Source organism: Brienomyrus brachyistius, chromosome 19, assembly GCF_023856365.1.
Source record: "Brienomyrus brachyistius isolate T26 chromosome 19, BBRACH_0.4, whole genome shotgun sequence".
Classification (NCBI taxonomy): domain Eukaryota; kingdom Metazoa; phylum Chordata; class Actinopteri; order Osteoglossiformes; family Mormyridae; genus Brienomyrus; species Brienomyrus brachyistius.
This window is the reverse complement of record NC_064551.1, coordinates 8,705,712-8,777,800: the sequence shown is the minus strand read 5'-3', so window position 1 is coordinate 8,777,800 and position 72,089 is coordinate 8,705,712. Positions and strand designations below refer to the sequence as shown.

The following is a 72,089-nucleotide window of genomic DNA, read 5'->3' as shown; positions in this document are numbered from 1 at the left end:
AATTTGAAAGGCAGTTCTGTCAGTCTTGTACTCCATTTTTAATTCTTTCCATGCTGGTTAGCTGACTCTGTTAACTGTCGCAATTCTGTTCCCGATACAATCTATTCGTCTGAATCTGGATCACGCTCAGTGGGAAAAAGCACAGGCAGTGGCTCACAACCAGATATCTGACAAATAAACCAAATGCTTCCCGGTAATTACCATGTGCCACTGCAGTCATGCAACAGTCAGTCCAAGAGAAGGGATTTGAATTGAAACATCTATGCCACACAAACACATTTGTCTGTTTTATAAACCTGGACTTGTATCAGGGCTTTGGGGCCAGATATTAGCCTTAATAACAAATCCAGCTGTAAAGAACTATACAATGAGGAGGAGAAGCAACTCAGAAAGAAAGCAGGGACAAAATAAACAGAATCTGTAAGGCTCCTAACCATGTGGAAGTGATTCTCTCGCTTGGTGAATGGCTGACAGGCCTGAACTAGGCTGTGGGAGTTTGTCACACTGTGTGCAGTTTGAGGAAAAGAGGCACTGGCGTCTGCCAACCCTGCGCTCAGCAATGCCTGTTTTCTTTTCTCCGCTGGAAGGATTTTCAATAGCATGGTCCAGGAAGCGTATGTTTGTTTGCAGAGGAAGGGGAGCCTGCAGATCGTCCGCGTGCATGCAATGTGGGCCAGGTCAACAACTTAAACATATCGACGTTTCAGCCCATTCCTGACATCCCACCTGTTGTCCATATATGGTCACAGTCGAGGGGAAAAAAAAGTCCAATACCACAAAGCGTAGTCAAAGCTCTTCTGCTCTGTGAAGATTTTCTAGGGCACAGGAAATCTCTCCCTCATAAAACAGTAGACACAGTGATGGTGAATTAGATTCGGTTCCCATACCGCATGGCCAAAATATAATGTCTCCGAAATGCAGTTTGGAAAGAGTGACACATTTTTATGAAGGGTCATAACTCCCAAGACAGTCTAACTCCAAGAGTTTTGTAAAGTTAAACGTGCCGTACATATAGCTGAGCATACAACAACTGACAGGAGAAGCACAAACTGCAGCCCAGCAGCATGAAAATAAGACAGTGGCCTGATGAGCATGTGCAGTGGTGTGACACACCTCCGCACGGCGTCTGTGTCTGTGCAGCTAGGAGGCAGGTCTAAGAAGGTCACAGCCGGTTTATCCTGAAGAGGGGGGGACCTGCCAGACAAACGCATCGCTACGCAGTACAAGACACTGGGCGGCTTTTTAGCAATAAGCCGAAACTGCACTGATGGAAAGCTGCTTGAAAATAAATGGGGCTTAAAAACACAAGACACTTATAACAGTAAAATATAAAAATATGACATAGGACACTGGATAACAGGTATAGCTTCTGGGTTTTTTGTTTAAGCAGTGAGATCTTCTGCGCTAATGGATTTCTAAAACTGCTTATTATATTATGTAAGTGCTTCTTCTTCAGAATTTAATCTGAAATGAGATTTAGATTAGTTTCTGTAATGGCGTTGCTCTTAATGTTGCACTGTCTGCTCAATTGAATAGTAGCCTTATTAGGTACTTACTTTGCTTGAATGATGTTGTATAGCTCATCAGTAGTACCACTGACACTTGTGCGCATTCATTGTAAGCTCTGGCCCAGCTGCACTTAAGCCTAGTTGACTCCTATTTGTAAAGTGCTACTGGCCTCACTTGTGTGTCACTGTGGACAAAAGCAGCAGCTAAATAAAGCAAATGTAAATGTAGTTCATATACTACTAGGTAAGTTCTAGGCAGTTCTGTAGTCCATTTCATATAAGAGTTAATACCTCAATTGGTGACCATAATTCTTCCTGTAATGGAGGCTTCAACTGAAATACCTGAAAGAGGAAAGTTTGCCGGCTTGTATCTGTTGAAAAGCTGCAATTATTGATAAATGTCACTGCTAAATACACTGACAACACCATAACAACTCTTTATATATATATATATATATATATATATATATATATATATATATATATATATATATATATATATATATATATATTTATCTTGAGTAATCTTGCTTCATTGAATATCTAAATCATGCTTTTGGAAATATCTGTAAATGATTTTGTCATTTCCATGTGTCACGCCCACGGGGGCCGGGCAGCACAGCGGTTGGCAGTTGCCATAATGCCACCAGTCTATTTAAACACAAAGTGAACTACCAAGAATCGCAAAGTATTATTGCCATGTTCATGACATCTACTGAGTGTTTCTTTGTCTCGTGTCTCCCCCACCTGCCATGCCTGTCTTGTCGTGCCCTGTTATCTTGCCTGCCCCGCCTCCCTGGTGGACCCCACCTCCCTGCCTGGTCCTGCCTACCCTGCTTGCCTTCTCTGCCCCGCCTCCCTGGTGGACCCTGCCTCCCTGGTGGACCCCGCCTCCCTGGTGGACCCCGCCTCCCTGCCTGGTCCTGCCTACCCTGCTTGCCTTCTCTGCCCCGCCTCCCTGGTGGACCCCGCCTCCCTGGTGGACCCCGCCTCCCTGGTGGACCCCGCCTCCCTGCCTGGTCCTGCCTACCCTGCTTGCCTTCTCTGCCCCGCCTCCCTGGTAGACCCCGCCTCCCTGGTGGACCCCGCCTCCCTGGTGGACCCCGCCTCCCTGCCTGGTCCTGCCTACCCTGCTTGCCTTCCCTGCCCTGCCTTCCCGATCTGCATTCGTCGCCTCTCCCATCCCATCGTCTCGACATCCCATCTCTGCGTGTAGGATCGACCTTCCCGGCTTTAGACCTCCTGCGACCGACCTGACTACCCGCTTGGATTTCCCACTTGGTTTTTGGTGCACTTGGACTTACTCCTAATAAATCCTTCTCCCGCAATATGGGTTCTGCCTTTTCTCTAGTGCCCAAACACCACACCATGCATAGTTTGGAGAGGTTTGGGGGGGGGGGGGGGGTTATACATGTAAAACGATGAACTGATCTCAAGTTTCATAAAACTGTGTCAGATTTTATTTCCTGTTTAAGAAATTAGCTGAATTTTTAAATAGAGGTCACAGGACTGACAGTTTTCAATTTTACTGCTTACTGTTAAGTGGAAAAGGTATTTAATTCAATTCTGGCTCAACATAATTAGAGGGACAGAAAGGACTTGCTGGTGATTTGCGCCCGTAAGGTCTGACATTGCAGGGATGCCTCCCTTTATTATTAAAGAGCCTGAAAAAAAGGTTGATTTGGCTTTAAAAGTATGGAAGCTGAAAGGGTTAAAGGGAAATATCTTGAAACCCACATACTGATGGCAAATGTGCTGTAATAGCACCAGCTGGTGTTTGAAAACATCACATGATAAATCTGTAAATATACTCTAGAAAATATTTTCAACCGCATTCCGGAGTGAGGAGAAGTAGATATAAATCTCTTGAAAAAACGTAACCGCTGACATTTTTCCATAATAGATTTACCAAAAATGTAATTTTGCGCCGATCCACGGCCCATGTGATCATTGTGAGTCAGTAATGTGATGCATGACTCGTTATTCCGGTGATGAAAACCAGAGGAAACAAAGAAGTCCTTCACAGGCAGGTGGTTAGCGGTGTCAGGTGCTGCATCTCGCAGGCTTCCCGGGTCGAGCCACTAGCCTCTCCCTCGCTGTAGTAGCTGACTTCCGAGCAGATGCTTCCGCTATCAATCGCCGGCATTTATTTTCATTTTCACTAAACTAATTGCGTTTATTGTCAAGCTAAACTGAACATTCAGACTGAATTTTCGTGTCCATCTAAAAGCTAGTTCAATCTTTTGCATGTGTGTTTTTTGGGCTGCGGACAGTTGTGCAAACGGAAGCTGGAGTTCATGCGACATTTGTCAATGGAAAGAGACGGTTGTGATTGATGCATGCATGCAGCAATGATATTCCACCAGACCAGGGCCTTGTTTCATGAAACAGGAATTCTTGCTGAGCCATATAATTTGTTGGATTTAAGGTAGTATAGGCTGAATGTAAGTGAACAAAGATAAAGCCCATTTAGCCCAGACTACCTTAAATCTGACAAGCTCACCGGCTAAGCATGAAATTATGCTTCGTGAAACAGACTCCAAGCAGGTGTATTTGGAGCAAAGACAAATATAAGCAGTGTAGTGAAATAGGTTAAACTTTTTATGAACAGTTTTAAAGTTATTAGGCTATGCTTGATCAGTATTGAGGTAATATAAGGGCAGGTCAGGTTGGGGAGCATGCACTGGTACATACTGGACCATACACACACCCAAGCTAACATGCAGTCCAGTCCCACCCTCCAGAAATGGCCTATCTATCTGCTACAGCCAGGTGTTACGTGGCTGTCCCCTTGGCCTAGTCCAGCCACTCAGGTCCTCGGCAATGAGGATCCTGCAAGCTGAATCACCCTCAGGATATTGTGCTGCATGGCCATAGTGCTATAAGTGATGCTCCATCACAGTGAAGGTAATGTGTCTCATTCGGGACTCCCTGAGCAACCCTCATTCGACACAAAGTCAAACCAGCGTTACCCAAGGATTCTCCGAAGAGAAACAGTACCAAGTGATTCTAGTCTTTGTCTCAGGTCACTGGATAGAGTCCATGTCTCACAGCAATCCAGCAAAACAGGAAGCACAAGGACAACATTTTTACCTTCGTCCTCTTACAAAAATATTAGAAACATCCAGCAACCCCCCCCCACCCCCCCCACCCCCATTTTCTCATAATCAATCTAATGATTTCAGAGACATGAATGTCACTGCCGAGGTAAGTAAACCTCTCGACGTGGTCGACATTCTCCCCGCAGACAGACTCACTACTGATGGCTGTGCCTAAGAGGTCATTAAAAACCTGGATCTTGGTTTTTACCCAGGACACTTGAAAGCCCAGACACTCAGACACCTCACTCAGTCTCCCGAGAGCCCCGATCAGAGCCTCCATTGACTCTGCGTCTATTACAGTATTGTCAGCAAAGTCAAGATCTGTGAATCATTCTTCAGCAACAGATGAGCCACAGCCGCTGGACCCCACAACCCTGCCCAGCACCCAGTCCATGTAAGCATTGAACAGGAACAATAGTAGGAGAGCACACTCCTGACAAAACCCAGAATCAACTGGGTCCTGCGTCCACTCTGCACAGCACTCACAGTACCAGTGTACAAGCCAGCCATGATGTCCTGCAACTTTGGAGAAATGCCCAGTCTCAGGAGGTCCCACAGGCCAACTCAATCAACTTCAATCAACGAGTTGAAAGTTTAACGAAAATCGACAAAGGCTGCAAAGTACCTCTGCCGATATTCGTGCTTGTGAACCCTAAGTGCAAGGATGCGGTCAATGTTAGACTTCTTAGGTGTAAAATTAGAATTCTCCGATCACTGGTAAGTGAGCAAGTGATCACAGATCCTGTTGAGGATGACCCTAGCAAGGACCTTACCTGGCACTTACAGCAGTGTTATCCCCTTGTAGTTGCCGCAGTCCAGGCAATCACCATTCCCTTTCCAGATAGGAACAAGAAGTCCTGTTTTCCAGTTAGTTGGGATGACACCCATCTCCCAAATAGAAGCAAAGATTGCTTGCAATGCCAGGAGGACAGCCTTACCATAGCTTGGAGAGGTTCACCCTTGATACCACAGATCCCTGCAGCATTCCCTACCCCCAGCTGGTTCACCACCTGTGAAATTTCTGTGAGATTGGATGGTTCACAGCTAATCACTGGATCAGCTTCAAGAACCGTGGACCCGGAGATGTCCAACATCCTAGCCGAAGGATCAGTTTTAAACAGCTCCATTGCATCACCCTCTCTAACTGAAACTCTCTGAGGAAGAGATTCAGATGAGAATAATGCTTCAATTCCTATGTAAGCAGGAGGTGGGTTAGGGTTAGGTGGTAACTAGACCATAGATAGTTTCATTTGCTCACAGAAAACCAATGGCTTCCTTATCTGCCCTCAGACCCTTTGCAACTACCCTCTCCTTTCGGAGTACAGACGAGAGTTGCCATCAAGTCATGCATTGTGACCCCTCTCAATAATATCCAGGGTACCCTGCAAGATGAAACATCCTTCTGGTAATACCCGCAACACCAACAAAATCCTCAGCAACCTTCAGGGTCTTGTCAAAGAAGGTCTCCCACATCAAATTACAATTAGCAATTGCATCCAAGTTTGCAAGTTCCTCACATAAACTGAATGCAGAGTCAACAGCCTGATCCTGAAGTCTAGTCAGGTCCAGCCTCATTTTCCTAGTAGGTGGTAGTCTACTAGACCTAAGCTGAATAGTAGCACGTCTGTGGTCAGAATTCACAAACTGAGCACTTCTGTAGACCCTGCAGCTCTGTGGGAGCCACGAGCATCTGCCCACAAGGGTGTGATCGATCTCCTTCACCACACCAACAGTATTAGGGTACCAAATCCAACGATGCAGCTCAGGGCAATTGAACCAGGATGCAGCGACAAGAAGACCTGTTTTCCAGTTAGTTGGGGTGACACCCATCTCCCTTCAATCTTGCAAAGTTAAGGAACATGGAGCCACTTTCACCACGGTCACCAGGCCCATGGGAACCAACACAATCCTAATAGCCAGCTCTGCGAGTGCTAGTGATAGCATTGAAGTTACCCATGACCACAGGAGTATCACTTCATGGGTACTCATCAAGCACCAAGCAAAATTTCCAATAAAATGTCTTCCTCAATGAGACATCACTCACCGCAGTAGAAGCACATACTGAGACAACAGGCGAGACACCCAGAGACTGCCGAAATCTGAATTTCGTAATATGCTTGTTGAAAGGAGTGACATCGAACACCATCAGCAACAGCTGCTGAGTATGGCAGCCATCAGAGCCACCAGATTAATCATACCTGTACCTCAGAGAGTGCTGCCACTGAAATGCAGAGTTCACAAAGCTTTTGTGACAGTAGAGGAATGTCATCATGCAGGAAGAGACAAGACGTTCCACACACTTAGCCGGATGGGCCACTTCAGATTAGGACCCAAGTGCTTTAACACCACACCAGTTCCAATCCCCAATTGGCTTCACCCCATTTGCTCCCCAGTGGTTTTGACTCTACCGTGGACGAGGCTCCCGAAGGCTTCCCCCATCCTCTTCATCATACATGCAGCCTTCCTCTGGGAGGCTGCAGCAGAGCTACTCCTGTGGAGTCCAGTCTGCTTCATTGGATCTCCACGAAGTTTTTTACACTGGCTGGAGTGTCAATCCAGCCACCAACCCCTATATTTTTTCCCTGCAAGTTGGAGGACCGCTTGCAGGGTCAGATGCAGTTTAACCTCATACCCAGGATACTGCAGCATTTTTGAATCCCAAATCCTTGCAACAAAATTAGCCGGGAATATGCCAGTATAGTGTTGCTTTTAAGAATTACATATTCTGGATGTTTCTCAATACCAAGAACCCTAATGACCGTATGTGTGGTCTAGCCTGCCAAGAACAAACTTGGGGCGCAGTGAATCATGGTAATAGTGTTATTTGGTGAGGATGCAACCAATACATCCTTGATAGAAATGAATGGACGGTCCCCATTTAGATAGGAAGACCAACTAGTGTGTGGGTGTATGTGGATCAGGTTTGTGTGTGTGGATTAGATTTACATGGGTGTGTCTGTTGGGATTAGGTTTATGTATTTGTGTGTGTGTCTGTGTGGATTAGGTTTGCGTGTGTGTGTGTGTGTGGATTAGATTTACATGGGTGTGTGTGTGTCTGTGTGAATTAGGTTTGCGTGTGTGTGTGTGTGTGTGTGTGGATTAGATTTACATGGGTGTGTGTGTGTCTGTGTGAATTAGGTTTGCGTGTGTGTGTGTGTGTGTGTGTGTGTGTGTGTGTGTGTGTGTGTGTGTGGATTAGATTTACATGGGTGTGTGTTGCAATTATGTTTGTGCGTGTGTGTGTGTGGATTAGATTTACATGGGTGTGTCTGTTGGGATTAGGTTTGTGTGTGTGGATTAGGTTTGTGTGTGTGTGTGTGAGCGTGTGTGTGTGTGTGTGTGTGTGTGTGCTTGTGTTGGCCAGTGGGTAGCACTGTTACGTCACACCTACAGGGTTGAGTGTTCCTGCACACCCTCCGCCCTGTAGTATGTGTGGAGTCTGCACGCTCTCGCCGGTTTCCACTGGTTACTCTGATTTCCTCCTGCAGTCCAAAGACATGCAGTTAGGTGTATTGGTATTTCCAAATTTCCCATGGAGTGTGACTGTGAGCGTGTGCTTGCACTGTGATAGCTTGGCACCCCATCCTGTGTGTACTCCCGCCTTGTGCCCTATGCTGCCAGGGATAGGCTTCAGCACCCCCCCCACTCCCCCACAACTCTGTACTGGAAAAGCATTTGGAAGATGGATGGGTTTAGATTTTCTGAGAGTCATAATGCTCAGCTCAATAGATAATCTCCAAGTAGAAGGCTGAAGTATTAAACTGAAGTATTTTTAAAAATGTAATAGTTAAGATATTTGTTAATGAATCATTTTCTGTTTTACACTGTCATTATTTAAAAATTCCCTTAATATTGTTTATTGGTGTTATCACTGCTGTTGTTATGTATTTCAAATATATGTATCTGGAGCGCTATCCTCGCTCCTCCATTCAGAATAGCTTATATTATCTCTGCCTTCTTGCCTTAAGCTGTACTGCATCTTTCCTCAACAACAGCTACTCCACCCTGTGACTTGTGTATGCTGTCTTGCTTCAAACTGAAGTCCTCGAGGATCACAAATCAGCCGTCTTCATTAGAAAACTAAGCACCACTTGATGAAAATGAATTAAAAACACCCCGTCATTGTGATTCATTGTCTTCCACCAATGTTCAGCGGAGAATGTGGGTTATACTGAAAGTGCAGGCTGTAACATGTGGTTTCACGCAGACTAAGTGCCAAACTAGCGATTGTGGAAGTGATGTCCAGCTGGGACGCTGCCATTGGAACTCAGGTGCATCAGTCGCAGTTTCTCCCACGTAAAACTCGTTACACAATGCATACGATGTAGAACTGGAACTGAAAGCTTAGTCGAAATGCTGCCATACGCAAAGCCAAAATTCTACTTCAGACCTTGAGTTAGAACCAGCATTCTGCAGAGATGAGTCTCATTCTCTAACTGCACATTCTTCTGTAAAAACGTACCGAAAATAAATCTGTGTACTGGTTAATATTGAAGACCTAAGCTGCGGAGTATGGTCTGTGTTCTGAGCACACTGCGATTCTGGATCAGGTATCCTGGAGGAGGTTTTTCATGACCATCAGAAAACCTAGTCAGATCAGGTCATGCGTTACCGTACAGGAAATGTCTGTGTGCTCGCGTTCCTGCAAGGGTGTGGGAGAGCGGTGGAGCTTCAGAGCTGACAACAGCTATTCATCCCTTCATGAGCTTGAGGGAAAACAGAGAGCGTTCTCAGAACTATTTTTTATTACGTTTCAGATATGAAAAAAATATAGATTTTTAAGTAGCCATAACTTTTTTATCAAAGACACATTTTGCTAAAAGCTTCAGTTTTGCAGCTTGACATTTCTGCTTGTTTCTTTCCTTGGATCTAATATGGAGCGTCTGCCTGCAAACCCAGCTGCCTGACCACCTGATCTCAACCTATGCATGCAGTCACTCTTTCTCAGGCCAATTTGGACCTGCAGCAAAACTACATCAGGGAAGCATTTTAAATTAAATCCGAACGCAGAGCCGGAAACGTGACAAACCCACGTCTCACAGAGCGAAAGATTTTTTTTTGTTTCTGCAGAGGAGGTAGACTGGAAGAGCCTCTGATCATTATGAGATACTGGGTCGCGATTGGTCCTCTTCTCGTTCTACCTATTGCCAGGAGTTGCCATAGTGAGCTGGCTACAGGCATCTTCCCTGAGTGAAAGGCACTGAACCACAGGACAGTCTCTGGCTCAAATAATCCGCCTGCATTTTTAATGAGAGCTGGTGTTTTCGCCTCTCCCCTGTTCAAACTGCGCTTACTTAATCACACAGCTTATCCCACATGGTCCTTTGACAGGTGGAGAGGAACTAGGAAGGATCTTTAGAGAGTGCTAGAAAGAGAGAGAGAGAGAGAGAGAGAGAGAGAGAGAGAGAGAGAGAGAGAGAGAGAACAGCATATTAGATTTTTCTTTATTTCACTCAGATTTAAAGGAGAAAAAAGCAATTAAACCCAAGCATAGGGATGCGAAATAATGGTCGCGTTTACCTTTTGATGCAGCTAGATTTATATTTTCTGTTGAGTGCCTTACTACGGTCAATCTGGCATATGTTTTGCCGTATACCTATAGCACCATGCAGCTGCTTTCTGGTTGAATATGTCCAGGTGAACTTTCCTCCAATAGCATGTTCAGTCTGATTTACCTCCCGTTCTCTCGGTATAAAAGTGCAATGCTGTTAAATGGCTACTTAATGATTCATAAAATAGCTTCTTTCGCTAAATGATAAAACAACATATGAATGGAAAGTGACAAGGACAGCGGACGATTTCCTCGCCCATAAAAGCACCGGTGTCTGTCAGACGAACATACCAAACTCTCTGATTTTGGAATATGATGACCACAGCTGTAGAATTAATTGCTAATCTAATGCTGAGTGCCGTGCAATACACAGGGTTTAGCTGAATCGTATTTTATACTCATAAAGCATGCCAGTGGTTTATGTGTTCATTTTATCTTACACCACAGTGCCCAGCTTTATTGTTACTTGTACATTTACTGCTAATAAACCGCATTTATCCCAGTCATGTTTCTGAGGTACATGTTTGGGATGAACTCTCCCTGTTCCACGACTAGTTAGTCAGTCTCAGGATGGTTTCAAATGCATTTTCTAAAATTGTGCAACATCAAAACTTGGCACCTTAAATGCTTGCTTGGACTTTGGATCACTGTTTATTTCTGAAATAAAGGAAGGGGATCAAACCTCACTGGCACTTAACAGAACCCAAACATCATGGCTGCCAGTTTACTGTCACGATGCCCGAGTAGCTCACTCTCTAAATGAGAATTCTGCGTATGATCTCTGTATGTTAGATGTCGCAGAAACATCACCGCCCTTTCAGTTCAAACAAATAAAATTAGTAACCCATCAGTAATCCATGCAGTGTGTGAGTCTATCTTCTGTCGAAACAGTGGCACATCTATTTTTCGTGGCGGCATAACAAGAATAACAATTTACTTTCTTATTTATTGTGTGGTGCAACAACGACTGAAGCTGTTAGCACATTGCCTTTTTACATGCAAGGTTGCTGCTGCAGAATGTAGAGAAATTAAAAACCGCATTTCTGAGCAGGATTTTAAACCCCATCGTAAAAAATTTAAGGCAGTCAACACGTTATGAATGAGATCTGTGCCCTAAATCTTTCAGTCGAACTTCCGAGTAAGTAATAATAACATAATAATAAAAATAATATACAGTAATAATTACTACATACTGAACTGTACCTTGACAAGACGAACCACTGAAGTCACGCATCACAAAATATTGCATGCATTCTTTGTTAGGAACCATTATGTTTAGCCCAAATTTTTAAAATAATAAACTTTATGGCAGTCTTGTTGCAAGCAGGAATTGTCCATAAGTTGGATGTTCTTAACCTCGGGACTGTCTATATTCGACTAGAAGGGTGAACTGCGGAGATATTGCATTCCTCGCTGTTGATGCCTGGCGCTGATCTCATAGCCCACAGCGTCGAGTGAGAGACAGCCGCGTGACCTCTGACCCCAGTGCTCATTCCCTCCACAGGAGGCAAGATCTAAACCGAGGCAGAGCGCCGCCTGGGGGTCTAAGAGCCCGCAGAAGTTCTAAGATTTCAAATTTCAGATAAATTACAGCCTCTGCTACAAAAATTATATTAATGTGTTCTGAGCTCCTGAGCAGGATAACCTTGTAAAGATTTCTGAAGGCTCTGTCACCCTTTGCTTTGAGGGAAGCTGAAAGGTCACAGATTAGCTCGGCTGGGGGGTGACGTGTTTCAAAGCCAGCGGTGCTGTGACACTGTCAGCCTCACAGCACCATCACTGACTCAATTTGAAACATACTGTAAAATTGCCACATCATGTAAGTATTCATAGTATAGTTCCTCGGTATATGTGGACATCATTAGTATAACCTTTGTCTAGCCGCATTAGTCTCTCTGTCTGGCACTCAGATTGCCTCCTGAATCTCACAAAGATGTGGTCGTGGTTGCGTCATGGAAACCCAGATAAAATGTTTTGCATTCCCTGGAAATTTCAAATAGTTGATCTCTCCCACCTTTGTCGGAGGCAATCACATCTGCGCTGGAGTTTCTTCTGGCAACAAATAGTAATGCTCAAACGCATCCTGAAGTAGTAAACAAATTAAAAACCAAGTGCCACAAACTGGTAAGGACGTATTTTTAGGCATCATTTGCATGCTCCTGTTTGTGTTTTTGTTTTCCTTTTCGCTGACTTTTAGGCGCTCTTTGCGCTCAGTAACAGGGCCTCTCCTGCAGGGCACTGTAGGTACCACTTTTGAGACGAGCCACAGAGCGAAATATGGAAACACATCTCATGAGCTAGGAAATCCTGTGCAGTGGCTGGTTCAATTATTAATAGGACAGACTATAATATAAATATTCATTGGGTTCAGTGTTCTTTTCCAATCGCAGCACTATTGCTGTAATATTAAGCGGCAGGAAATTGGCTTGTGCTTCTGTTTCCCTCAGACACAATCCCCGCGATGCACAACACCTTGAAATTGAAAGAAAATGGCAGGTAACAGAGCGGGTGCAGTAAGGCCACACGATGAACCAGACTGCCTACCAAACCCAAGGGGGCTACCTATTCATGCAGCCACCGCCATCTGGGGGCCCGTGTGCGATGGGGGCTGGGGGGCCTGCTTGTTAGCTGCAGCACGATTGGCAGCCAGCCAGCCTTACGGCGGACGGGGGGGGCACTCAGATGGTGGGCATCTTCCAGAGGTGCTGTTACAGGAACACCAAGCAGGAACTGCTTTGGGTCTCCCTCTGAGGTGGGGGGGGGGGGGACACATGATGGGAGAATTCAGTGGGACTAACTGGGACTCGCACTGGTACTCACTGGTGGACTGGCAGCTGCATCACAGCCGTGAGATCCAGTGACTTGTACAGCGTGGTTTTATGGAGTCTGTGTGCAGGGGGCGGGGGGGGGGGGGGTGGAGGGAGGGGACACATGATGGGAGAATTCAGTGGGACTAACTGGGACTCGCACTGGTACTCACTGGTGGACTGGCAGCTACATCACAGCCGTGAGATCCAGTGACTTGTACAGCGTGGTTTTATGGAGTCTGTGTGCAGGGGGCGGGGGGGGGGGGGGGGTGGAGGGAGGGGACACATGATGGGAGAATTCAGTGGGACTAACTGGGACTCGCACTGGTACTCACTGGTGGACTGGCAGCTACATCACAGCCGTGAGATTCAGTGAGTTGTACGGCGTGGATTTATGGAGTCTGTGGCTATTTACAATGCTCAGTAATGAACTCAGTTTTACGATAGTAAAGCAGTGAGCGCAGAAGCATATTGAACATATTTAACTGACAGAGGCGAACGTTGTGATCTATCTGCAGCAACACGCTAAAAGCTAACTGGAAAACAGCGGTACATAAAGGTCACAGGAGAAATAACCCGGGGAAATCGCTTAAGCGAAATATCTACTATTTGGATTATTTACCCCATGTTCGTTAATCGTGAGGCATTTTATGTGCCAGCCATTAAATGTAAACAAAACTGTTAGGAATGGGGACGTTGATTTCTGTAATATATGCGTCACTGTGTGCTCATGCAGGCATTTTAGCTTAAACAGAATCTCCTGATTTGTCCCTAGTAATATTGACCATTTGTCAGTGAAACATGCTGTTCTTGACGTTATGGAGCAGAACCATGTTAACTTTCGGTATTTGCCATTTTGGGCATTTGAATTGTGTTCACAGTTGGAAGCTACTGCAAAACACTGGGTGGTTTTTCTTTATTGTTATCCATGATAGGAGATTTTAAGCAGTGTTCGTACAGCTACTTCTCCCAGAACAATCTTGCACTTCTGCTCTAAGACTTGGCTCCTTGGCAGCTGTATGCTTGTATGAATTATCTGTCTCAGTCCTAAGTCGCTTTGGAGTTTGTCTGCCAAGAAAATAAATGCAACTATAGATTCAGATTTGCATGTTCGTAAAAACTCCATTTTCTTACAAAAGGGGTCTGTGCGCTCTGAAGATACCAGTAAAGTTAAATAGCCATCATGTTAATGGGCTTGTAAAAGGAATAAGGAATGGAGTAAATCATCCCGTGCATTAAATGCCCCAAAATTTTGCAAATGGTACAGGAACTCAGATTTTTCCGTGTAATTCAGAAAAAATATGGAACGTCGTCCTGCAAGGGAACTGTAGGGACAGTGGAGGTGCAGAAATCCATAGCGGTTACATAAAAATGGAAATGCTGAAGCGGACGGCAGAAAGTTGTAGGGTCTTCTCCTCAGGTAGCCTGTAAATTAATAAGAAGAGGAAATGCAGAAGGAAGAAGGACATTTGGCTTATATATTTGCCTTATATGTTTACACACAGTGTGATACACTCGCCTACATGTTGGAAATGATCAGGTCACCGCCAGCATATGATTAATCTTCCTGCAGCGGTCCTATAGCTCAGCCTGCACCTCCATATCTGTTATGGCCCCCGCAGTGCTCTTTGATCTAAGGCATGACGGGCAGTAAGTGATGGATTATTTTAATTATGATGGAGTAACTGGGGGAGTGATACAGTCAGGCCAGCAGGGCTGTTAGGAGGAGATCTCCCTGCATGGTCTCCATCGTATACTGTTCCATTTCTGCTGCCTTCCCAGAATGCTTTGCATGCTCTAGTCTTTATCTCATCCCAGGCCTCTGGCTTTGTGGGCGACAGCACTAAGCTGTGGCTTCCGTCTCAGTGAAATGTCCAATAATGGCAACTCCTAAGAAAATTCTGATCTAATATGCAGTTGTGCATGGTACACAAATTTATATCAACGTTTTCACAGATTGTTTCGATTTTATGTAGTTAATATGATTCATTAATAACACATTTCTGGGTACTATAAGGCAGCCATTTACCGAATTGGTCTGTTGGGCGGCAGCTGATTATATTGCTTCAATGGAAGTCGTTAGAAGTCACATGGACAGTGGGGAGGCATTCTCTATGGACTCATGCTTGGCTTCAGCGCCCGGCTAAGTTTACTTGTACCCAACGTGACTTCCTACTGTTTTATTCCAAATGCGATTATGATGTCACCATCGTCATGGCAACAGCATGACCAGAGAATGCCATGTGAAACTTGTGATTATACCCTGCAGGACCTTTCATGCTCCTTGTGGCCCTTGGCTGTTAGACCCAGAGCCCTACATATGATCGAGCAACTTGCAAACATAATCAAAGACCAGCTGATTGGGAAAACACATGCCGGACGTCTATGATTTGGAAATAGCTGGAGTCCGTTATTTATGAATAATGCAGAATAATGATAGACAGGGTTGACAGGGGGGGGTCCTTTTGCAGCAGAAAAAGCCTGGTGGCCCCTCCTTGTTGTTTTATGGCTCTGCACCATGTCCCGAGTTACCTGTATGAAAAATGCAGCACTTGCTGTAAGATATTCCAAAGCGTGCCATTGACTGGAAGGTCACAGGAAACACTCGGCGGTGGCGGCCTGCTGGACTCCGGGTACAGATGCATTATGTATGGACACCGGAGGCGCCTCAAAATGCCAGGCGCTGCCGGTGCGTCCCGCAGCATTCATCCGATAACCCCGGGGTCTGCGGTCGCTGTCCATGCATCGGGTCGCTTATTTTACATGGGGTCACAAATGAGTTTTGGAGGCAACGGAGGCCAGCTTTGAAAAGCGTGAGCTTCCGCTTGAAAGGGGACTTTGTGCTGCTTAGGCGGCGGGACCACAGACCCTTCTGTGGTCATGCGGAGTCAGACCCCCCCTCCCCCGCTCTCATTAAGGCATCGACCCTTCAGCATTGACAGTGTCCTCTCTGCCGCCTCAGTATTGCTGTTTTATGGCTAATAATCACTTATCACTTAGGCCTGAACTGTCCTCTGGTGTCCAGGTGCTGCTCCTTCATTCATACATATTACATAATAAACCAATGATTTGTAATTCATTTCACGTACCTTTTTAGACTAAATCCCGGGCCTCAGTGGGGACATGGAGACGTTGGTAGATTCAGGGGGGGGCAGTGCTTTATAGGGACCCCTGAATACATAAAATTATCTGCAAAATTGGGTGAGCGGGTCGGACCAGGTAACATTTTATCAGAGGGCCAAGAACTTTCATCTTCACCCCTGACTAAAGCAATACCACAAGGAAAAATACTTTCATTTATGAATCCTTTTATGAATTTAGCTTACAAATATCCTTTCCGGTGGCTGGTTTCTTCATCGATAGATAAATTACACTCTAATTGTCCTTGCAGACTCGAAACCATTTTTGAAATCTCATATCTCTGTATTGAAATATAATTAATGCATCCTCAGGCCTATATTTCCTTCCTTTAATGTTCTCCTGGTCTGGAAAATGCTCTGTGCCAGACGCCGTAGCTATGTCTGTTGTTGACTTAGCAGTGAGCTTATCAGGGGAGGACACAGAGTAGGGTCTGATATCAGAGGACACTCTGAATTGCCGAATTGAAGGCACACCTCTTCCGCAGGTCTCCTGGTGCCCCTCAGAGGTGCCGAACACGCTGTAACATGTCCGTGACACGTGTCCCTGTCTGTCTGCGAGCGGCTGGTCGCTCCTTGGCAGCATATCAGGCTTTGCCATGCTCTGTGAATAGGGATCTTTTTGTGTGTGTGTGTGTTTTTTTTCCTAAAATGCACTCATTGGTAAGGTCATCTCTGTCTGTAGGGGACCACGGCAAACATCAGTGCAGGACTGCCACCTAGTGGCACAGCAACTCAGCAGCCATGCGGAGGGAGGGGGATGGCGCAGTTCGTGTCATTTTTTTCAAGAAGAGCAGTTCCTCCGACATCCTCACCTGAGTTGATCTGTATGCCCTTGCTCTCCTCACCCAGCAGAGGGCGGTGTTGTACATACATGCCACTTTAGCTATTTAGCAGTGCGCCACCCTAGCGCTTAAGAAAATAAATTCTTTTTAAACACCCGTTTGCACTCCAGCTGGCTGGTAATTTGCCTGCAGTATTTATCCACTCTGTGGTTCACACTGAAGATTGCCAACCAGAACGCAAACAGCAACTAATATAATAGAACTCGATTTGAATCCCTCAAAGAAAGTTAAAGGGAGATGCCATATGTCAGAATTAACTTTCTTAATGGACCCATTGACATCCGATAGGACCAATTTTTCCAGATAGGAACAGCTCTGGCATCGCGGATAAACCTTCCACACCGGAAGAGCCGATTCTCCACGCTGAAGGGAAAGTAAATCAATTTTAGCCTGAGCAAGCTGGCTGCTAATCCATTTTCAAAGTCTTTGTTGGGCTCAGTATATTTACTGCTCCTGACAGGTCGAGAAAGGGCTTACATGGAGGACAGTAATGCTGAATCGACAGCGACGCTCCCTGCCACAGAGCATCACTCACCCTTATGCTCAGGGCATCCATTCCAGCAAAGCAGTGGCCGTTTGTATGTATTTCCATTGATTTATCTTCCATTCTGTTTATCCAGTTGAGGGTCGTGGATGCCAGCATGCCGTTGCATTTTATTGCGTCAGAATGCTGCTCAAGGACAGAACATCAGGGCCCCTCCCACAAACGAGGTCACACACCTGCCACCGTAACTGCAATCGTACCTGATGGACCAACAATAACAGCACACCAAAGCAAAAAGCCGGCAGAACGTCGGCTTCTACAACTCAAAGCCAATGATTAAATCAAATATTCTGCTTTTATTAAATTAGTCCAGCGATTATAGAGCTGAAATCCCCTACCTAAAAAATACTTATTCCGTACAAAACAACCCACTTTTATTGGCTAAGAAGGTAACACAAAACCAGCAACCTTCCAATCACAGGCACAGAGACTTAGCCTACTGAACCACTCTGATGTTTCTGGCCTAAGTGACTACAGCAGTAGGAAAACACTGAGACGACATTAACTTTGGCATTTAAACATGATTTTTCAACAGTATAGCACATTGCAAAAAAAATTTGGATCCTTAAATATATAGATACAATTTCCACTTATTTTCTGTTTTGAAACTTTATTTAAATACTTTAAATTATAAAGTAATATTAATAAAAACTATTAAAAATAAATGCTTACAATTAAGAAAACAATGTTGATTTACACAGGTGACACTTGACTACCCAAACCAGGCCCCTCCCTCGAAATCACAGAGGTGGCTGTCGCATTTCTTGAAATGAAAACCCCAATTTGTACAGGTGTGAGCTGCGAAGTGACAAATCTGACAGAAAATGTGTTAAAAAGACGAATGAAGAACATTACATGGAAGCGAGAGACAGACAGACAAAAAGGATGCACAGAACACAGGCAGTGATAGAGCCTCTGCACTAGGGCTCCAGCCCATATTTTGTTTCACCTCTCCAAAAATTATTTTAGCGAAATAAACATATTTAGCTAAATAAACATATTTAGCGATTTGTCCCATATTTTGATACACATTTCACTTTCACATATTTAATCAGATTTCATCATGGGGGGGGTCACCGGACATCCATGTGCAAAGGCTGAAGATGACACCTCCAGACGAGGTTGTATGAATCACGAATACTTGTAGTATATTTCAGTATTTGATTTTCTTTTCCTTTTATTTCTAATAAAAAATATGTAATTTTCAATTTTAAAAAGACAAATGTGTACAAGAATTAAATGGCTTTAATACTTTTATAAGGCAGTATATATATTTTATATATTTTCTTGTGTCAAATTAGTATATATTTAACAAAACCTATTTCAAGCTTCATCGAGGCATGAAAGTTCATTTGTCAATATTTGCTTAAAAATGTCCTTATATAAAGGGGCAGCAGGATGTCACAGTGATTATCACTTTTGCCTTGCACCTCTGAGGTCTGGGTTCAAGTGTCCATGTCCATGTGTGTGGAGTTCGTATGTTCTTCCCACGTCATCATGGGGTTTATACTCCACTTCCACCACGGTCCAAAAGCATGGAGAGGTTAAATTTGGAGTTACTGATTGGTGTGTGTGTGTGTGTATGTGTGTGTGTGTGTGTGTGTGCGTGTGTGTGTGCGTGTGTGTGTGTGAGTGCCCTGCGATGGGTTGGTGTCCCATCCTGGGTTGCTTGTAGTCTCCAGACCCTCTGTGACCCTGAATTTTCAGTACCAGTCAAACGTTTGGACATGCTAAGCTGCCTACAGAGGAGAGTGATATTGTCACATCACATCACATGACCTGACTGCTGACCTAAACATAGTAGAAATGATTTTGAAGGAGTTTGATCAGAGAGTGAAGGAAAAGCAGCTAATGAATGCATATGTTGGACCTCCTTCAGGACAGCTGGAAAAGCATCCCAGGAGGCCACCTCATGAAACTGGCATAGTAGGACAGTAGAGGCAGCCAGTCCCTGGAGCTATTGGGGTTAGGGGCCTTTCTCGAGGGCCCAATGGTGGGACCACTTTGTTGACCCAGTAATTTGAATCAGCAACCTTCTGAGTGCCAACCCACAGAGCCCCCCCCCCAACAATTTTTTTCTTCTTACTTTTTTGCTCAGTACATAGTTCCATAAATGTCATTTTATAGTGTTGGGGTCTGCATAATTATTCTGAAATGAAGAGAATTTAGAGTACAAAAAAACCTTTCATTGGTTAGATGTGTCCTAACTTTTGATGTCTATATTTATTTATTTATGCAAAAATGTCAAATCCATTTTTGATCCTTAATATATCTGCTAAATATGTGTGGCTCTCTGGGTTAGGGGTCTGTGCCTTGGGTCTGAATGTTGCGGCTTCAAGAGTGATTTCACCATTGGGCCCTCGACCAAGGACCTTAATTCCCAATGGCCCTGCATTCTTACTTGCATGTTGCTTTGGATAAAAGTTTATGCCAAAAAAATTTATGTAAATAACTGTGTAACTTACCAGCTGTACAATAGCAATCATGAACTGTAGGGGGCAGTATTGTTTATTGTCTAAATATCATGCTTCCCATCAGAAAATATTATCTGTTTCATATGTAACCATTTACATTTACACATAACAAAGATTTACATATCATTGTAACTTTTCTTGTCTATCATTAAATTGTATATTGTTATGATTTGTCATGCAAACAATGTGTTCTGAGGTATGGGAGGTCTAAACCAGGAAGTGCATTGAGTACCATCCTGGCCCATACAGTATAACCCCTTGTCAATTCTCACTATCCACCACTGGCTCAATAACTATACTGATCATTCATCAGCAGCATGTAAGTACTGTAAACTACACCGTGATCGGTAGCTTCCTTCTTAAAAGCCTTCGTACTGCGTCACTGGTTCTGAAAACTATGCAGCATCTTCACCTGAGGGGTTATTTACATGCCAACTGTGGATATGAAGCCAAATTATATTTTCATATTTATTGAAAGATCAGCAGAGTTGGTGAACCACGACCCATAATGCATTACAATATTTAGCAGATGCTTTGTCCAAAGGGACGTACAAGTGAGGATCAGAGAACAGGGTCTAACAGTGTCCCTGGAGCTACAGGGGTTAAGGGGCCTTGTTCAAGGGCTCAGTGATAACATCACTCTACCAGACACATCATAGACACAGGGTCACACATCACCAGAGTACAAAAACACAAAAAATGGTTAAGATTACTTAGGCTGTGTGCATTGAATGTTCCTTTATTGTGACAGAATCTCTCTTTAGACACAGTAAAAGTATTTGATGGGGTTGAGTGTAAATATTCCTTCTTTACCCTCCAGTTTGTGGGGTGCGCTGAAGTATTCATGGGATTAATTGACGCTGTAACAACCCTAATGGGGCTGTGATCACAAATTGCTCATATCCACTTAATTTATTGTCCACGGCGGTGCTAGGGAGTGATAGAGATGTGTATTACCTCACCTCCTGCTTTTGGACACAATTATTTCCCACAGAGACCAGAGTGGCCCAGTCACACAATGGTTTATGAAGATGATACAGTTTTATCTACTTCTGACCCAAAGTGAGACCTATCCCTGCCCATGATGACTGAAATTTGGGGTCTGCATTCTGATTCACTCCCAGCTAACACAAAGTCACAAGTCACAGCCACTGAGACTGCTGCATTCAATGGAACAAAAATGATGCAGGAAACTCAATTATGTTGCCTTTTTTAGAATGAATGGCATATAAGCGTCTTCTCCCGGCCCAAAAGTAATTATCATGTGACAGTGAATTTCCCCGACCGGTGACTCTGCCAGGGTGTGAGCCACACATGACCAAGACTGCATCATGATCCTGTGAGCCCCCTCGGTACCTTCCTTTCAGAGCCCCCCCACCCCCACGGGGGGGGGGGGGGGGGGGGGGCACATACAGGTAATGTGCACATACCACACATGAAAATTTACATAATTATTTAAAATTAATTATTTTGGTATAAGCACATACCACACAAAGAGTCTGGATTCTGATTAACAACCAAAGTCAGGTCTGAAACTAACTGCCTTTATGTGAAAGAGGCAATTTTACTAACGGTGTGTTTTGGATTAACAATGAAAGAGCAGCAACACAGCATGAATATGCTGAATCTTTTGATTAGCACTAATAACTGTCTATCTAGCATGACGACCACATCCACAAAGCCAGTTAGTTAGCTAACAGTACATCGAAATATATGCTAACATACTGTAACTTTTAATTAATAAAAAATGTGTGTAAAGAAGGGTCTACCGTTAAATTTCAATGCTACAAACTGGAAGATAGGGGTTTTAATCACCACTAGTTGTATTTTTGCTAGCTTCCTACGTTGTGATTTGTTAGGTCTTGAACTACCTCACGTTATCGGACAAGTTAGCTAGCTAGCACGATGAGCCTACGTCCAAATGACAGACGGATGTTATTTTTCCAACAATGAATGTCTTTGTCAAGTCCTTGATGTAGCACATTTAAAAACAGCCCCAGCTGATCAAAGTGCATTTCTGACAACATCAAAGACATCAAACAGAAAAAGATGCAGAAACATGATGTGGTACCACAAAGCAAACAAATCTGATACAGAAACGGATAACTAAGAATACATATAAAAAATAAATACAGAAACATAAATGATATAAAAAGAACTGCTACAATATATTACGACCCATGGATTGCTAAATCGTAGAGATGTGTTTTAACCCTTGATTTTCTATCTATAAATCAGGCCTCTTCCAATCTGGCCCTCGATTCCAATCCAGGCCTTGTTTTTAGTTTTCCCAGGTCGTCGATTCTGATTGGCCACAGAGGCTTCACACCTGACTGATGGGTAAAGGAAGGCCGGAAAACCAGCAAGGCTCAGCCTGTAAGGACTGTGGTTTGAATAGCTCTGGTATAAGGAAGCCGACCTAATAGACAGAGGATGACGGTTCCAAAGTTTGGGCCCTATCTCAGAAAAGGCCCGATCCTCCTTCATTTTCAAATGTGTTCGTGGAACAAATTAAACTGATTTATCAGCTGACCTGAAGAATCCAGTTTGAGAATAAGGGACTAACAGGTCGGACAGGTATGCAGGGGCCAGATCATTTGAAGCTTTGAAAACAATATCTTGAAATTAATTCTGTAACTAATAGGAAGTCAACGATTCTGATTTAATAGCGTCTCTACTTCTTTGTTAGACTGTCGTACGGCATCACGCTTCAGTAATCAGGTGTAGGGGAACTGAAATGATGAAACGCTGCATGGTAATTGTTCGCACAAGTTCGGCAGGGATCCACTGTGGCTGGAGCAATTTTCACTGCAGTTCGGGTGAATTATACCTCCTCCTGTGAAACAATGTAAATTCACATCACACACAGGGTGGCTGCAGCACGGAGATAAACTCCAACACCTCGGAATACTGATTCCGGAGCCTGAATGCAGAATGTTCTATATGCGAGAGATGTAAGTACCGCTAAGTATTAGCTATATTTACACACACACACACACAGTACTGTGGTTTCAAACTATAATATTATGTTAAAGTGTCATCTTAGCCATTTCCAAACATCTCCTAAAATCACCTCTGCATTTGTAGCAACCATCCAATACTCCAATGTATTTTTGCCCGAAACGCTACCTCACATTGCTTAGCTACTCAGTACCTTATTAGGTTGTAAACTAATTAAGTTAATTCATTATTTAAGCTGGTGGTAAAAATTAACGAAAGGGGTGTTCATGTAGCTGTCTGTCAAAATAAAATAAACTTCAAAACATAGAAGAAATTCATTATCTTTTATTATGTTACTCTTAAGTTGCATATGTTAATTGTTAATGTGTTTTTTATGTACAAATATACACTTATTACTCAGATAAATAGTCTTAAACATTTTCTTTGACTGCCTGAGACCTTTGGAGAGTATTATATATATGGTATAGGCAGTTAAAAAGGCCTGATTGTTCCCAAGCTCGGTGAATGCTACTGTTCTTGGAAAAGACTCTTACTGCACCAATCAGAACAAATTTCCTAAGAACTTCAGTAACAAAACTGTGAGGCTTAAACAATCTGTTGCTCCTCACTAAAGGTCTGCAGTTGAATGTTTGTACTTTGTATAGAGTGAGGGTAAAAGAGCAGGGTCTCGGGAAAGCTTGACTTATCTTATTCAGGGAAGGGAATGTGCTGCTTTGTCACACACTACATGCATTTAGTATAACAGTATGTCAGTAGTACATTGCAGAAAACTTTGTAGCCTCCTTTGACACGTACTGTACTAGGTTTGCGTCTTGATACTGACCCCACTACCCCAAATACTGTAAAATTACCACCTGCGACAACCCCAATGGTTGGAATGAAATGCAGTGGTGCAGGATTCTTGTTGTGACCCACATTACGGCAGTCATGGCAGGCTTTGTCCAGTAGAGGGCAGTACATCAGTCCTGTTTACTTTGCTGTGGGGACTTGGTCTGCTGGCCATGTTGTGTTGCTCACATTGGCAGAGGAAACTCTGCTGAACTTGCTCTATTATTAAAAGATGGATGTATAACAATAATCCTAACAACCTAAAAACATAAAATGACATGCCACATAATGAAATTCAGCCCATCCATTTACTGTAACTGCATATACTATTCAGAATGGCTGGTGGTCTGAGTCTGTAGGTAAGCTCACAGTTACAGGCAATTTGGTGTTTGGACTATGAAGGAAGCACCATGTTGAAGCATGGAGCCACGCCAGAGACAGAGCTAAGCACAAGTGAACTGTTTTTTATATTTTTAAATGAAGCTTCAATACTTCTATAATAGTTGCACAAGATGATACCAATGTATTGACTAATCGCACGTATGTTTTATTTTGATTTATCATTTTTTCTGTGGACTAATTAAGCAAGTACACGTACTGCTGACCTATCGGTCATCCGGTCCGATCCATCAGCCCAGCACCTAATTCAATAAAATCAGCGTTGCCAGTAACGCTCCTTGGCCAAAGAGGGGCGCTCCCGGTGATATTTTATTTTCCCCCTCCCAGAATAGCAAACTGGCCGATTCCTTCCAAGCCATTTCCAGCTCGTAAACTCGCACAAATGGCGTCTCTCTGTTCGCACAGCTGATCTGACTTACATACATATATATATATACACTGCGAAGGGCTTTTTCAGCGCAGCATTTGCTATTGCATGAAATGTAACGTGTGGTAATATAACTGCAATGCCTGCGTAGCGTTAGAAAGGGACGGCGCCCAGTTGCTAGAAGAGACCCCGGGGTCTATTGTTATTTCCCGCAGAAGATCGCCTTCAAAGCCGCATGCAAAGGTAAAGTTACATACAATGTCGATCGCTGATTCTTTGATTTCTTTTTTTCGCCCTCGAACACAATCTGCAATATATTCGCTACTGGCTGTCCCGATTGATCTAAATCTCTGTGCGGATTTATGATTTAGTTTTGGCAGAAAAAAGCGATAAAAATAGCCCGTATTTCCCCAGTGTTTAGTGTAATTTAGGACTGTTCGCCTGCAATTGCAGCGATCGCTGATCCAGTTTACGCAGTATTATGATTCCGAGGTAGGCTAAGCCTCAGGTAGTACCCTGCTCCCAGTTTCAGGGGTCGACGGGGGCTGTAGAAAATGATTTATTTAGCTGAAGTAGGGTTTCGTAAGACCAGTATCACCAGCACCGTATTCCGCGCTTAGTAACATCTTCCAGCTATTAAAGATATGCAGTTGATTGGTTGTCGTTATTATTAGTATGTTAAAAACCGCTGCCCGGTATTACTGCTTTAGCATTACTTAAAATTAGTTTCTCACAATTGTGAATTAAATAGTACTTCAGTATCAGATAATATATTTCTGTATGTTGCTTTAATTGGTTTGTTTTAGCGGCCTGAACTTTGTATCTATTTTATTTATTTGTTTATTCGCTAGTTTAATTGCTTTTAGGTCGTCGCAAACTTTAATTGTAAGAATGCCATCTAAATGAAATCAGACTTAAGGATTTGGATAGTGCAATTGTGTACTGAATACCATCGTAACCGCATTGATATTGATGACAGGGTCCAGGTGTGACTAGAGATGATTTTGTGTCATGGCAAACCAAATAATAATAAAGTTAAAAGCTGTTGTATAACCTGCATGGATGGATGCATATGTGTAATATGATTGTTATTGTTTTATTATTATTATTATTATTATTATTATTATTATTATTATTAATTAATTGAGTTAAAATAGTAGGAATTTTAACCTTTTACACAAGAAGTAGAATGTTAACCTGAATGGAGGGAACAGAGTGGGAAGTTATGCCTATTAAACTAAAATTCTAAGGTAATTACTTTTAGTTTGCTGAGCTTAGTCTCTCCATTGCATTAAAATTCTAATTAGCAACTTTAAAATGTCAGCCTATCCTTTTCTGTAAATTATACTATTGAGTTTTGACAAGCATGGGTTTCCTTAGTTTTGATAGTATTGATTGAAATTAAGTAGATCTAGAGCGTCTTCATAGATTACAGTAGTCAGTACAGTGCAATGGCATATTGGATTATATGGGCAAGGCATATTTTTCACATTCATTTTTATAAACCACATTTGCGTGGGCCTTATTAGAACCACCTGTTGAACAACAGAGATTGGGGAGTCTCATGGTCATGTGATTCTTAGTATACTGCTGATTGGTGAATGGGCTTTGGGGGTGGGTTTTTGTAATGTCCATCATGTTCCATACCGTTTAGGTCTGTCCAGTGCAGGGAAAGCCAGGGAAATGAGGCAGGGGAATACCCTGGAGGGGATGCGAGTCCGTCATAGGGCACACGCTCACACAAGCACACATACAATGTGATCTATTCCACCTAACTGGTAGGACATACAGACTCGACAGGCCCAGAGCTGGGAGTGGGATTCAGGTATGTAGTGGAGGTGTAAAGCTACAGTAATGCATATAATGCATGCAACATACATGCATGTAATGTGTACAGCTGTGGCTTTATGTGCGCTGGTGGATCGTGTGTAACTCTGCTTACGGAGTACGCGTATGTTGCAAGAAAAAATTTAGATGATCGAGCTTTTTCTAGACTTTTTAATGTCTGGGGAATACAGTCCTGCTTTGCATTTTTATTTTAGCTTTAACTAGTTGTGGTTGCAGGAAATCTGACAGACGGCTTTGCACAGCGCGGGGGCTGCCTAAAAATACCGCTGCTGCCTGGCTATTTTGTTTTGCCTGTCTCCGATAACGGCTTCATTTTAGCTGTAACAGTTTGGTCCTCCAACCATTAATTGCTTATCTTTAGTGGAGCTGTGGTGCGTTTCAGCCTCTCCAATCGTGCCCTGGGGCACAAACTGGGTTATACATTTAACAGGGAGTCTGTCACGGGACATGTACCCACACACATATATAGACACCAGCTAAATGCATTTAAACACATAATCTCTACAGATACACAGATGGGGCCGGATTCACAACCGCAGTGCTCAAGCTGTGAGCCAACCTCAGTGGGGCACCACTGTCTGGCACGTCACCTCCGACTGGAATGGCACGGGTGCACATGCATATCTCTAAATGGGTATAAGTGCACGGGTGCACATGCATATCTCTAAATGGGTATAAGTGCACGGGTGCACATGCATATCTCTAAATGGGTATAAGTGCACGGGTGCACATGCATATCTCTAAATGGGTACAAGTTCCTGCCTTATTACCCTGTGATACTTCTTAGTGTTTCTGTTCCCTCTGACGATGAAGCTGAGCTTTACTTTTGTTTAAGTGACGTTCTTTACTATGCGTTTGTATGTCTTTATCGTCATTGCTGCCTTGGAAAAGGTGCAACGTAGGTCTATGAGTGATTCCTGGTCTTAGAGGAATGTTTTTTGAGGAGAGGTTAACTGAGCTGAATCTGTTTAGCCTCGAGCAAAGGAGACTGAGGGACATGATCCAGGTATATAAGATTCTAACAGGTCTGGATGCTGTTCAATATTTCAATATTAGTTTAAATATTAGAACTCGTGGCCATAAGTGGAAATTAGCGGCAGAACATTTTAAAACGAATTTGAGGAAGCACTTCTCATACGGAATAGTCTTGCTACTAGTGTAGCGCAAGCTAAATCCCTGGGTTCCTTTAAATCAGAGCTAGATAACATTTTAACAACTCTGAGCTATTAGTTAAGTTCTCCCCAAAAGAGCTTGATGGGCCGAATGGCCTCCCCTCGTTTGTAAATTTCTTATGTGTTTGTGTCAGTGCTTTTTAGCATTTTGATGAATGTGAATATTTTTCGGGTTCTTGTTTCCTTTCAGTTGAATCTGCTCCGTATTGTCCTGTGAAATGAAATCACAGGTGCCTTTCTAGGCGCCCCTATGCTCTGTAAAAGTATCCCTCCTAAAATGGTAGCTATTAGCCCGCCTGCTTTAGGCCACTTCAGACACAGGAAGTGCCAATCGTGTCACCATCCAGTATCAAGGATGAATGTCTTTCTCCTTGTGAAGTCACATGTTCATTATATCACTATTTATTGGCTTCGAAGATCAAAAGCTTTCTCAGATTTGCTCGTGGGAGTTTTACTTGCACAAAAAATGTTCAGAGAGAGAACCAATTAGATTATAAAGGAGGTGGGTCCAAGCAACTAAAGATGGGATCAAGACATCTTATTGGATGTTCCCGCCTCCACTAGTTGGTTAGACCCACCAACTCAACAATCTGATTGGTTATCTCTCATCATTTTTCTTTCTGTTTTCAGAACATTTTTGTGTAAGTAAAACTCCCATGAGTCAATTTCGTGGATCCAGGCCTTGGAATGGAAGTGCTGTGAGTCTGCCAAGCCAAAGGGGGCACCGCACCCAACAGCCTCTCTCCTGCATCCTTCGTCATATCACCCCTCTCCCCCGCATAACTCCCTCACCCCATCCTGCGGTGTCACATGACTTACAATGTTTATCTTTTGATTCAATGCCTCCGGTCTAAAAATAACTATTGTATCACCTCCAACAGCATGTCATCCTCTGCTATGAGAGCCTACCTGCACGGCTGAACCTTGTGGTAGATATTCTGATAGAGAGCGGGTCCAAGTGGGTTTGGCGTCATTGCCACGGCTTCTTTTTGGCCTGCTCTTATCCCGCTGTTCGCCTTTGCGCTACCTCTGTCCTCCCAATAGCATTCCTGATTTGTCCATATTATTTGTACCACGGTATCTCAGGGTATGCCCTGGGTTCCAGCTACTCGGATATGAAACTGTCAATCTGAAATTTTTTCTGGCACACGGTTCCTGTTTGTGTTCTTTTCTTTTTTTGCAGACACTCTCTCTAACAAGAATGTCGGTGTCGCACCCCTTCTGAGTCTATGAAAGCCTTTCTGCTAGTACCGATTGCTTTATTTGAATACACAGAATTCCCTGGGGGCAGCCTGGCTTGTGAAAGGCAATGCTTTTTTGGCAGAGGGGGAACAAAAATGTTAATGGTTGAAAGGGTTATAATGAATTGAAATTACTTCAATCTGAGCCAGTAGTTACGGTCTTTGGAGCGTTTGGAAGCTGTTGGAGGATAATAATTTAAAAGGAATTGACGCAAAGTTCCATCATTCTTTTCTTTAATAGAATAGCAGTATTTAATTTATCCCTGTGGGGAAATTGGGTAGTTTTTGCATTTCCCATCTTGCTGTGCATGGTACACATGCATATTATGTAGGTGATTTCGAGCACAGGGTCACTGGGGATAAGGGAGCAGTTGGGCATTAGGGCTTCGTTCAAGGCCCCAACAGTGATGTCTGGCTGCTGTAGGATTCGAACCCTCATCCCACAGGGGCACAGAGCTATAACCCCCCAAATTCCACGCCACCTCAAGACGTTTAAGATTTTTAATCATCATAAGTACTTTTTCTAAAAACTCTTCTGCCAGCTGCTCATTGGCTCCCTGCCAGCTGTTAGTGTTGGTTACCACAGCTTTGGCTTCTCAGTGAGCGCTCTGGTTCTTGGAGCAACATGTGCCAGCGTTGAACTGTCTTGGCCATGTCTCACTATAACCATGATCACTATAAGCAGTTTCCACCGTGTGTGCGCGCGTGAGTATGAGTACTGATGCTTGCGTTGCGTTATCTCAAAGGAGAGTGGGGCAATGCAGTCAAATCAGCTGGGCCAAGAACCCCAGAATGAGGGACCATGACAGCAGGGCTTTGAAAGACGGGATGGTTCACAGATAAACCACTTCAGTAACTTTGTCGTGCCATGTTATGTTTTTTTGCTGGTTTTGCTGGTCCCTTGCCTCCGCCCCCCCCCCAGGTTTATCTCTCAGAGGTTTTCCTTGTTGCCTGGTATGTATCATCAGGGAGTGTCCTGTAAGTACATCAGCGCACAGGAAGCCAAGCCTCTTCCTTCAGTGGCCTACTTCCTCTCGCTGGTTTCATTGGTTTGCGATCCAGGTCCTGTTTCTTCATGGTCAGAAGGTGACAGAGGCAGATGGAATGAGCTGGACGAGTGCGGGAGCGCTGCCGATTCCTCTCTGAAGGCTTTTTACGAGGCTCTGTGTGTGTGTGGCTCATCTGGAGTGAAGCTGCTTCGAGGTTCTCCCACGAGGCTCCCTATCTGTCATTAAATGGGCGTGATAAACAAGATCAAAGCAGATCTCACAAACAGTCACGATATCCCCAGATAATGAACCTTTATCACCTAGGAACTGTTGTTGTAATGAGGGTGTGGGTCCGATACCGTACTCGCGTTCTCATACTCATCGTCATGGCAATGTGCCGATGCATCTATAACTGTTACCATGTAAGGACGTATGAGCAGTGCAAAATAAATGGGACAGAATGTCTACGGTATGGAAATACTTCAAAGTTAACAACAAAATCAAAGCATAGTGGACTACAGACTGATCTACTAAACTATGAAGAGGAGGTACGAAATTGTGTTTATAAAACATTACTTTGGATTGTCTCAATATTGTTTTTTTCAGGCTTTCACATTTCTTTTCCAGCAAAAAATTGCTAGTCCCTTGCTTTGCTTGGTCCCAGCTAACAATGTTTTGTTCTAGGAACATGTACTGAACTTTACGATTAATATATGGAAATGTTCAAAGTGTCCAGATTTCCCAGTATTCCTAGAACGTTATCCCACTACTACAGCGACAACTATAATTAAGACCAATAATTTAAAAACACATGAAGGGCAAGACAGCAGGCAACACCATCACTTTACACCTCAAAGGTCATGGGTTCGAGGCTGGATGGTATGCTTGCAGCATACACACAGGACTATAGCACTTTTTTATAAAATAAAATTTAATTATAAAACAGTATTTTTCAACATTAATTGCATTAAAAGGGTGCTCCTTTCAATAAACGTCCGTATGGTACGGGAAAAGCTGGCCCCCAGGAAAATTTCACCGTCATCTGAAGCCCTGGAGATTGTTGTGCATGTGCGATATATCAATGTGATTACCCAGCCCTAGGTATTGGTATCTGTGAGTACCAGAAAGTGAGCATCGGTACTCGTATTCAGTTTGAAAAAAATGGTATCAGTGCATCCCTAGTTTTAACTGCATGTTTTCTTTGTGATGTGCTGAAATTATATACACACAGTGGAAACCACTTATAGTGATCATGATTATAGTGATCAATCGCTTGTATGTATCAAAAAAAGCTTGGGACACAGTCATTCTTGTAATTGAAGAATTAATTTATATCATTCAAGTTGTCCATGTTGGGGTTTTATACGTCGCAACATACAGAATTTACTTTACTTTGATCGGCCTGTTTTGCCTTGTGGTAACCCGTCTGCTTCTGGCTAGCTACCTGAGGCTAATGTTGCATCCACAGAAAACATGATGGGGGAAAAAGAGAGTACATTTCTCTCAATCAAAAATATAAACTCAAGAAACCTTATGATTAACTGTCAAAAAGTGAGCCGACAGGATGCAGCAGCATAACCTGTATATATTTTATATATGTTACTGTATTATAGCATATTTGGTTATACAGTTCAGTGGTTTAATATATACAGTTCTGTGTTTAATTTGTACAATACTGTAAAGCATTTTAAATGGTGTACTTTATTTTGAAAGAGTCCGTAAAGTTCAGGAAATAGACACTGTCCATTCCGTTGCCTTATGTTCATGTAATAAATATACAAATGTCAATTAGATGGAGATTTGCATGAGACTAGTAGGAAAAACTGCTTATAATGATCGTGTGCTTAGTGATCAGTTCCCCCCAGACAGGTGTGATCACTATAAGTGGTTTTCACTTTTTTTTTTTTTTTTTCTCATCCCTCAGCTATTGTGTTTTCCCATTAGTTTATCTTGCGGTTTAGGTCAACCCAGCTTCTTATTTGATGTATAAATGTATGAGTATATCTCCTCCTGGTTAAATAATCTGGTTACTGAAATTAAAGTGAGCTGGTGCGACATTTCATAGCTAATGGATAGTCAAAGGACAAAGGCTGCCAACCATGATGAGCAGAGCTGACAGTGTAGGGGGTTTGGAAACTTGTGGCACCAACTTGCTCTTTTGGCAGCGGGTTCATAGAGGGTCTCTGTACAAAGTGCTGTATTTTTGGCGTCTTCTGGTACTCCCTGTGATTCATGGCTTTACCCCGAAGAGCTTGCTGAAGAATCAGACTCCCCTCCATCTAAGTTCCAAGTTACCATTTTGAGGGCCTTATTTTTGTGCAGGAGCTTCACATTGAAATGTATTGGTTCCTCTGGGGAATGCCTCGCTCCCTTGCTCTGCCTCTATCTCAAGCTGCCACTAATTAGTCTTTCTGTAGGTTCTTTACTCATAATTACTTGTTCTGTTTTCAGTTGCAAATTTTTTATTGGTCTGTAAAACATAGCTCTAGACACTGGGTGAAACATTTTACTATACAGATGCTCCTCAACGTGCGATGGCATTATATTCTGTGGAACATCCATCCAACCGACTATTGAATGTGCATCACTATAGGCACACAGTCGTACAGTTGAACGTTTGTAAAGCAAGAAGCATCACTAGTTAATAGAGTAGTGATGCCTTATTGATCTCCATGGAGATCCCATCTTTTCACCTGCCCTGTCTTATTCTCCATGAGACACACAGAAGTGGATGGGGGGGAAGTTTGGGGGATCACAGCACATGGTCAATCAGCATGGAGTGTCCCAGGAGCTGGAGGCTAAGGGCCATGCCCAAGGGCTCAATGGTGACATCACCCTGCTGGCCAACTTCCAATCCGGTGCACGGCATCCTAACCCACCGAGTTCCACATTTCCCTCACAATTGGCTTGGGCAGCTGCAGACTTGGACTTGGAAAATGTATTTCATCTTCAAAACTATTTGCCAAGTTGTCAGTATGTTTTCGAAATGCTTCTCCAGTACAGGCTTGTCCAGGAAGTACAGGGCACAGGGCTTGGGACGCCCAGGACGCTGTGAAGGTGGTACATGTAGAGCGTAATGTAAGAGTGGAGGAACGAGGGAGCCTCTTTGGCCTCTTCTCTCCGGCCAGCCACACTGAGCCCTGGGGACCAGAGCAGATGGCTTTGTGTTCCTGGCACCTCGCGGAGAGCAGGTGGAGAGCTCCACGCAGTTTACATTGCGGACGTCACACCATTAGTCTGGTGTGACCCTGCCCAAGGAGCAGGAGAGGACATCGGGAGCCTGAGATCCCACGAGTATCTGCTAAGAATCGTATTTTTATTATTATTTTATTTTTCCGTGGGATCTTTGTTATATATGGAACTAGTCAATTCAAGTAGGTTTGTCATTTCAACCATACACACAGTATGCAACGAAAGGAAACATTGTTCGTTCAGGACCAATATGCACAAACTAAAGAACAGAAACGACACGATAATACACAAGTGCAGTTACAGCACAGGACGGCATACAGTGCAGTCGACAGAAGTCACAGTGCTGCTTTGAATGGATATTTGGATAATGAATATTTTTGTAGATACAGTATTGACATATTCTGTATTCTAGCAGCAAGACGGCAATAAATTATAAATAAAGGGGCAACAGGACAGAGAGTATGCAGTATATAGTAATGGTATATGAAATTTAGTTTGATTCAGAAGTCTGACGGCCTGAGGGAAGAAACTGTTTCCCATTCTGGCAGTGAAGGCCCGTATGCTGCGGAACCTTTTGCCAGACGGAAGGAGGAGAAGATGGTGTGGGAGGGGTGTGTGGGGTCGTGCACAATGCTGGTGCCTTAGTGGATATAGCGTGACGTGTAAATGTCTGTGACAGAGGGGAGAGAGACCTCAATGATCTTTCTGCAGTCCTCACTATCTTCTGTAGGGTAATAGTTCGCAAAAAAGTATAATCTCAGTTTAAGGCTGTCAGTTGTTAAAGCCAATCCAAAATAATGTGATTTGTTGTATTATGTATATTCAGTTTTCTGTATGTCTGACAGGAGCTGACAATGGCCTTTGCTTTTTAGAATTATATATATATATATATATATTTTTTTTAAAGAATTTGGTGATCAGTGGTCATTGTTGACACACCACAGCACACTGCACAACAATGAAATGTGTCCTCTGCATTTAACCCATATGTGACGTCATAACATAGCAGGGGGCAGCTAATCCAGCACCCGGGGAGCAGTGCTTGGGGGCAATACCTTGCTCAGGGTACCTCAATGGTGCCTTACTGATCGGGGATTCGAACTTCGAAATTACAAGTGCGCTTCCTTAACCCTTAGGACACCACAGTAGTTGATTCTCATCCATTTGCATAATACTGGAGGCAGTGATACTGTCCTTTTACATATTAGTACATGGAAAAACTGATCTCGTGGCACAAGTACCTTTATGCAGGTCAGTGTGTTTCTTCATGTGTAACCATAAGATGTCATTATAGCATAGTACATTGGGGTAGCAGGATGAGGATGATGACGATGATGATTATGGCTTTTGGGGATGACAAGACTCTACCTGGCATAGCAGGTTTGAATTCTGTGTCTTCATAAGCCTTTTCTGATTTGCAGGAGAGGTTATTGAAAAAGAACCGCAGGTGACCTGTCAGCAGTGCTTGAGGCTAGCGAGGGAGGGTGTTTATGTGGTATTTTCCCCCGCCATAGAAAAACGGCACGTTTAAGTGTCGAGCAGAAATACTGGAGCTGAAAACCATGTTTCTCGATTACATTTCAACATGTTTATCTCTTGCAACGGAGAAATCTACAGGTGAAATAAAAACGGCTAAATATATGTTTTTGATTCGGAGATTCCAACTTGACTGTCATACCAGAATGACAAAATCTGAGCAGATCGATTAAAAACTTCACTGTATTTTTCAGTGACAGACTTTCCAAGTGGCTCTAGGCTTGTATCATTTCAAATGAATTTGTTTCCTTTTCACTGCTGTTCACTGCTATAAGAGCAGAGGTCAGTGGTATAAGCAGGGCATCCATCTGGAGATGGAAGAAGACTTTATGCCCGTTATCTTGTGCCCCATGTGATGATGTGCATCGGGGCCTCAGCTGTGAGCAGGCCCTTCCTCACCATACCGCGTCCTTTCGGGCCAGTATGTGGCAGGGCCACAGAGCCAGGTGAACTTTTACATTTGATGCAGTGTTTTGATGCCTTTCTAGGTCGGTGGTCACCAATTTGTCTTGGAACAGGACCCACATTGTCACAACCCACATTTTTGTCATTTTGGACCAAATTCATTTCTTAAGTACTGCAGTAATGGTAAGTAGTAGATTGGGGGCCCCTGTGCCTGTGATTGAAAGGTTACTGGTTCAAAATCCGATCTCAGCCGAGTAGCTGTTGGGCCCTTAAAAGGTGACCCTGACGCTGTACTTAAACCCCACTGTTACGTGTGTGTGTGAAAGGAGAGCAAAATGAGAAATGCATAAACAAAAGAATTCCAGTGTTCCTGAACTTGTGTGCAAATGGCAGATAAAGCTTCGGTTTGTTTGAGAATATGCTTATTTAACAAATGCACAGTCCATGATACCTGCTGACTGTGGGTGCTGGTGATGAAATGTTTCATTAAACACACAGTTCACAAAACCACGGAAAATGGTTCCACGACTTACTTCGTGACCCAGCAGTTGAAAATCACTGCTCTGAGGGGCTCCTTTTTCTACGACCATGCGTACTGGCGTCCTGCCGAGGCGAAGCTGTGAGAGGCAGCCACGATGTTGGAATAAATGGCACCGGAGGTCTCTCTCCAACGATGGGACACGTACTGGTGTCCTTCTGCTGAGCTGGAGCTGTGTGAGGCAGCAGCGGTGTTGGAGTAAATGGCCCAGGACATGCGGGGCATGTAGCTGTGTCTCTTTAATGCTGCTGTTGGTGTCTGCCATCTCTCACCCCAGTGCAGGATAAGCATTACTCAGAAATGCTTTCTATTTTTGTGACTCTTCACATTAACAGAAAAGGTCAAAATGCCCTAGGTCGGGACGTGCTGTTTAAGTGTGGGTACTGGGGGGGGGGGCAGCAGTGGGCTCGCATGTACAGGTATGGGAGGGCTCCCTGTAACAGCCGCATCGCGGGACTCTTACAGCATGACATGGGATTGGCGATGCCGGACAGGCAAGCTGTAGAGCTGGTAGAACACCTCAGCCCCAGGAGCATAACTGGGTAAATGAGAGTATGGATTTAGTATCTGTGTGTGATTGAGATTGTTTGCGTCTCTCTTCCTGTGAGTCTGTAGATGCCTTTACATGGCTGAACACTCACCTGTAGAAATGCGGCAGTTGCTGGAAGAAGAGATTTTTTTTTTCCCAGTCTATTTTAAGAATTTTTTAAAGGTATTACATTTATTTTATCAGGCACTTTTGTCGTAAGCGATGTACATGTGAAGCAAATGGCGCATCACAGAGTGAAGATTCTAATAAATTGTTACATTTACTTGTATAGCAGATGCCTTTATCCAAAGCAACACAATGGAAATGCAGGGTCAGACACTCCCTGGAGTGCTTGGGTTAGGGCCTCACTCAGGCGGGCAGTGATGACATCACTCTGACGACCTTCTCATTATGGGCATGGTGTCCAAACCTGCCCAACCACAAACTAGCCACCTCTTTATAAAGCCTTGTTATAAATGTATTCTAAAGTTCTGGGGTTTTTGTTAATCTGTACATACCTGATATAAGGTTGTGTCCTAAAAAGTATAATATTGACATTTTAATTGATTTGGGAGTATTGCATTTGGTGAAAACCCTTTAATGAGTCTGGGATTATGTTCAGTTTTGGATTAGAGGCAGTGATACTGTCCTTTCACACACTAGTACATTGTCTCTGCAAAAATGGCAAACTGATTTCATGCCACAAGTGCCTTTATGAAGATCATTGTGTGTGGTTATGGACCAGTATATTGGGGTAGCAGGATGATGATGATGAAGATGATGATGATGATGATGGCTTGGGGATGACAAAACTAGCCAATATGGCAGGCTCGAATTAGCAAATGCGGACTTGCTTGTTTGCAAAGCAAACTAATAACCATGTCTGTAATCTGGAAGCATTTTACACTTGAAACAACGACTAGTAGCACAGCGATTTTGCAATCTTTGTGTAAAAAAATAAATAAATAAATAAATAGAAATAAAATTTGTGAGATGGATGTAGCATTTGGTGGAAAATCCCACTAAACAAACTGCATGCAATACTGCATATGAAGAAAGAAATGGATGGTTTGCGAGTCACTAGCTTTGGCTGTGATACAGGGGGGCTGCAATCACTACGAAGTGTGACGCTGTTGCCAGTGGGAGAAATTGTGGGGCATTTTTAGCATTTGGCACTTGCATATCCTCATTTGGAAGATATTGAAAATGAACTGCAAATGCTTAAAACGAGACGTACAAGCAAAGTGGAACAGTACGTTATGTAAGTTTCTAGTAGCCAAATTAAGTGTTTTTAAACATGTATGTATTTTTTTAAATTTATTAGTTTAAAAGGAGATCTGGTACTGGATCAGTACTCATATCGACCAGTACCCTCTGTTAAGATATCAGGATCATATCGGCACTGAGAAAGTGGGATCGGTGCACCTCTGTTTTTAATGTGACTGAAACCACAGAGTGGGTTGGAAACGACGCCATTGCGCAAACGGCCAGTTCTTATGGCGGGCTGATCACTGACTCTCAAATTCAATTGTTATCGGATCCGTCGAGGAGCTTTGGAGATTTCTCTGGCCACCAAGAAGTTAGGAGTGTAATGACATCGTCTCTTCTCTGGTCACGTCACCCCTCTCTACCTAGGTAATTAGCAGTGCCGATACTCTAATTTGTGTCATCATCTCGCTTGCAGAGGCCCAACGTTTTCCCCTCATTTCCATGGCGATCTGCCCGTTTCCGAGGCAACGTGTGAGGACACCTCGTTAAACTGTAATTGTTTCTGGGCCGCATTCCACTCCTTGTCCTTGTATAATATTTAGTTTCCCTTTGTTGCCGTTGAGTGCAGTGATTTGAGGTCCCTTGTTGGTGCAGCGAATGCAGATATTCACTGCATTCCCTCCATCTCCTCATTAGTCTCATGGACTGGGATAATGAACCTCACGGGATAACCAGCCAATGAAGGCTTTCGGGAGGTTGAATCATGTTCTGCTTCTACTGGCCAGCTGGTCCTTTCCATGTGTCTTATCTAATTTTTATCAATCATCTTATAACTTCAGATGTTTAACGTCTCATCATTCATTTGTACAGTATTGTGCAAAAATCTTAGGCAGTCAAAGAAAATAATGTTGCTGTAAAATTATAATATGCTGTGAAACTGTCTGCTTAGCCTGGAATCATCCAATACGCTCATGTATTTGTTGAGTCGATCACTAGCATATAGCTAATCAGGGCCTCACTGACTTTTTAAAACTAATTAATCTATTGACCTTCTGGTTAAATTTAACATGAAATTGCTGGGTGCCCCTGAGGCGACGTTTTATAATCAATACAAATCTTTGACAATTACGGACTATGTATGTGAAATGACTTCGGCCTGCTTTTTAACACCTTGTATTCTTTCTGTTTCATTGTCGTTCAGGGAAATTTCCAGCGATTTGCACGAGTACATTGGAATGCTTGTTTTTGCTTATCCATCCTTCTCGCCTTTGACGCGTACACTTGGGGTCTGAGCGCTGGGTCAGCCATTTAACCTGCACCCCTAGAGGGGGGGGGGGTATGAGTTGCCCCCCCCCCCCCCTCCCCCAAGCTTTCGATAATCCGTTTCATGGAGCTTGGCGATCCTGAGGTTTACTTGTCCTGCTGGACAAACTGCCTGTGTTTTGGCAGGCTTTCATTGCGAAGTGAGTATTAACCTCTGTGATAACAGCCTGAACCTGGGTGTCCCTGATGAGATCCAGTACAGCGGCAGCCATGTTACCTGCTTCTGAAACCAGCCTGATCACATAAGAGGCTGAACCCGAAAATAAATATGCTAAAGTGGGCCATCAGTGCGCTCTGCTGGACTCCTGCCAAACCCGACCCCCTCCCCGAGCGTGGGAACTTCCATCAGTGTGTCCCACCCTCCATGCTGGCCGTCTTGGTTAGCTATAAATTTCTGCTAACCCAGATTCGGGGTAAACCGAGCTGACCTGCTCATGTGGTGTGACATTACAGAGGAGTCGCGCTGTCACGTTGGAGTAACGTCTCGGTTAATATAATTCTGTGGGGGTGTCTCCCTGGGACAGATGTGAGAAGTGACACCCTGCATGGAGGAATGGCACTTTGGATGATAGAGGGGGCAGGAAGCATTGTCTTATACAATCAGTAGGGAGAATTTGTCTCTTCACATCTTTATATATGCGCACACACATGAATAATATACTCTACATATAATCTGTATACACTAGGGATGTGCATCGCTAAGATGATGTGATATACATATTGGCACATTGCCAATGACCTAATACATCAGATACATATGAAGCAATTACTATTGCGATGTGATACGATACAGTTCGCCACTATCGCAGCACAGTCTTATTTGACATGACACGAAGCATCGCTGAACACGTCTCCCAACCACGTAAGACATGGCAGTAACCACAGTCTGACTTCAGGTGTTCTGACCCGGCGAGGAGTTCAGTATAATGAGAGAGGTGGGTGATGGTGAATAGAGTATAAAACTAAAGACTTGCTTGTAGGCCTAAATCTTAACAAAACATTTTTAATGTAAAAAAAAAAAAAATCTTTGCACTGTATTGTTTACAATAGTGACAAACTTGTAAATGTACATAAAATATGAGCAAAGACAAAAAATATATAGCAATATTTAACCAGTTAACAGCTTAGGTACTGTTTTTGCTAATTAACTTTCCCATAGTGAGCACTGCAACTTCTTGAGAGAGATTTTTGAAAACCGCCAAACATATTTCATTTAATCAAAATCTTTTAAGTGAACAAAATAAACTTCCACCCGGCTCATTACCAAACATGCTTTGACATATAAACATACGGATGGTTCAATTTTGTTCCCGTAAAAGTCGGATGAGCCAGGAGTCATATTTTGGCTTCCTAATCACAGACACAAAAGCTTGTTTTTGCACACAACAGCTTACAAACGCAAGCAAGGTCACAATAAAAGACCCCAGAAACATTAACACCAGTTGTGTAGTAATATTAATAAAACAAAATGATTTTTCTACCTTAATAAATCGGGATACATCTTCATCCTATTTGCATTGGTAAAATCCAAGTTGAATCCCAAATTGTATTCGGCGCAGTTGCATCGTGAACATTTACGCCATGCACCATTCCTGTGAAGGGTGCCGCTATATATTAAGTAAGTGAACAGCCAGTCTTTGGAGTTGATGTGTTGGAAGCAGGAAAAATAGACAAGCATTAGGATCTGAACGATAGTGACAAAAGTCAAACTGTGATGGCTAGATGACTAGGTCTAAGCATCTCAAACAGCAGGTCCTCAGGAGTGTTCCTGGTATGCAGTGGCCAGTACCTACCAAAAGTGGCCCAAGGAAGGCCAACTGGTGAACCAGCAACAGGGGTATCGGCGCCTGAGGCTCATTGATACACGAGGAGAGTGAAGGCCAGCCCATCTGGTCCGATCCCACAGGAGAGCTACTGTAGCACAGATCGCTGAAAAATTTCATGTGACAAGGCCACTCCAGTATAACCGATGGATACTTCACTTTCCCACAAGGCCACTCCATTGGTTATGCATTTTGAAATTCAGCAGAATGTACCCTCATCCAGGTACCGTTCACCTACTGTCACTTTCATACTGAGGACTGGGACGTACCGCTCACTGTATGTACTACATTTCCCCTACTACATAGCAAACAAGTATGCAATTTCGGATGCACCCATTGTATCTTGACGCTGATAATTTGAAATATTAAACTGTTCTTTGGTGGCTGTGTAAGGAAGTTTCTTATTTGTGGTGCTAAGGGTGTCTCGTTACGTTGTTTCAGGTTCATTTTATGAAGTTTCTGAGGAAATGTTGCCTCCTGAAGTAATGGGTTTTTGGAGATTAATTTTGTTGCTCTCCAATAAGAAACATGTATCTCTGAAGGGCAGCGTGGTAGATTCCAAAGATTGGTTGTCTTACTAAAACACACTCAATATACCTCACCCTGTAAACTGAGATGGCTTCATGAATCGAACAGAATGATGAATGGAGCGTGTTGTTGCTTTTAAAATACCCTCTGCTTTGCTTCAAGCTCCCCTTCTACTACTAGATGGTGCTCATTCAGGGGACGTTGCGTTTTCCCTCCAAATTTCACAGTGTAGTAAATCGTTTGTGAGGTTTAACACACTAGGAAACCATGGTTACTGTTGCAGTTCCGTTGACCCTCTACTCTACTGCAGGACCTTGTGAAGAAGCTTCGTTTTCATTTCTGATGTTCCAGTGTGTAGTAATAATTCTCACCAGTGGCACTTGTGCTGCTGCAGCTACATTTAAATAAATTGAATGTTTTGTTCACAACTTACCTGTTTCCCCCCCCCCACACACACACCTTACTCGCGTTGTTGAAGCCAAAGCAGCTTAGTTATTACTGTAAAACATGAATAATATACTATTTAACAAGCAGTCATCTTCAACTCTGGCATTAAAGATGCCCTGTGTTGTAAAAGTTTAGAGAAGCTCATACTCTTCCTCTTCCCCTTATTTCTGTAAAATGTTTTAATGAATCTGTTGGCTGTGGTCTCATTGGTGGATGCACGAAATGTGGTGGCCAATCACAGTCCAACTGCTTTTTGGTGCATATCTTACATGAGGCTGGGCGGTTCGTGACTCATTGAATCGTCACGCCCCTTCCAGGGTTGGGGGGCTGAAATGTCACCCCTGCCCATTGTGTTCATGTCCTTCCTCTGCCACCTAGACCTCCTCTTAGGTGAATCGGCGTCTCTGATTTGCCCATAACTATAACTGTGTGTGGGCCCTGTGATGGACTGGCGTCCCAGTGTGTACCTCAGCCTTGCGCTCTATGCTGCCTGAGACAGGCTCCTGGGCCTCCTTTGACCCCAACCAGGATAAGCAGGTGGAAGATTAATAGAAGCGTGGGAGGTTTTTTTAATAATATCAGAGTGGAATCTTTTGACAAATAGTATGTAGAAATATTCAAGATGCATTTTTGAGACTGAATGTAATGATGCTTCACCTTCTCACTCAGAGGTTAAGCTGCGGTAATTGCTATAAAAGCCAGTACTGCTTGCCACCCACCCCCCAATCTTTTTCTGTGAGAAGTAAACATTCATAAAGGGTTCCATCCTTTTGGAATGAATTACAGTTTGCCTGGCAGTTACTCGTGAGCTGTGGAGATTTATCAGACCAAAGACCTGCCGCCTTCGGCTCCTTCCTTCATACCCGCCCACTCATTTGCCCTTCGCTCGGTGACACCAGTACGGCCGGAGAAGACTAACAAGCATCCGACCGGCTGCCTTGCGACCGTATTTCATCAATTATGTGAAGAAACGTGTTTCAGGGCGTCTCATTGTCCTGGTTCCAGTAAAACATGTCCTTGAGTCAGGTGGTGCTCGGAATACTCTCTTCGTTAATGAACGACGTGGCAGACCTGTGCCTGACGTGGATGGTCTTCCAGGACCCGACGCCGCTCAGCGCCATGACCCCCACCAGGTACCGGCCCAACTGGGAGCTGTCCCTGGACCCGCTGGTGACCTGCAAGCTGTGCCTTGGAGAGTTCCCCATGGAGCAGATGACCGCCATCAGCCAGTGCCAGTGTGTGTTCTGCACCCCGGTGAGTGGTTCTATGGTAATGGGTGACCCAGCAAGAGCATCTCATAGAGGGCGTTTGTTCATGTGTGACTGTCATAAACAGAGAAATGTTGACTACCGATATTTATACGGCAAAAAACATGGATCAGCAACCTAACCCATTAGTGTTTTTTTTTTTTTTTTTTTTTTTTTTTTTTAATCTCTGTGGACAGTTCTCTCCAAATGCACAAAAACGTGTCATAACTAAAGCTATAAGATGCGTGGGTGGAGTTTAACCCACATCCAGCCCACATCCACAGAATTACCTATTTTGGTTGGTTGTTTGAATGCAGTTGTTTACCATCAAGTAAACAACTGCATTCTATAGGTAGACAAAATATGTGTGCATCAGATATGCGCATTAACACACAAGGGTTGATGCGTAAACATCACATTCCCCCTATGACAGTACCTCGGTATACTGTCCTGTTCCTCACACCAGCTGTCTTTGGCATAATCTTTTGGTCTCCTTGCCCATCTCTCTGCCACCTTCGTAATCACATACCCTCTTCCTCAGTCATAGGATTCATTGTCTTTGTGTTCTACATTTCCCCATTGGAAGTGTACATGAGTAAATTGCTCAGTGGAGACTGTGGTCTTGAATTTCAACTGATTGATCATCTTAGCGGGTAGTTCTGCAGCTGGTTCCCACAAGGGTTTGATGTCTAGGGGTCTCCACCCCAAATGCATGCAGGAAATGCTCATCCTTCCATATGAATGGCCGGTGCGCTATAGCTGATGTTCAGTTCAAACTTACATTTCTCATTTGAATAAGTAGATCGTTCTGTGTGGGAGTTCGCTTCACCTGGGACGCACAGTGTGACACTTAGTATTTTTTTTCCCATGTCCCTGTAGTGCCTAAAACAGTATGTGGAACTTTTGATCAAAGAGGGCCTTGAAACTGCGATAAGCTGTCCAGATTCTGCTTGTCCAAAGCGAGGACATCTTCTGGAAAATGAGGTATTTTTTATCTGCGTTGTATCCCAAAAGCCGTCACACCTAGTAGACTGGCTTGCTGATGATAGTTGTCAGACGATCCCCCAAAGGGAAGCAAGGACCCAGAATTGTGGGACAGAACGATCTTTATTAGATCGACCAAGCAGAGGAGTTTGAAGGGGCGAGACGTGAATCGTGGTCGTGGGGCGATAGCTGGGGTCAATAGCCGGGGTGGTCAGTCCTACAAACAGGCATAAGACATGGAGACACAAGGAAGGGGAGACGCGAAGTCCAGGGGCAGGCAGGGCAGGCAGGACGGGAGACTCAGGAGCGGGATTGGGTCTAGGGAAGGAAAGCAGAAAGGGTGAGGAGTACACAGACGGACCAGGTAAGGAATCAGGGGATGGCACGAGACAACGTTTGGTATTGCTATAGGACATAGGCAAATACTTCGCAATGAGAGATCGCGCACTCTCCGCTTGTATAGCGCTCCCATACGGAGCCTAACTGGCTGCTCTTCGATTAACCTCGCCCGGTGGCGTGACAATAGTGATAGTGCTATTTATTTATTTATTTATTTATTTATTTATTTATTTATTTATTTATTTGATAAGGCTGTTTCAGTGTTCCTGCCTGCTGCATTGCCTGTGTTTTCTGACATGCGCTCTCTGGTCTTGCCTTGCAGATCGAATGCATGGTTCCTGCTGAAACTATGCAGCGGTTCAGGAAACTGCAGTTTGAGAGGGGTAGGTCTGTTTCTGTGGCGACCCCGTTGTCTCCAGGTCCCGTCCGGGTCGTGACCTCATGCCCTCGCAGGCTCTTTACAGACAGCTGTCACCCCAGGTGGCCCTACGGCAGGAAGACCCACTCGACCCGTGTCGCTTTCCTGCTCGCCGCTGTGCCTTCATGCCTCCTGACCTCGTGTGTAATGGGAGCCTTCAGTCTAAACCTGCCCCCTAATCTTTCAAGGAATATGATTCAGAATTACCCAAAATGTCCTGTCGTCCCTCTTGCAACCTAAGCACGTCAACGCTTCATACATACATACAGAGCCCTCTTTGGCTAGCAGTTGAAAGGAGGGAGAGAAAGGGAGACCAAAAAAAACGACATTGTCCTGGCTTGACCTTTTTTCCAGGAGAAATTCTAACTGATTTCAGCCATATTCTTCATTTCAGGTTTCAGAATGCCTCTGTGTCTTGCAAATAATACGCAGATTATATGATTATCAGACAGGTGTTTACTCAGGAAGTAAAACGCCACCTGTTATCATACTGTATGTCAGCAATACAATGGTTTGTCTACTGTGAAAACACAAAGTAATGGCTTTAATAGTGCTTTTAAAGGGGATTGGCTGTATTCTTCATTATCGTCAGTGTAATTTTAGAGCAATGCCAGGCGTAAAACTCGCTGACGGGAGATGCTTGGTGCAGGTCGGGTACCTTTGGCACTCTGTAGAAGGGATCATGCAACTATTACCAGTTGCAGAGTAAATAGTTTCCCCTTATTGGATGAGCATAGTGTACAAATTCATATTCTGGCACAAGATGTTCACTGAACTGGTGCCTTTCCAGTTTAGTGCCAGTGAGTAACGTCCATTTTTTTGGTGTTGCAGAAGTTCTGCTAGACCCGTGCCGGACCTGGTGCCCATCATCATCCTGCCAGGCTGTGTGCCACCTCACAGAGGCCCCTGGGGCACAATCCGTCCGCTGCTCTGCCTGCAGCCTGGAGTTCTGCTCCGCGTGCCGCGCAGCCTGCCATCCGGGCCAGGTGTGCAAGGAGAACCTGCCAGTCAGTGCCTCAGTGCCTGGGGAGACCAGGTGGGGGTGCCCTCGTTGCTGCTTTGAAATGACAGACCGGTCTCTGACTAGGCAACATGCTTAGTGTCAGACTGATTTTCTTGATTGTTACCTGACAGTGTTGTTAAAGGGAAATTGATACAATGTCAGTCTTGCACCTTATGCAGATGTCACCTTCTGACATCTGCAAAGGTCAAAGTGCAAAGCTTCCAGTTGAAGATTCCAGCTCTGGGCCTTAATCCACATTATCGGCAATCTAAATTATAAGGAGCCCCTTTCCATTTACACCGCAGTACAGAGGTCTGTTAGCGTTCCCTGAAACATCTTTTCCTCGCTCTCCAGCTGGGCTGTCCTCTCGCTGGCCTGCACACATGTAAGGAGGGTGACCAGCCTCTAGGTGGCAGTAAGCTACACTCAGACATGTGATGGTGCCCCGGTCTTCACTCATCAGGGAGACGGCTCTCCTGGGGAATGTTGTGTTCCTGTTGGGGGCACATTCCCTCAGAAAGTAGGCTTCTGTTTGGGTGGCCGGGGACCCGTGACATGACCCTCCCCCCCAGGAATGATCATGGGGTAAAGGTGGTTTGTCTGCTGCTCTCCTTCCACCCTGAAATACTGCCTTATACTGTATAGCTATCATCTTGAAAACTGCGGACAGTCATCGTTAGTATTCCAGTGAATTTGCCTGTGTTCGTGTGCCTGTGTCACCCTCCTGCCTTCCTGAGTGACTCATGTTCTGTAATGATTGATGCCAACTGACAGCACCTTGCTGAATGATAATTTAGGGAAATCAGTTTGCTGTAGGAAATGAAAATGACAGCCCCCCCCCCCCCCCCCGCAGCAATCCCTTTTATAAGACTGAGGAGGACACGCCAATCAAGCGCTGCCCCAGGTGCAAGGTGTATATCGAGCGCGACGAGGGCTGCGCCCAAATGATGTGCAAGAACTGCAAGCACGCCTTCTGCTGGTACTGTCTGGAATCGCTGGATGTGAGTGGCCACGTCTCTTCTGATTGGCTGGCGAGGGTCAGGTGATGTTCTCTCTCAGACCCCACGGAGAGAAGACCTTTCCGTCTATAACCTACTTACTGCATCACCTGACCAGCAATGTTGGTGTGGGAGATTAAGCCAACAGTCTGAAGCACTATGGCTCAGTGGGTTGGGATGCCGTACTTGTGATCAGAAGGTCGCTAGTTTAAATCCCATGGTCAGCAGTATGATCTCACCATTTGGCCTTTAAACAAGGCCCTTCACCCCACCTGCTCCGGGGACATTCTGACCCTGATTTCTCCAAAATGTGCGTCACTTTGGCTAAAACCATCTGCCGAATACATGTAGCCTGTGCCTTGTGGGTGTTGGGTCTGTTCACATCCTCCCCCCGCACGACCGCCCAGAGACTGACATGGTGCTTTTCTCACCACAGGATGACTTCCTTCTTATACACTACGACAAGGGCCCGTGTCGTAACAAGCTGGGCCATTCCCGCGCCTCGGTCATCTGGCACCGAACGCAGGTGGGTTGGGGGACGCCCCCGGAGCAGCACCCGCTGTCTGTTTGCCAAAGGGCTGCTTGCCTGGCTCTTCCTCTCGCTCCTCCTCGCCCTGGAGCGGTGACGGGGCCAGCCTCCCGCTGGGTCGGCCTGCTGCCCCGTTTCTCCCGACTCAGTCCTACACTGTTCCTGTCTGAGACGTCCACAGCGTGTTTTCTCATGAGCCATGACAGGGCCCCCGCGCCTTAAGAGGGTGGCATTCCTGTCACTCTGGGCTCCCACCTCCAGCAGTTTTGCTTCCTGTGGAAACCCACATCTAATCAAACGTACAGATGGCCTCACCTCTGGAGATTAAAACGAGCAGTAGATAAGCAAAAATCATTTCAGTATTTCACGTAACATTTGGATCTGTAGCAGTCATGTGACTCAGGGAAGTGCCTGTGATTGGTGGCCCTCTGGCCTTATTGATGACTGACTGGATGTATCCAAACAGAAGCACAGAACATTTTTGTAAAGTTTGAGTCGCTGCTGCCCCCTACTGGAAGTCTCTGTGCTCTGACAGTGTTACCTATGCAGTATGCTTGAGCCAGTTTTGCTGACACACATGTATGCACTTGCATTTTTGCGTTTGTGTTTTCATTACGGTGACACTCTCTAGCCCTCAAAGGAGAACACCGCATGCTGTTCCTGTCACCAGCCACGCAGTCTGTTGCTGGAGTTTTTCTGCAGCAAGCCTCTCGGGGTTTGTGCAGGTATAGAGTAGTGCAGAGGCACGCTGCAGGTGTGCAGCCCTGTGTGGCATTCGAGGAGGGGCTCTGCTCAGGTCACCTGGAGACGGAGCTCAGCTGATACACTGGCAGCCCCTCAGTCCTGTGCTGATGACTAATGACTTGTTTTCTCTCTCTCTCTCTCTCTCTCTCTCTCTCTCTCTCTCTCTCTCTCTCTCTCTCTCTCTCTCTCTCTCTCACACACACACACTCTGCTCCCCTCTACTCTGCTTTCTCTCCCCCCTTTCAACCCTCTCTGCTTTCCTTCTCTCTTCCTCCTGTCCTTCTCTCTCTGCTTTCCCCCTCTTATTTTGCTTTCTCTCGCTCTCTCTGTCTCCCACTCCCTCCCAGGTAATAGGCATTTTTGCCGGCTTCGGCCTGCTTCTCCTCGTCGCATCACCCTTCCTCCTCCTCGCCACCCCCTTCGTCCTCTGCTGCAAATGCAAGTGCAGCAAGGGCGACGACGACCCACTGCCCACCTAGGGCCGTGCCCGAGGGGGGGGTCACGTCATGCGGCTTCTCCTGCCGCCTTTTTCATTTCCTCCTACCAGCCCTTGGTTTGGCGGGAGGACCGGCATGATCCAAGCCAGGTTTTTTTTTTTAAATCCGCCCCTCCCCTGTTATGCTGTTGGTGGGCGTGGCTAAGGAGGACTGTGTTTGAAAGGGGCGGAGCTGCTCTGTGTCCATGGCAAAGATCAGTAACAGCAGTGAGGTACAGGAAAGTATGAACTTGCTCCCTGGTGCTTGGTTCTGGTGTATTACCATTGTTCTGCTGAGTTACCAGGGGCTGCCTGAGCTGTAAAGGTGTGGTTCTCACTGTGCTGTTGAGGTAAATAGAAGCCTGCAATGACACTGGGACTCCCAAACAGGAATCCATCTACACTGGAGCCCAAGGATGAGTTGAGGTTTACTCTCCATCTGCACTATGTAAAGAGGAACTGATTTTACTGTTTTTTTTTTTTTTTTTTTTTTTTTTCCTCTTATTTTTCTTTCTCTGACTTCAAAGTAGTTTTTGCCATCTTTAGTTGATGTCCACTTTACGGAGGATAAGTGCATTTTTTGCATTAAGGTGATTTCTCCAAGTTAGGCATACATGCTTTTATTCCGGTGTCAAACTCGTAAGTTCTTAAAACTTTAAATAAATTCAGATGAGTATTTTCACCTTTTGAAAGCAGTTTTTCTAGTAGTCTTGGTACAGTTGTTTCCTAAAGTGGTAAAGTCTGGTCGCCCTTAAAGACACCCGTTTGATTATACCATATACAGACTAATTCTGGTCAATATTCAATCTCCTCCTGTTGCTGTAGGGTGTACTACAAAGCAAGTTTTACATGCCCGGAGTTAACTTAACAGAGCCAGGTTAACTAATCCTGACTGTTATAGTCTGCTTTAAATGGTACTATGATGGTGCTTATTGGTCAGTTGACTGAGTTTCTTGATTGGAGTGTGTCCGCATTCACACAACACGGGTGATGTCGGCATTGCAAACTAACCATGCTAACTAAGAGCCACCGTTTTGATAGGTAGCAAATTACCCCCCTTCCCCTGCTTGGCAAATTGTTTTCGTTAGCACCCCCACCTGGTATAACTTGGTATCTGACTGAAGATGTTCAGAAGTATCGGCCATCCCTACTATTTCAAAAGGACAGCTCATATTAGGCTATGTTTTATATTTTTGGAGAAAAAGCAGTTTGCGTATATGTTTTTGTCGAAAGGGCGAAACTTGCACCTCTTAAGCTGGAAGTCGCGCTTAAATCTGCTAAACTGGCTTTGTAGTACAGCCCTCAGGTGTACTTGCTATGATTATGTGGTTTTATAAATAGACACGCTGAAGTATACTTATTTGGTAGTGTAACATCATAGACCCTTGTACTGGTTTCACAGTTTGACAAGAAATGTCATGTTGGCTTCTTTCGTACCGTGAAATACAAGGTCAACAAATTCAGGGAGAGGTGAGTGGTTCTCCTCAGCTCGCTCAGGGTAAACTGGCCATGCAGCTGCCCGTCACAAGCTGTGATGCACATACATAACTGCATCCATCAGCTCCATCAATCCTGGAGGTGGGAGGGGCACCACCACACAGCACCTGATACACGGCAGCCGGATTTTACTTTCATCCAATCAGCTGAGCTGTAGCAGTTAGAACATTTTTTTCCAACCAGTCAACATGGGTGTAGCAAATAAGTATGTGGCAATTAACAAAAATTTACGGAAGATTTATGTAGTGTTTTTATTAAGGTCAAATTAGGACTGAATAAGTGCCCAATGATTCTCCTGACCTTAAGTATGTTTTGGAATATTTGTTTTTTTGTTTAATGCACTATTTTTGAGCATGTTCTGCAGCTATATGCACATGTTGATGTCTCTCCACACCTGTAGCCTGGAGAGAAATGTGTAGTTGTAACTGTTTGACCACACCTTTTTGTTTTTTAGTAAATCTGCAAAGCATTCTGCAGGGTACATGTGAGCTTAATTATGGTTGACCCAAGGTTGCATATCTTACCTCATTTTCCCTCTTTCAACCCTGAAGTTCCATCTATCCCAGGCAGTATGGAACACAATGCTGCAGTTCACCCTGGTCAGGATGCCAGTCCATTGGGCACACAGACACAGTCATATGCTTTGAACAATTTATTGATGCCTAACTGTACATATGTGTGCAGGGATATGCACGCACGCACACTCACAGATCTGTACTCGTCCCCATTCATTTCTATGAGCAAAACCCTAATCCCAGCATGACAACCTTAACCCCTACCCAGCCCTAACCTTAACCAAACAAAATTCAAGACTTTTGGCTTTTTTGATTGCAGTCACAGATTTTTATATGATTGTCCCTACAAGAGGTAACAATATCAAAATTATTTTTAAGTTTAACACACTGTGGGGTCATGTCACCACAATGTAATATATGCATACCCACACGCACACACAGGGCAGAGCAGAATTCAACCCCCAGCCCTAGAGAAGCGTACTACCCAAACATCCTTCCATCCCCCAAAAAAACACATTCTCCTGTATCTGTGTCATGGTGAGACTTGCCACGTTCTACTCATGCTTTGGATGGGCGATCCTTCAAGGTTCCTATGGTAACACTAGGATGATGCTCCTGTGGTCGTCCTGAGCTTTGGCTGGGTGCTTTGGACCTGGGGGGGAGCAGCCATTGTTATGCTGTGATACTTAAACCATCCGATTCGCCATCATGGACTCTGTGTCATTGTCATTATGTACAGATCCTGTAATACTGCGCATTTAGATGTAAGAAAAGCTCATTGTAGACAAGCAGAGGTGTTTTGCCGAATCCCTCCATATTTTATTTTTATTAAAGCAGTACTTATCCCTTTGCTTTGGGTTTTTGTTTTTTTCGGTCATGTTAGATCTCTGCTGATGTAGGTTTTTATCCTTCACACCCTGCTTCTGTATCGTGTTACAGACCGGTGTTTATGGTTTCTCACTGTAACATACTGTCAGCATGTGAACCTGTGCATCAGCGCATCTGAGTGCTGTGCATGTTTGCCAGCAGAAGACTTCCCCCACAGAAGAGACGTCCACAACTTTGTAGAACCACCAATCCAACAATAAAAATAGAAGTGCGTGTTTATCCAGTGTTAAAGGTACTGCACAGTGAACCAGACGCATGAGTGGAAATAAAGCCCCATACATACCTCACATGTCCTGAAATACTGCTATAGATCTGCAGGTCATTTTTCCTTTAACCGTTTCCTGGCTCAGCCGGTGTTTATAGCACTTTGAACTACTTACTTCTGAGGCAACACCTGAATGATAAATGTTTTTTTATTATACATGTACAGTTTTAGGCTTCATTTTTCTGAAATCTATTTCTTGTTCTGGGGACTGAAGGGAGTTTTACAAAAAAAAATGTTCTGAGGGCAGAACAAAAAATGATTGGTTCAGAAAGAACCAATCAAATTGCACAGGAGGTAGGTTCAAGCAACTAAAGTAGGTGGGACCAACAAGTCAGATGTTTTGGTCCTTCTTGCTCTAGTTGCTTGGGCCCACCTCCTGTGCAATCTGATTGGTTCAGAGAGATAACCAATCATTTTTTGTTGTTCTCAGAACATTTTTGTGTAAGTAAATGTCCCACAAGCTTTTTTGGGCCCTAGGCAACTGTATATTCAGCCTATAGCTGTAGCTTGCCCTGCTTCTACTTCAGTAATTAAATTGGTCTTTTATCTTTTTGTCATAGATTTGTCATTTTCATAATATATTTTGAATGGTAATTACAAATTTTTGATTTATTAGCATCAAAATCAATATTAACTGTGCTGACTAGAGTGCATTCTGTGCAGTCTGGGCATCCTACCCATAAGGCATTGCTTCGCTGACAGCTGGCCGGCACAGACACATTCCCATCTACAAGATGAACCAGTAAGGGCGAGCTGGTTGTGTAATCGTGTGTTCAGGCTGTAGCTCCCACCTGTACGCCTGCAGAGAGTCCTGCTGGGATGCTCCATGTGTCATTCTCTCTGGGGATAGTCACAGGTCCCCTTCTCATGTTCGGCTCTGCTGGAAGGGCTCTGTGTGGCTCACTGGTTTGGCTCTGTTGCTAATTAGGCTGAGACTGTCAGGTTATAACACACGTAGGCTGAGAACATGTGGTTCTGGTTCTTTAGGGCATTGTTTACATCTGAGCACATTTACTGTGTTAAAGGTACCGAAGCAAAGCATCCCTTCGGAATGCGGAGAATCTTCCTGTGGTCATTTTTATGATGCCGAATACTACTGAAATTACATTTTTGCTTCTATAAACCTTTCACAGTTTTATTGGCTTATTTGCACACGGCGTGTGAATGTTTCGTGAAAGAGAAAAAATAGTTCTCTTCTTGCTTGTTTTGAAGGTTTGAGTGTCCCTGAGTCTCACTGGATTTTATTGCGAATTCATGTGCTCTGGAGCATTTGCCCAGGGCTGTGTGCGGCCTGTCATTTCTCCAGGGTCTCCAGAGAGACATAGATACACCCACTCACCTACACTGGGTGGAAGTAAATCAGCAAAGTAAAAGTGTCACACAGTGACAGTCCATGTGGAGAATGGCAGGCTAGGGCCCTGCTAGCAGTGTAACTTCCACCCCAAAGCACCATATTATTAGAATTCTCACGATACCACGTTTGGTTGCATCATGGGTAATGAGTGGGTTTGATCCAGTAAGATGTGGAGTGCATCTTACCCCTTTTGTATTATTGATTTTGTCTTGTTTGAGGAATTCTGGGTAGTATACTCAGCTATATTTAAACTTGGCTTTCTGCCGTGGGCACTGCTTCCTTGCATCGGTCCTATCCTACAGTGAGGTACCCATTACTGTTATTCCAGGCCCAGCTGCAATGCGTTGCCTTGACGACTCAGCCCCTGTGCATCCACTTAATTGCTGATTGTACGGACCTTCGCTACTCCCTTGGCAAATCCGAGGGAGTGTCAGAGGAGCGCTGGCAGGCTCGTTATACGCACCATGTGAACTGCTGTCTCAGCCGAGCCGCATCGAGAGCTGCGGCACCCGCCAGAGGACAGCCCAGGATTTTCTTGCGTTTTTTTTCCACCTACACTTGGAATTTCTAGCATCATCCTACTTTAAAGGGTGCGTTAAGGGATGCTCTGCATGGTGTTCACGTTTTTGTCATTTTTAAATGCGATTTGGTCCCCAAGGGCCAAAAGGGGGGCCGGATGACTCATCTCAGCCGGTTTATTAAAAAGACAGAAAGAACAGATTGAACCCAACGCATCACATGTGAGATCTTCTGCAGATCTCGCCGTAAGACGGTCCAGTGTGTAATGTTGTCATGGGAACAGCTGGAGGGGATCTTCTTTCCAAGGGCATGAATCATCAAGTTATATTATTGTATTTTTTTCAGCCATCATCTTGCGGGTAACAATCGTCCACAAGACTGCCACCAACAAAATATCAATGCAACATGACTATAATGGCAGATTTGATCTGATATCTCCAGCCTTTCATCTTCCTGTTGCTTATCTTGGACAGGTGGGCCAGCCCAGTACAGGCTACACTCTAGACAGGAGGTCAGTCCGTCACAGGGCACGCAGCCAATGTTATGTGGCTAATTTGGAGACACCATGCCTTTGGGCTGCGGGACGGAGCCCACAGGAGAACATGCAAGTTCCATACTTTCACAGAGCAGAAGTGGGATTTATAAGCCCAACGCTGGAGATGTGAGGCAACAACGCTCCTCATTCAGCCAGATGTTGTTGTATTAAAGTATAAATTTTAATATGCAATGTACCTCTGGGATGAGTGTCCATGTTTGTATATTTTTCTGGAAGGGAAGTTGTGTTTAAAAGGAGAGGGTGGCGGCTGCCTGTTTCATGATGCGCTCCTCACAGCACCTCTGTCTGCTTCCATCTCCCAAAGATCCCGTAAAATTAACACACCAGCCTTACAGCAGACAATCTAGAGAAACTTCCGGATGAAGCTTCACCTGATCTGCAGAAAGGAAGGGGATGGAATTGATGGTAACAAGGGAGCCTTTGTTGGGTAAACAGAAACTCTCTCTCCATGGCAACCTAAGAATCTTCTGTAGACATTAGCGGAATTGTCCCAGGTGGGAGGTTTCTGTCAAGTGAGATCAGCGGCCCCTCAACACGGGTGATGTGGCGACTCCATGACCTCACACTCCCAGGGTATGGCGTCTGACTCCAGCCTTTGCTGTTTGTGTGTAGAGTTTGCACGTTCTTCCTCTGTTATGCTGGTTTTATTCCGCAGTAAGAAAAAAAATTAGTCAATTTATTTAGACTAATTGGCCTTACAAAATACCTTTGTGTGTGTGTATTACTATAACTTTGTTTTTCATTAAAAAAAAATAGCTCCTATACATTTTTGCTCCCCCATTGCTGTGTACTCACAAGTAAACGTGAGAAGTTTTTATTTTTTTTTTTTACTATTAGAATTATTCCCCGTAAAGTTATTAAATACTGTCCAGCCACAGAAAAGGCGAATCTGGGCGCGACTGAAACTAGCGCTTCCAGGAATGACAGTTTTCTGGAGTTACCTGAAGGGGGTGCTGTGACATTGTTAATAGCTGATGAGTGGACACTTATTTAATCCTAACTTACTTTCTATGAACTAGATCAGTTTTCCTTTGAGAGCGCAATGGCTGTAGGGGTAAACTGTGTTGAAAAACGATTTTATTCTCCGATTAATAATCGTCATGTCCATGAAGGATTTGAATAAAAACGCGTTAAGGCGTCCTTGATTTCCGCTAACTGTGTATCTTCGTTTCAAATGCGCATTTACATTACATATAGTTTATCTCCGGTCCATCCCGTCTGCTGCTAGCAGGTGCCCTTGCTCGCTGTATTGCGGCTGGAAGCCACAGGCGAGTCGTACAGCAGACTGCGGATCCTGCGATCGGCGTGCCAGCAGGGAGGAAACGCCCCCGCACCCGCGCAACACGAAAACTTTTCGGTCCCCAAGCGCTTCTTCTGTTCACTTTTGTGAATTGTTTTTAGTGTTTGTTTTGTTTATCCTGACAGATGTTCGTTCTGTGCTGGAAATCGACATGTAGTCATTGAACTACCGTTGGCTGCACACCATAAATCAGTTCTTTCAATCCACCAAAAGAAAAAAAAGCTTTGTATCCAGTTGATAGCTGTATTTTTGATGGCAACAGCAGCGAATTTTGAGGACGATGTCTGTCCGTTATAACCTGGAATATATACTCCAGTTTATTATCCTTCTGTATAAATTTGTGTGACAAATTTATTTGCTATTTTGAGACTAACAAATAGAACAAAGAAGCGCTTAATTGAAACGATTATAGTATACTATATTTCCTGTTATACTAATAATAATAATGACGACGATGATGATTTGCTTTGTTTAGCGCTGTTGCCTTGTGTGGTTTGAAACTCCACACATCTCTACATGTTTGCATGTTCTCCCCATGTCGTTGTGGGGTTTCCTCCGGGTACTCCAGTTTCCCCCCACAGTCCAAAAACATGCTGAGGCTAATTGGAGTTACCAAATAGTCCATAAGTGTGATGTTTGCGTAAATTCTGCCTATGTGTGATAGGTTGGTGCCCCATCCTGGGTTGCTCTCTGCCTTGTACCCTGAGCTTCCAGGATAGGCTCTGGACCCCCCACAACCATAATTAGCACAAGTGGGCCATGCTTTTGTTCTTTTCTTTCCCTCCGTAAGGAATGACACAGACACACATGGCTATGGCCTATACATGGTCCTGGGCAAACCTCTGTATAAATCAGTATATAATTTAAACATTACAGAGTTGCCTTCTCCATAGCCCACCAACCCAGACAGCTGCTTTGAAACGGGTACTTCTCGAAGGTTCTGACAGCTGGTAGGTTTTGCTCCTGGGCATGTTTAACACGCTGAGATGTCTGCATCTGCTTGCATTTTGTTCGAATGACCGCAGCGCCAGACATCGCTGAACACAAAAGCTTAAAAGGCTCAAGGACCTGATGATTGTTTTGTTGATTTGATTTTCTAGCCAGCATGGGTTCATGGGGATGCAATTAACAAAGCCAAGAACAGCTGGTGTCCCTCCCCAGTAGAGTCGTAGTTTTGATACTGGTCCAACAGGGGCTATGGGACAGATCCTGAGCTTTCTGCTACAATTCTTTTGTCTCTTGTCTTCCTTCTCCATCTGGCTACACGCCTTACTCCCACTGACGTTCTTCTTGAATTATGGTCTGAACAGACAGCATGTAGTGTGCTAGTAAATGGTGTGTTGGATCAGATCCCATTAAGGTCACTATGGTTGTACTCATGAGTATGGGTGTCATTAGGGTCGATCACATGGGGCTTTAGCCCCGATGCCAGTCTTCCTTCGAAAAAAAAGTTAAGCCCCAGGTGAACTTGACTTGACCTCTGATCTTTTCAGTAGCTAGAAGCCCTGCTCTTTAGGACACTAGCTATTTTGAATTTATATCAAGTGCTTAAACTTTGTAGAAATGGCTAAATTGGTCAAAAAATACTTTGGGCACAGTGCCTTCATCAGTCTTACATTTTTATAGTGCAAATAGAGATTTCAAGTCTATATTTTTTTAATAGACTTGCCAAACGTCTGTTAGTTAATGTGTTGTCATTTAGTTGTTTTTGGGTGTCAATCAATAGAAAAAAGGTATCAGTTCGATCTATTTTTAAATAAGTCAACACGGCGATGGTTTTAAAGGAGGGTTCTGGAAACTCTCTGAAGGCACCATAAAAGTATCAGCAAATTGAGGGAAAAAATAAATTCTGTTTTCTGTTTGGGGCAGGAGTGGATTTGTGGGTCTGGGGGTGATGGGGGAGGCGGGCCATATCTCCTGCGGTTTGTACCTCTCACTAGGGGAATTACCCCTCGAACCCCGTCACACCAGGACGTGAAGTTAAGCCAGTGGTAGCTTGTTCTTCAGATGTGATGGATTTGCCAAGGAGAGAAATAATAAACGAATGTACTGGCAAAAAAAGCTGTTTATTCCTGGCTATGTGAGGACTGTATGAACTTGGCGGTAATCTTTCTGGGTTTTTTTATGGGAGACACTGAGTTCTTAATTAATGTGATTTTTCATCTCTGGTTGCAGCACAGCTTATGGTGACACCTACCTTGCAGATCCTTGCAGAGGTGGAGGGGCTGTTGTTCAGTAAAGAGAAGCAGAAGTGATTGCTGTGTGATTCACAGGGTTAGGGGTCGGTTGAAGGGGGTGGGAGGGCACCTCCCAGTAACCCCCCCCCCCCCCCCACATGTTTTCGCGGGGAAATGATTTTACTTGACTTAGATGTCACCAAAATAATTCCAGCTTAGATGTGTGTTCAAACATGACCTCAATTTTAGAGTAGCTGTTAGAGAGGTGGAGGCAACAGTTGTTGCAGGTTTATGGCCCTGCTTTGCCACCCTTAGCATGAACTCTTTAGGTAAATAAATGCAGTTGACACAAGTGCCAGCAAACCAGCCGACGGTGCTGTTAACAGGCATTACTAGCTGCATTGTAACTGCCGTATGGTCCAGTGAGGGCTTGCAAGTCAGCGTTAATTGTGGATCCGTTAAATGGATGTGCAGTAGAGAGGGGTCTGTGCTGCTTTTTCTCTGCAGCTGATCCATTGTGACCTGGGGAGCTGATTTTTGTACATTGCTTGGTGGATTCAGGGTCCTAAAGGTATTTCTAATCGTTTCCATTAGTGCAGAATTGTCGGTTGAATGTATTTCATACTGTAATTTGAATGGCAGTCTGTTCCTAGCTTTCTCTATTCACCTTAAGCTGAGAGAAAGCTCTGAATAATCCATTGTGCATCACGCAGTGTCTATCTGAGGATGAAGGCTGCATTGACTTTCATCTGTGCTTCAGTATTGATTCAATCGAGGATCTGAGGATAGGAATGAAGTGAGGATGCTACAACCTGAGTAATAAATTTTATCTAGTGAAGATCACGGTATTCACACATCAGGCTGGGCTTTACAGTCTGGCCAGAGGAAATGGAATCGAGTGCATTTTCTTCTTTGTAATACCTGTGTGCTACTGAAGTAAACACAGAAGTTATAAGCTGTAGAGAGACATAATGGCTCTTTCATGATTTATGAACAGCAATGAAAAGTAAGCTTTTTTAATATTGTAGATTGTTCTGGGTAAACGTGATTTCCTTTTTTATTGGTCATTTGTGTAATTTATAACGAGAGGAACATTTAATCACGTAATATTCCGATTTTATTTTTTGGAGTATGTTTTTCATATTGGAATTGGGCATCCAGCGATAGGCCAGGCTCAGTGTCATTTGGCTCAGGAGAATCGTCTCTTCAAAGGCCTGACAGCTCAAGTCTGCTGAGCTCAGAAGAGATAGAAGAGCCAGGCAGAACCAGCAGCCTCATATTCCATCCATCCATCCATTTTCCAAACCGCTTATCCTTACTGGGTTGCGGGGGGTCCGGAGCCTATCCCGGAAGCAATGGGCACGAGGCAGGGAACAACCCAGGATGGGGGGCCAGCCCATCGCAGGGCACACTCACACACCAGTCACTCTCACAAGCATTCTTATGGTGCATGCAAACAAAAAGTCGGAGAACATGCAAACTCTGCACACATGTGACCCAGGCGGAGACTCGAACCCGGGGCCCAGAGGTGTGAGGCAACAGTGCTAACCACTGCACCCCCATGCCGCCCCTGCATGCATATATATGTATATATATGTATAAATCTATACTACCTGCACATATATGTATATACCTACACTACATGCACACTCATACATCAGTATAGTATACACAGCATCATAGTATAGGTATGTATATATATGTTTGTGCATGTAGTATAGACAAATTCGTATATATATAGCAAATTCTGTACTGGGTGTTTGATGTTTAGCGACGTGAAGCATTATAAATTTCCAGCTCTTAGAAGTGAAAGAACTTAAAATAAATATCACAAACACATTACCAAAGCCCCCCCCCCAGCACAGACTCTGTGAAGGAGAGGAAACGGGGGGGCCGTGACGGTTATGTGCAGGCATGGAAAAGCAGGCAGCTAAGGAGGGTGCTATTAATTTGTTTTCTTCATCACCATGTCTCATTTAGAAGCAGAGAAGATGGGGGGGCTGCAGATACAGAGGTGGCTGGGCATGTCCTCGTGGGGAGCGAGAGCGCAGCCTTCAGGTCAGTCTTGGATCTGCAGCACAGCACACAGTCAGGGTTCAGCGGGGTGCCACCACCTCTGGTTCTGAAATGTCACCTGTTGGAGATGAGACTACCGTTTGGTAAGGGGGGGCTGGGGGTGTCTGTGCCCCTACTCAGCCAACACCCTAGCGCTTTCCGCGGGTGGCCCGGCGCACCAGCGCTTATGCTAATCTGACATTTAGGGGAGACGTGAAAAACAGGGGCAGGTATACAGCTGGTGCACACACAGAAAGTCGGCCGGTCGGTGGGGGTGTGGAGACTGCAATGGACCTGGGGGGGGGGGGGACATGGGAAATCAGCCAATCAGAGAAACAGCACTATCAAACATATTTCTATAATGTGCCGCACCCAGTTTATGGTAAGACACATTATTGTACCTTCTGAATTTTTTGTTCAATTTCATTTTTGTAGTTAAATATTTTATTCTTTATTTTGTATTGGTTTTCTTGATGTTGAAGTGGTTTTCAAGATAAATGGAGTTGTTATTTATTTTATTCTTTATTTTGTATTGGTTTTCTTGGTGATAAAATGGCTTTCAAGATAAATGGATTTGTTATTTATTTGTATCAACTTATATTCACACTTTCCTTCGAATCAGTAATAGCAGGAAAGAAGAGATTTTGTGAAATATCATTAGTGAAACTATTACCATAAAGAGGCTGTCTGAAAGAAAACAGTAAGAAGTCAAAAAATATGCGAAAGGATGTGGCTTAAGGGGAAAAAAAAGTTCAATAACCTCAGTAAGAGCCGTAACAAATACACCCACGCGCGCTCAGCCTCCGTCTGATGTTTTTGTGTTTTCGTGATTTTCCCTCTGTTTTATTGTGTTTAAAACATGGCTTTTCAAAGGCGGCTGTGTAACAGGAGACACGGAAGTGAGCGAGAAACGCCATGCCAGACGTGACAGGAAGCCCCCAGCTGGCTTCTGGGTTACAGAGAGACTGAGTAGTGAGTTTCAGCCTTTGTTTACAATGTTTAGGCATTATGGGTAGTGGGCAGTGGTTATGTGACTGCAGTCAGATCACACTCAGATAGCAGGGAGACAATGTCCAGCCATATGCTAGGGTGGGCCACTCTGATACATTACCCAGAATGCAATACAGGCACTGAACTTAGTTCTTCATTGCCCAGAATGCCATACATGCAATGAACTTAGTTCTTCATTGCCCAGAATGCCATACATGCAATGAACTTAGTTCTTCATTACCCAGAATGCCATACATGCAATGAACTTAGTTCTTCATTACCCAGAATGCCATACATGTGCTTGTCTTGGAGGTTATATTGGGCTGTATACTGAAATAACCAGTTTCGTGAGAATTTTCACTTGTAATTGATATGATTAGGGAAATATGACATTTTGCTGTACCTGAATGTAGACAGTTCCTGCATTTAATGTATGTGTAAAGATTTCAGCATATCTACTTGGTGTTTGCTGAATTCCATTGTTGCCAAACACACCAAACGCTGACAGCAGATAGTAATGGCAGAGATCCCGTCTGATGCTGACCTTAAAATGAACAACAACATTGAGAGCAACATCTGGCTGGCTGGCTGCACGCCACGCTCGGCCGGTCAGAGGGGCGCAGGGCGACCGGCTGGCAGCTGCCTTTGACAGCAACAGTTAATTTTCCAACATGATCAATTTATGTGTGGCTCCATAATAACCATCTGTGTTTGTGTGCGTGCGTGTGTGGGGACCGAAAGATGAGGAGATGGGGGCTTCCAACAGGGACTCTGGCTGCCGTCGAGATGCTGTCTCTCGGAACTCTCTCTTGTGTGTGGAGGCTCCGGGGATATTCTAGAAGATTCTGCACCAAAGATGGCCACAGCAGTCCTTTGCCATCAGAGACGCATGTGATGATGTGAGTGACGATTAGTCGCTTTATATTTGACGCAAGCGCTTTAAGGACGACGAAATGACGATACATTAAGACTACGTTTCCCAGTTTCGCTGTCAGAGCGGCATAAAACTCAGGCGATGCGACTTTTTATACCTCCATTAATGTCGTAATGTTTATGCTTGGCTATCTGCTGCTCTCCCGATGAACCGATGTCTTCCCGCAAATGATCTGGGTTGGCCTGTGAGTTACACTGTCACCTCTCGCTCCAGCTCATTAGCTGTGGCCGGCTCTGGCATGTTCCTGCCCCAGTCCCTCGTGTTAAGGTGCTGTGCAAATGGGAGTGACAGCGAGGTGCTGGACAGGTGGCGGATCAGGCGGTGGCGGATCAGGCGGTGGCGGGGTGGGAGAGGAAATCAGAGAAAGCTAAAGAAATATCTGCAGCAATATAACAATCATTAAGAGTCATTTTATTTTTATTGTAAATGTTTTATAAATGATATTATAATGATAAATGATATATTTTTTCACATTACACAAGCAGGAGATGAAATATATGAAATACATGGGGGGGGGGGGCTGTCCAGTATTTTTTATTTTGTTTCTTGTGAAAAATCCTTTGACTTTGTTCCGCTTCTCAATTTTTCATGTCGTTCTCCATATCAAAGGGGCGGGCTGGCCAAGCCAGACCACATCAGAGGTTAGCTGCGACTGTGGGGGGCTGGGGGGTGTTCCAGCGAGCCCCCGCTAAAAACACGGTTCTGTCCTGTGGTCTCAGAAAGGAAGTTTGTTTTAGGAAATACATGCAGCTTGAATGGACACCTCAGTGTGTCGCAAGGAAAGTCTGCCATAGCACAATGCATCTTGTATGCCAACAATCAATGCTACATACAATAAGTAATGAGGGAAAAAAATTCTGTGACCCAAGATGCTTTAAACCACCAGTATCAGTGGAAGGAGAGCTGGCCAGGTAGGTCAGTAATGAGTACAGACATGCTGAAGGTAAACTGAGACCCAATTCTTAGACCTTTGACAGTGCTGGGCATTTCAACTCCAGAAGCTACAAATTCAGACCAAGATTTTGTTTCAACAAAGCAGTTGAGTACTTTGTGACTGCGACTCTTTATGCTCGGCTGGTTGGCAGAATCAAAGTCTTGATCTGGATTTGTTGCTTCTGAAATTGAAATGCCCAAAACTGCCATTCTGTAATCATGTAAGGGAACCCAGCTCACATGTGGAGTGTTTCTCATCAAGAGCAAGTCAGATGTCTGACCGGCCATAATTCGGATTACAGAAGCATAGCTACCAACCTCAGTGCTGGAGCTGAGGTTCTGCACAAGCAGAAGTGTGTCTGACAAATTATTCTCACACTTCTAACAAGGAACTTTGCTTGGGGTGTTTAAAGCCATTGGAGTGTTAATATACTCTATATTTTATTATGCTTCTGATCCTCCACTGCAAATTCCAAAAACTCAGAAAGTTGTTAATTGAATCCCTCCTTTCTCGCTTTGTACTCCCAGCCTGGGCAATCACAATAAGACGCATTGCATGCCTAAACAGCAGCTGTTTTCATCTCAGAGGCTAATCGGAATCTGACATCGTATCCATATTTGATATCTGATCTGACGTCCCCGTCGCTCACTCTGTAGGGGTTACAGCCGCCGTACAGCCGTTAAAAGCCGCCGACGCAGTTACACATCATTTAAAATGAGAGTAGCTAAAGAAAGCAGGTGCGTTTATTGACACACCTGTATAGCAAGTAAGGTTCTGTCAGGCTCGTAAAAACTCATTGAAGTCTTAAGGTTTTCCAGGAAACATACTGTTTTATGTAAGCTTTGAGCTTTTTTTTAATTTAATTTCCTTACTATTCCTTATGGTGGTCCCTTGGCATCTTGCAAACTCATGATATGCTAAGCGCTGTCCTGCAGCCACAGTTGTTCTCCACTTCCACACGTACCGCAGGCACGACGAAAAGCACGAAGAGGAGCACAGGCCTCGCTGGGAGGACACTCCTCTGTCGTCTCTGCAACAAAAAAAATTAACTCTACTTTGATTGTCACTAGTGTCTTCTTTATTATTTCCACAGCGTTTATAAAGAATACTGTTCCACATGACTATTTTCTGCCTTGGAAAACAGAGAAGACTCAGTACTCAGTGCTAATTTAGAACTAAACAAATGCAGACGATTTGCTTGCCTAAAAACAGCTTTGTGTTGAAGTTTTGTTGCCGCTGCTGGGTAATTCGATTGTGGTAATCGATGTGTGAAACAGGGTAGCGCCGTGCCCTCCTGCTCTCCCCTCTGCCGCCGTACGTCTTGCTCATGCTGTGGCTGTGGGTCGCCGGCAGTTGAGAAGCTGGTGCTGCAGGACCTGCTGTCTTTGGCAGATGGCACTAAGGCTGCGGGCTCCGCTTCTCCCATAAGTATCATCCCTCGCTGCCGATACAAACATCTGCCAGCCTCCCAGGTCCTGGAACTTGCCATCACCCCCTGCACAGACCCTACCCAGCAAGTCAAGCATTAATCCCAACTTAACACTAAAACAGCAAGGCAAGACTAATTCTACCTTAACGTTTCTCCAAGAAGTCAAAGCTCAATTCCAACTTAACATCTCTTCAGACAGTCAAAGATCAATCCCACCTTAACCCTTCAATAGCAAGTCAAGACTAATTCCACCACAAAACCTATTCAGAACACAGATTTTGATCCTCTGTAACCAAGTTCTTCTTTCGCACTGGAAGACAGACAAGGTAAGCTGAGAATTACTTCTTTAAGCAAAGCAGGATTTCCTTCATAACGTTTCTACAAAATGGAAACTCCATTTCATCCACAATCTCTCTGTAATGAAATTATTTTTTGTGCCACCAGCTTCATCCCCATCCTTTACTGAAAAAAGCCACAAAAGAGAACAATAGTGAATTATAACTGCAAGCATTATTGTAAGCTTACTGAATACTGTCACATGCAATTTGTCATTCATTTACCTATAATTATTCACTTGCATGTCGTACAGAATTCATTGAAAATAATTGTTTTCTTCATTAGAAAGTAGGTTTTATGTCCTAGAACAGTTTATGTTCGTCCTTTTGTACCTCAGATTTGGAACAAACCGGAGTATCATACATTTTCCACTTTTCTTCCAAAAGTAGCAGTTTAGTTTTACAGTTATAGAGTAATTTTAAGCATTTGATAATGAGGCCACTGGTGGGTCCAGTAAGTGCAGGCAGCCTCCAGTCTCCGAAAACATATGATTCCTTGGTGTGAACCCTGGAGGCGGTGGTACCATAGCTGCCTGACTGAGTCGTATACTTCTAGCTCTGAAGCCACAATCGGGTCTCATTTCAGGCCTAATATAGCCCTGTCTCTGCTGGGATTCTGATCTGTTGCTTCCAGGTTATGAGGCAGTTTGGCATCGTTCTACTGTCTTAAAAACCTCCGCTTGCTCCAGGTGAAAATAAGAGGCTGATCCATGTTCTGGAAACCCAGCAGCACAAATTATCTGCATAGCGGGAATGGGATAACTACATGAAAGGGCACTTTTAGTTTGAGGTAGCAAAGTCACACATGCAATCACAGCTACAAAGGTATGATTTCTGATTGGCGGTATGTTATCTAAGAGGTCTGACAGCCGGTGAAATGGTCTGGAGTTTTCTGAGCAACATGAAGCAACTAAAAGAGTTTCAACGAGACCAAATATTTGGTGTCTGAATAGCCGTTGCATTGGTCACAAAATAAATAAATGTGTAAGGGGGACTTTCTCAAATCATGACAGCACATGCGAAACAGAGCCGAATAGGAAGAGTGGTCGCAAGTCAAAGCTGACTAAGAGAGATCGGTGGACAATTAATAAAATAGTCACCGAAAGCCGCAAAGGTGCGGCCTGAAAAATGACCACAGAACTGATTCAGCACCACTGTGACCCAGACAAAAGACAAAGCATATGATGTGAGCTTCACAAAGCTGGAATTCACAACAGGGCCGCATTCATAAACCTCGTGTATCCAATGCCAATGTAGAAAGACGCATAACCTGGTGAAAATAGCACAAAATTGTAACCCCTGGGCAATGGAAAAAGAAATGCCATCTCACGAATCATCTTTCACCCTTTTCCCTACACCTGAATGGCTTTAAGGTTTGGTGAAACCCAACGGATTCCTGCAACCCACAGTGTCCGTTGCCAAGGGTGGCTGTCTCATGAGAGTCATTATGTCCAATGACTGCTCTGCGTGGTCATAAAATGGTGAAAGAATATCAGAGCATTTTAAAGGCCTAGATACACCCTATTGTACAAAATAATTTCCTCAGAATTTGCCCATATTGCAAGCTGATAATGCTTCATAGATACTGCCATACAAATTAAAAAAGTTTCATGAACACCGACATTAATTCAAATGCCTTTAGTGCATCCTCAATCACCAGACCCTAACAATATTGATATTTGTGGGAAGTTCTGGACTGCAAAACAGAAATCCCACTCTTTTATCCCTGAAAGGCCTGCAGGCCTTCTTGAAGAATGATATGATATTCCACTAGACACATATCTGGACTTGTCTGACAGAATTCCTAGAAGGACTGACTTTCTTCTGAAGGCGAGGCAAAGCCCTTAACATTGTAACCTTTATATTTTGTTAATACAGATGCTCCTCAACTTACGAACTTTCAGACATACGAAGGAAGAGGACTGTAAGTCCAAATTGTGTTCATTGGGCTCCGTTTCCTGTCCGCAACATCAATTATTTTTTCTGCGCGCCAATTGCGCTTGTATGACGTCTGACCGCTACTCCCGCCGCGCAGCAGCGTAGCGTGCGTACTCCCAGCATATCCTAGTTCTTTGTACTTGCGCATACTCTAAAAATTATGTTGAATAATGACTTGCGAACATTTCAAGTTACGAATGGCCGTCCGGAAAGTATCTCATTCGTAATCAGAGGAGCGTCTGTACTGGTCTTGCCAACTTGAGTCTCAAGAACGAACTTGAGACGCAATGAATCATGGGATTGTTTTCACTTGGTGAGGATGTGACAGATGTATCCTTGATATGTGGGGCGGGGCAAGAACAACATTTGGGGGTTTTTACCATCCTCTGTACTTCAGTTCTTAGTATTGGACTTGGTCTTCAGCAATGGAAGATGAATCAAATGGGTACATGAGAACACAAGTTTCATCCAAACACCTATGTATAAAAGTAACTGCCTGATGTATAAGCCCACATTATATTAAATGCAAGCATATTACAATATAATAAAACCCATAAAAGGTTTAATATTTATCCTTACAATATTTTATCTTTTATGATATTTTGCACCGTGCCCCTTTTTTCGGTGAACCGGTAGTTCAAGCCACAAATGCAGTAGCACAGAAGCAAACCTGCAGAGTCTGGAGGCAGGGTCCGTAGGGAGGTCTGAGATCTGCGTGGGTGCTGCAGCTTGCCGATATTTCAATTTTTTTATTTTTTTGCAGTGTGCAAACTGCAGAGAGATTCCCAGACGGGTGTTTCGCTGCACAAACGGTGCAGCCCGTGGTCGCCTGCGGTATTGAACCGCGCTCGAAAAAATCGAGCAGCATGACATCTCTGCTGAAGCCGCAGTTAGTGAGCAAGAAGATTTCCTCGTGCGTGTAACAGTAAAGCTCGGCCGTCCATACGGTCGTTAGCTCCGAGACGTAAAAGGTATCAAAATAGAAAAATCCATTTTCATTAAATATTAAGGAGAATGTTTCTATCATCTCATGAGCTGACAGAGCAGAGACCTTGGTTACAAAACAGCCATGTTTTTCTCAGTAAGTTCGAGGACGTGTCGTCATATGTGAACAGCATGACCACCGTGGAAGGGCTGAAACTCGCCAGCTTTCTCTGTCCAGTCCTGGATCTTTACTTTTAGTATTTGGGCAAGTCAGGTGGCCTCTTTTTCGAGATTGCTGCCAATTCCCTTTCTGGTAACAACAGAAATCTCTCAAACCGTTGACAAGTTATGAAATGCCGGCGGTAGCTGGTGATGTGTCGTTTGTCACAGTGGCGGCGGGAGCTGTCAAACAGCGACACGCAGATGAATAGAAAGTTTTGTTTGGAGCTCAAAATTCTCCCGCTTTCTTTTCCCTGCCGCAGGGTCTTTTCGGGAATAGTAATTGAGATGAAAAATGAATCGAAAAGCAAATAGACATTGACAATGATTCAACCGATTTCATCTTCCCACATGAAAAACATCTGCAGCAAATTACTACCATGCATATACCATCTATTTCACTTATCACAGGGAGCCGACAGCAACTCCGTGAATGTTTGCGATGGTTAGTGAAAATATTCACTCCGCCAGAGGTTTTCCAGGGGAATCGGTACCGTGAGTGTTTATGTGGATCTTAAAGCCATTATTTCCAGATGGTCCATGAGGGTTACTCTTGATACTCTTGTGAACTGTACAATACTCAGGTCTGAGGTCACTAGGTCACAGCTTTTTGCAGAGGCTGCTCCGGCAGGCAAAATCATCCCCAAGCTTTTAGTCGACCTCATCGGACAGAAGGGAGGCTGGCGAGTGATAAAATTCTCTGCCAAGGGGAGGGGTCAGATGTGGCATCTGTAGCTTGCTAAGTCAGCCCCTCCCTCATAAGATCCCACATGGATCCACCTGTGGCTTAACTTCCATCATAGATGTAGGATTCTTGTAAATGTCGGAAGAACAGAGATACGCTCCTGATTAACTCCAATTAGATTCTTTCTTTTACTGGCCAATGGGCAAATCAACTCTTTCTATCAGTGGCACATTAATAAATCAACGTTTTTAAATCAACATTTTAAAGCAAATCCTCCATCAAGCAGCCCATTGAATCCAGTGAAATGCTTTGCAGTAGGCCGTCCCGTCAGAATGAGAAACCCGAAAAGCCTGGCATTTTTGGAGAGGACTGACTGGTTCATTTTGGGTGGCGTAGTAATCCCTTCTAATGGTGCCCCATGTCACGCTCTCCCCTCCACGTGCCACAGCCGGGCAGCGGGCGAGGCAGCCACAGGGAGGGAGTGACCTTGCAGCCTGCCCGGTGATGGGAGGGGGCAGAGTCCACTGGGGGCCGACCTGCCAGATGCTGCCCCCCCCCCCCCAGCATGGCGAGGCATCGTCTGCCACCCAGCGTGAGGAGCAAAGCCCAGTTCGAGCATCTGCAGCCCTGACCCCCGTCGGCAGTGGGACGGCCCAGCCAGATGAGCTGCCTTCCTGTCCTCTTTAATCTGACCTGCATGAACCCACCTAAGGACAAAGTCTTGGCTTGCGTCATTTTATAGGTTTTTTCATACCCCACTTTTTGGGCTGTTGTTTTTGTTTTTTTGTGTTCGTTTGGGCTTATTTATTTGGCAGATTAACACTTTCAAAGCCCTCTAAGCAGATGAAAATTTTCATTAAGCACCTACAGAATTAATCCCTCCCTCCAGAGTTCTCACATAAGGGGGCGCTAGTTAGCTTCTTCCAGGCTCATCCCCTCTCATGTTTGCCCTGATAGAAAGCCCCAGTCGGGGCTGAACCTGTGCATTGTGTCACTGGCTCACTTGCACTCTTGCTGCCCCCTGCGTAGGGGCACGTTGAGTAGGCACCCGCCTTGCACAACGACTGTGTCTTGTAAAGCTTTACCATGGGGCCACAGACCCTTTAATGATGTGGTTTTCAGGTTCATTAAACATGGTGGTGTTTATATTATTTATACCTAATTGTCGATTGTACTGTATGAGTACATGAGTGTATATATATATATATATATATATATATATATATATATATATATGTTTTATATGAGTATAACCCCCCCCTACATTTATTTTGCTTCAGTTCCATCACCCCTATATCAAATTCTCCACTACGCCATTGATAATATAGAATAAATCTTGGTATATCATCTACCATAAAAATGCTATTCAGCAAAGCCACCCATGGACTTTATTTCATTTAGTACTCGTCTTATAGGTATGTATAAGTAGGTAGCATTTGTATTTCCTTTAGAGTACTCATCCTATAGGTATGTTTAAGTATATACAGGTAGTATTTGTATTTCCTTTAGAGTACTCATATTAGAGGTATGTATAAGTATATAGTATTTGTATTTCCTTTAGAGTACTCATATTAGAGGTATGTATAACTATATAGTATTTGTATTTCCTTTAGAGTACTCATATTAGAGGTATGTATAAGTATATAGTATTTGTATTTCCTTTAGAGCAGGGGTAGTCAGAGAGGGCTGTTATGGGTGTGGGTTTTTGGGATGGCCTCTCAATCAGCCAATAACAGAGGGTCCCCAGGACTGGAGTTGAGATCCACTGCTTTATTATTGGCTGATTGAGAGGCTGGCCCTCTATGGAACAGGTTACCCACCCCTGCCTTAGAATACTCACCGCATAGGCATGGTGTGTTTTCCTTGAGTAATGGGACAGCTCCAAAACGCTCACCAGGTTCAGCACTGTTCTCAGACACCCCGGCCCTATTTCCTCGCCGTGGTGGGACTGCGGCCCGAATCCCAGGCTCCGGACGGCAGGCTGAGGTTGCACAGGCTCCCTGTCAGGGCGAGTAGCCAGTGCAGAGCACGACCTGCACATCCTTATATGGTCCAGCAGGGGCAGCTGCATTTTTCCCAGCTCATTTTTAAACTAAAGCGAGAGCCTTTTCAGTTAAGTCAGCTGCTTTGCATAACGTGGGGAAAGGGCTTGGAGGCTTTGGTATTACAGTCCCATCTGTATTGCTGCTGTATCTTAACCTTACGGCTGTCAATTCTGAAACTGCATTCTGAAAGGGCTTATGTAACTGATCTCCCACTTAAGACCTGGAGAAACAAATAAGTTTAAGTAACTGTTGTGCAAGCAGTCTTTTATAAATGCAAAAGCAAGCACCATCGCACATCGAAGCAAAATTTCCGAATTAATTGATTCTACGTATAATATGTGTCATGTTTGGAGTCATATAGCATATGGTACAGGGAACTCGCCGGTCTACAATTTCCCACAATTCTTCAATATGGCAGCCAATGGCAAAGATGCTTTTGCTTTCAGTTTCTGGGGGTGATTTGGGGCATAGATTGTAGGTTCATTCTTCCCACAAGTCTGAACGCCTAAGTCTGAGAGGGGATTTTACACACGTACCCCAACGCCATAAAACCAAACGTGATAAAAATGGGTTTGATCTGCTGCCTTTGCATAACGAGCCTGCACACCTCTTCCTTCCTCCTGCCTGTTCCTTCCTCCCAGTCGGAGTCTTTCTGCCACCTCATCACCGCGGCCTTTCCCTCGTTACGGTGTGCAAACAGTAGGCAGCTTACCCCAAGCAGATGGCCAGGTCGCCCTTCCAGTGTTCTCTAAGGAAGGCAGTGATACTTCCCCCAAGCAGCATCCTAATACTGTATATCCGGCATATATGCGAAGCCTGTGTCTGGAAACCTATTTGAAACAGATGTAACAGATAATAAAGAAAACATTTACACCACATCTGAAATCCCTGTCTGAAATATGAAGTATTTCATTTTTTTCTTTTTATCAATGATCTAAAAAGCATTTCATTCATTCAACTTTGCTTAAATTCTCATTCGTTTGTTTTTAGAAGGTTTTCAAAATGAACATTCATTGTATATATTCTTTTACTTTAATAAGATGTAGAGCAGGGGGTGCCCAATACGTCAATCACTGGTCGATCGCAAAGGTAGTTTGGATAGATTGTATGGCATAAAAAAATCGAGGATGGATGACAAGTTCAACCACGCCAGCTGCTGCAAGACTCGCTACCGAGTCGCCTCCATTTAGCCTCCAATTAGCCTCCAATTTATTTCTACTAAACTTAAGAAAGGATATAAAAATGAATGAGGGAGCTGGACCAAGTAAGAAGCTAAAAAACTACCATTTCCATACGTAATGGAAGGAGGAGTTTTTTTTTCACCATGTCATATTCGAAGTGCGTTTGCTTCATCTGTCAGTTGGCCATTGCTATTCCGAAGAAGGGAAATGTGGAGCAGCATTTTCGGACTGTTCATAACAACTACGACATTAACTTCCCTCCGAAAAGCGAGCTGAGAAAGAGAAAGGCGAAGGAACTAAAATCCCAGTTCAATTCAAAAATACTTTATTTATGCCAAAGGGAAATTAATACTAATAATAAATAATAATAAAGAGTATTCTATATTTTTATACATAAATATATATTTTGCATTTTATAGTAGGTAGATCATTTTGACTTTATATTTATGAGTATTTTGTATGCTGAAAAAGTGTGGGCACCCCTGATGTAGAAGATGTTAAACTGACATTTCTTGTACTTTCAGGCCACTACTGATGGAGTTTTACTAGAATGCAAATTGATTTGAATAAAAGATGTAGTTTAATTCAAAGTAATGCCAAGGTAAGAAGCCCTGCTGAATATTTCTAGTTTTCCGTAACTGATTTGTCCAAAAAATCAAGTTCTGCCAAAATGCTGTTCTTGTCATTCTGAGGAGCTGGGGTCCAGCTGAACGGTGACTCCCACCTGCCTCCTACAAAGATGGGGGCTTCAGGTCTGTCACGCCTGTTGCCATGGTTTTTGGACAGCAACCCTGCAGAGGGAAACAAAGGCCGACGACCTTGTACAGATCTGAAGGTGCATTTCAGCTGGCGGGAATTTTGGGTTTCGGCATTTTGTGCACATGAATGCGTAAGAGGACATGCGTTCAAAGTCATTTCAGCTCAGCCTGTCTCTCAGTGGATATGGAGAGACAGACCATAGAAGTACGGCTTCCTCTGTCTATCCAAGTGTACCTGCAAAAGATCCTGCCAGCATAATTCTGTGGTTACTGAACTCGTACTTTTGGATCTCTGAGGTGTGATGTCTATGCATTCTGCAATAGTGTCTCAAGTCCAGTAGAAGTACTTTGTATACGTCAATCAGAATCAGCTTTGTACAATTAATTTGTTCTGGCCTGTCTGGTGATACATACTGCACATAAAAATGCATATATTGCACAGTAACTTCTATTAAATATATCGCAATGCACAGACAGAGTAATGACATTTATACAATCTCAGTACAAGTGCAGACAGGAGAGATAAGACGGACAATATATAGTGCAGACAGG

The 72,089-nt window shown here is 44.1% G+C and overlaps 1 protein-coding gene across 3 annotated transcripts; it reads left to right on the top strand.

Moving 5' to 3' along the window:
- Positions 1 to 24,462: 24,462 nt before the first annotated feature.
- Positions 24,463 to 50,901, top strand: rnf144ab (ring finger protein 144ab). Of its 3 annotated transcripts, none has more exons than XM_048985728.1 (8): positions 24,463 to 24,765; positions 42,329 to 42,556; positions 43,429 to 43,533; positions 44,195 to 44,255; positions 45,122 to 45,326; positions 46,147 to 46,294; positions 46,728 to 46,817; positions 47,912 to 50,901. In XM_048985728.1, the coding sequence occupies exons 2-8, from the start codon at positions 42,356 to 42,358 to the stop codon at positions 48,041 to 48,043; spliced, it is 942 nt and encodes a 313-aa protein (XP_048841685.1). In that variant the 5' UTR covers positions 24,463 to 24,765; positions 42,329 to 42,355; the 3' UTR covers positions 48,044 to 50,901. The 3 variants fall into 3 exon arrangements, with proteins under 3 accessions (XP_048841685.1, XP_048841686.1, XP_048841687.1); XM_048985729.1 differs by having other exon boundaries at positions 24,464 to 24,765; positions 42,401 to 42,556; XM_048985730.1 differs by lacking the exon at positions 24,463 to 24,765 and adding an exon at positions 26,197 to 26,347 and having other exon boundaries at positions 42,401 to 42,556.
- Positions 50,902 to 72,089: the final 21,188 nt, after the last annotated feature.

What these genes read in the sequence shown, in the direction of transcription:
- rnf144ab (XM_048985728.1), top strand. Translation starts at nt 42,356, where the DNA reads ATGAACGACGTGGCAGACCTGTGCCTGACGTGGATGGTCTTCCAGGAC. An exon ending in GACATCTTCTGGAAAATGAG is followed by an intron (nt 43,534 to 44,194) that starts GTATTTTTTATC and finishes CTTGCCTTGCAG; the next exon opens with ATCGAATGCATGGTTCCTGC. An exon ending in ACTGTCTGGAATCGCTGGAT is followed by an intron (nt 46,295 to 46,727) that starts GTGAGTGGCCAC and finishes TTCTCACCACAG; the next exon opens with GATGACTTCCTTCTTATACA.